The sequence below is a fragment of the Triticum aestivum genome, chromosome 7A (genome assembly GCF_018294505.1).
Source record: "Triticum aestivum cultivar Chinese Spring chromosome 7A, IWGSC CS RefSeq v2.1, whole genome shotgun sequence".
Classification (NCBI taxonomy): domain Eukaryota; kingdom Viridiplantae; phylum Streptophyta; class Magnoliopsida; order Poales; family Poaceae; genus Triticum; species Triticum aestivum.
The window spans coordinates 738471666-738543754 of record NC_057812.1 but is presented as its reverse complement, the minus strand read 5'-3'; the positions used below and the strand labels follow the sequence as shown (position 1 = coordinate 738543754).

The 72089-nt window shown below is 45.0% G+C and overlaps 1 protein-coding gene and 1 pseudogene across 1 annotated transcript; both read left to right on the top strand.

Moving 5' to 3' along the window:
• Positions 1-16603: 16603 nt before the first annotated feature.
• Positions 16604-49567, top strand: LOC123153957 (uncharacterized; annotated as a pseudogene).
• Positions 49568-54108: 4541 nt separating this feature from the next.
• On the top strand, positions 54109-54819 carry LOC123149989 (agamous-like MADS-box protein AGL80). Its single transcript, XM_044569785.1, has one exon. The coding sequence runs from the start codon at positions 54109-54111 to the stop codon at positions 54817-54819; it is 711 nt and encodes a 236-aa protein (XP_044425720.1).
• Positions 54820-72089: the final 17270 nt, after the last annotated feature.

The window sequence follows — 72089 nt, the reverse complement described above, 5'->3', positions numbered from 1 at the left end:
GTGATGAGGGGTGATTAGAGATTAGAGGTTAAAATAATTCAGAAATTTGAAAACTAAAAAAATTTCAAAAAAAATTTCAATTTTTTTATTTAAAAAAACAGAAAATTTACTTTAGTACCGGTTGGTGTTACCAACCGGGACTAAAGGTGGACCGGCCACGTGGAGGGCCTTTAGTCCCGGTTCTGGTTTGAACCGGGACTAAAGGGTCAGGGCATTAGTACCGACCCTTTAGTCCCGGTTCAAGAACCGGGACTAAAGGCCCTTACGAACCGGGACTAAAGGCCCTTTTTCTACTAGTGTGTGTGAAGTTTTGGGTAGTTTGCTATCTGGGGATTGTTTCGAGGAAGTGCAAATCAGACTAGTATGGCCTTGGCCACAATCTGTCAATGTTAGCCTTCTGTGATTATCTGAATCTTCTGATGCAGGTTAGTTGCTTAGTTATGGCCGTGGACATGATAGCTGTTCTGGTGTACTGGGATTTGTTTTGGGTTACACATACAGGATTGCAAACAATATCAGTAGCCGCTGGCAACAATGTGTCATTGTTAGTTGAGTTGAGGTTAGTTGAGTTGAGTTGTCATGCTGAAATGGTGCAATGTTGATACAAGAAAAATTCAGTTAACTTTTCAAAACAAGTTAACTGCATTCAGATCTCTTGATGCTCAAAACCTGTCAATTTCTATCAACTTTTGATCTATCAAGTTGATATTCAGTCAAGTTGATGTCAAACTTGACACATAAACATCAGCTTTAATAAACAGAGAGACAAGATGTAGGGTTTTTAGCTGCTGCCACAACACAAAGTCTATAGATGCTGAAGTTGTCAGTATTAATTATCAAATCATTCAGAGTAGATGATGCAAGCAATCAACATTCAATTTTGACCAAAACAGAGATGTAAAAGATGTTACTCCACACATTCAGTGTCATACAATTACAGAGTTGTTACTCCAACACACATAACACCACCACATTCAGTGTCATACAATTACAGAGATGTAGAGTTGTCAGTATTAAATCATTCAAAATTTTCCTATCAAAATTTTCAGTCAAGTACAACTGCTCTACTAGTGTAAGTCATCTTACAATAAGCAGTACACTTGCTCCGAGTTTAAGCATGTGTAGTGTAGTGTAGTGTAGTGATCTCTGAACCATGTTCAGTGTTGAGTACTTAAGTTTACTGAACCTATTCATTTTTGTGGACTTAGTGAACATGATAAGACAAGCCAGATGCTCTATTTTTAATTAACAGTAATCCATGATCAGCAACAGTTTCTTTCACTAATTTTCAGTTAACAACAATCCATGATTTTTTCAGCTAAAACTATTGATGATTTTTTGTTGGGTGACCTATTAGATCTGGAATGGAAGTTCACATAAGTTGAGCTGATTTTTGTCCATATGAAAGCAGAGGACCATATGGTCTGTGGCCTTTTCATCCATATGAAAGTAGAGACACATTGTGGTGCTAGTTTGCTGGGTTTTGTCTCCGACCATCGTGTCGTGATGATTTTGCAGGTACCTCGAGAGACCCTTGAGTTTGCCGGAATGTCGATTAACTTCCGTTCCGGCAAATTCGGGTACTCCATATGTCCTATTTTCAGCAAAGGTCATGCTGAAATTTTCCGTGAATTTTAGCATGACTTTGCTAAAAATCAGACATATGGGTACTTGCTACTAATGCATGGGCCGGGGTATCTTAGTACTTTATTAAGTAGGATCAACTGCCTCTTGTGTTATGCATGGGCATCAATGTCGACAAACCCTAAATGACAAAACCTTGGCTTTTAGGGTGCCTCGGTGTCGATAAGAACCTAAATGATGGAAGCTTATGCTTTTAGGGTGCCCTGGCATCGACAAACACTAAATGATAAAAGCTTAGCTTTTAGGATGCCTCGGTGTCGACAAACCCTAAATGATGAGATCATGATCTTGTTCCTTGACAATAACCAACTCTTTTACCAAACTTTTTTCCTATTTAGAGCGAAACATGGCCCACAACGATGAGGCCGGCGGTTCGGGCGGTAAGTAATTCTGGGAGCTGTCCCAGGAGATGGAGGAACAACCTCACCGCTATGAGGACACCGCGGAAGACACCGATCCTGACTACACAACCCCTTGTGGTGTCGGGAACGACACCACTGATGGTGCCGCCGAGGATGCCACCACTGATGGTGCCGCCGAGGATGCCACTGTTGGGGAACGTAGCAGAAATTCAAAATTTTCCTACGTGTCACCAAGATCTATCTATGGAGAGACCAGCAACGAGTAGAAAGGAGAGTGCATCTACATACCCTTGTAGATCGCTAAGCGGAAGCGTTCAAGTGAACGGGGTTGATGGAGTCGTACTCGTCGTGATTCAGATCACCGATGATCAAGTGCCGAACGGACGGCACCTCCGCGTTCAACACACGTACAGCCCGGTGACGTCTCCCACGCCTTGATCCAGCAAGGAGAGAGGGAGAGGTTGAGGAAGACTCCATCCAACAGCAGCACAACGGCGTGGTGGTGATGGAGGAGCGTGGAAATCCACCAGGGCTTCGCCAAGCACCATGGGAGAGGAGGAGGAGGGAGAGGGGCAGGGCTGCACCAACGAGAGATCAAATCGCGTGTTATGGGCAGCCCCTAGGCCTCATATATATAGGGGAAGGGGAGGGCTGCGCCCCCTTTAGGGTTTCCCACCCCAAGGGGCGGCGGCCAACCTCCAGATGGCATCTGGTGCGGCGGACAAGAGGGGGGGGGGGAGGAGTCCATCCTTCCCAAGGCACCTCGGAGGTGCCTTCCCCCTTGAGGACTCTTCCCTCTAGGGTTCCCTAGGCGCATGGGCCTCTTGGGGCTGGTGCCCTTGGCCCATGTAGGCCAAGGCGCACCCCCTACAGCCCATGTGGCCCCCCGGGGCAGGTGGCCCCACCCGGTGGGCCCCCGGGACCCTTCCGGTGGTCCCGGTACAATACCGATGACCCCGAAACTTGTCCCGATGGCCGAAACAGGACTTCCTATATATAAATCTTTACCTCCGGACCATTCCGGAACTCCTCGTGACGTCCGGGATCTCATCCGGGACTCCGAACAACATTCGGTAACCACATACAAGCTTCCTTTATAACCCTAGCGTCATCGAACCTTAAGTGTGTAGACCCTACGGGTTCGGGAGACATGCAGACATGACCGAGACGTTCTCCGGTCAATAACCAACAGCGGGATCTGGATACCCATGTTGGCTCCCACATGTTCCACGATGATCTCATCGGATGAACCACGATGTCAAGGACTTAATCAATCCCGTATACAATTCCCTTTGTCTAGCGGTATTTTACTTGCCCGAGATTCGATCGTCGGTATACCGATACCTTGTTCAATCTCGTTACCGGCAAGTCACTTTACTCGTTCCGTAACACATCATCCCGTGATCAACTCCTTGGTCACATTGCGCATATGATGATGTCCTACCGAGTGGGCCCAGAGATACCTCTCCGTTTACACGGAGTGACAAATCCCAGTCTCGATCCGCATAAAACAATAGATACTTTCGGAGATACCTGTAGTGCACCTTTATAGTCACCCAGTTACGTTGTGACGTTTGATACACCCAAAGCACTCCTACGGTATCCAGGAGTTACACGATCTCATGGTCAAAGGAAGAGATACTTGACATTGGCAAAGCTCTAGCAAATGAACTACACGATCTTTGTGCTATGCTTAGGATTGGGTCTTGTCCATCACATCATTCTCCTAATGATGTGATCCCGTTATCAACGACATCCAATGTCCATAGCCAGGAAACCATGACTATCTGTTGATCACAACGAGCTAGTCAACTAGAGGATCACTAGGGACATATTGTGGTCTATGTATTCACACGTGTATTACGATTTCCGGATAATACAGTTATAGCATGAATAAAAGACAATTATCATGAACAAGGAAATATAATAATAATACTTTTATTATTGCCTCTAGGGCATATTTCCAACAGTCTCCCACTTGCACTAGAGTCAATAATCTAGTTCACATCGCCATGTGATTAACACTCACATGTCACATCGCCATGTGACTAATACCCAAGAGTTTACTAGAGTCAGTAGTCTAGTTCACATCACTATGTGATTAACACTCAATGAGTTTTATGTTTGATCATGTTGCTTGTGAGAGAGGTTTTAGTCAACGGGTCTGAACCTTTCAGATCCGTGTGTGCTTTACAAATATCTATGTCATCTCCTAGATGCAGCTACCACGCTCTATTTGGAGCTATTCCAAACAACTGTTCTACTTGGAGCTATTCTAAATTATTGCTCCATTATATGTATCCGGTCTCTCTACTCAGAGCTATCCGGATAGGTGTCAAGCTTGCATCGTCGTAACCTTTACGACGAACTCTTTTACCACCTCCATAATCGAGAAAATTCCTTAGTCCACTAGTTACTAAGGATAACTTTGACCGCTGTCCTGTGAGCCATTCATGGATCACTCTTGTACCCCTTGACTGACTCATGGCAAGGCACACTTCAGGTGCGGTACACAGCATAGCATACTATAGAGCCTACGTCTAAAGCATAGGGGACGACCTTCGTCCTTTCTCTCTATTCTGCCGTGGTCGAGCTTTAAGTCTTAACTTCGTACCTTACAACTCAGGCAAGAACTCCTTCTTTGACTGGTCCATCTTGAACACCTTCAAGATCATGTCAAGGTATGTGCTCATTTGAAAGTATTATTAAGCATTTTGATCTATCCTTATAGATCTTGATGCTCAATGTTCAAGTAGCTTAATCCAGGCTTTCTATTGAAAAACACCTTTCAAATAACCCTATATGCTTTCTAGAAATTCTACATCATCTCTGATCATCAATATGTCAACAACATATACTCATCAGAAATTCTATAGTGCTCCCACTCACTTCTTTGGAAATACAAGTTTCTCATAAACTTTGTATAAATCCAAAATCTTTGATCATCTCATCAAAGCGTACATTCCAACTCCGAGATGCTTACTCCAGTTCTTAGAAGGATCGCTGGAGCTAGCATACCTTTTAGCATCCTTAGGATCGACAAAACTTTTCTGATTGTATTGCATACAACCTTTCCTTACGAAAACTAGTAAGGAAACTTGTCTTGACATCCATCTGCCAGATTTCATAAATGCAGCTAGTGCTAACATGATTCCGACGGACTTTAAGCATCGCTACGAGTGAGAAAATCTCATCGTAGTCAACTCCTTGAACTTGTCGGAAAACACTTCGCCACAAGTCGAGCTTCATAGATGGTGACATTACCATCCACGTCCGTCTTCTTCTTAAAAGATCCATTTATCTCAATGGATTGCCGATTATCGGGCAAGTCCATCAAAGTCCATGCTTTGTGCTGATATATGGATACTATCTCGGATTTCATGGCTTCTAACCATTTGTCGGAATTCGGGGCCACCATCGCTTCTCCATAGCTCGTAGGTTCATTGTTGTCTAGCAACATGACTTCCAAGACAGGATTACCGTACCACTCTGAAGTAGTACGTATCCTTGTCACCCTACGAGGTACGGCAGTGATTTGATCCGAAACTTCATGATCAATATCATAAGCTTCCACTTCAATTGGTGTAGGTGCCATGGGAACAACTTCCTGTGCCCTGCTACACACTGGTTGAAGTGATGGTTCAATAACCTCATCAAGTCTCCACCATCCTCCCACTCAACTCTTTCGAGAGAAACCTTTCCTCGAGAAAGGACCCGATTCTAGAAACAATTCATATTGCTTTCGGATCTGAATTAGGAGGTATACCCAACTGTTTTGGGTGTCCTATGAAGATGTATTTTATCCGCTTTGGGTTTGAGCTTAATCCTGAAACTTTTTCACATAAGCGTCGCAGCCCCAAACCTTTAAGAAACGACAACTTAGGTTTCTCTAAACCATAATTCATACGGTGTCATCTCATCGGAATTACGTGGTGCCCTATTTAAAGTGAATGTGGTTGTCTCTAATGCCTAACCCATGAACGATAGTGGTAATTCGATAAGAGACATCATGGTACGCACCATATCCAATAGGGTGCAACTATGATGTTCGGACACACCATCACATTATGGTGTTCCAGGCGGTATTAATTGTGAAACAATTTCCACAATGTCTTAATTGTGTGCCAAAACTCGTAACTCAGATATTCATCTCTATGATCATATCATAGACATTTTATCCTCTTGTCACAATGATCTGCTACTTCACTCTGAAATTACTTGAACCATTCAATAATTCAGACTTGTGTTTCATCAAGTAAATATACTCAACATTTACTCGAATCATCTGTGAAGTAAGAACATAATGATATTCACTGCATGCCTCAGCACTCATTCGACTGCACACATCAAAATGTGTTACTTCCAACAAGTTGCTATCTTGTTCCATCTTACTGAAAATGAGGCTTTTCAGTCATCTTGCCCATGTGGTATGATTTGCATATCTCAAGTGATTCAAAATCAAGTGAGTCCGAACGATCCATTTGCATGGAGTTTCTTCATGCATATACACCAATAGACATGGTTCGCATGTCTCAAACTTTTCAAAAACGAGTGAGTCCAAAGATCCATCAACATGGAGCTTCTTCATGCGTTTTATATCATTATGACTTTACATGGCAGTGCCACAAGTAAGTGGTACTATCATTACTATCTTATATCTTTTGGCATGAAAATGTGTATCCCTACGATCAAGATTCAATAAACCATTCCTTTAGGTGCAAGAGCACTTATTCAGGTTTAATACTAATCTTGATGGTAGAGGGAGCGTGCGATGTTAGATCACATCAAACTTGGAAACACTTCCAACACATATCGTCAGCTCACCTTTAGCCAGTCTCCGTTTTATTTCGTAGCTTTTATTTCGAGTTACTAACACTTAGCAACCGAACCGGTATCTAATACCCTGGTGCTACTAGGAGTACTAGTAAAGTACACATTAACATAATGTATATCCAATATACTTCTATCGACCTTGCCAGCCTTCTCATCTACCAAGTATCTAGGGTAATCCTGCTCCAGTGGTTGTTCCCCTTATTACAGGAGCACTTAGTCTCGGGTTTGGGTTCAACCTCGGGTTTCTTCATTGGTGAAGCAGCTAAATTGCCGTTTCATGAAGTATCCCTTTGTTCCCTTGCCCTTCTTGAAACTAGTGGTTTCACCAACCATCAACAATTGATGCTCCTTCTTGATTTCTACTTTCCCGGTGTCAAACATCGCGAATACCTCAAGGATCATCAAATCTATCCCTGATATGTTATAGTTCATCACGAAGCTCTAGCAGCTTGGTGGCAATGACTTTGGGGAAACATCACTATCTCATCTGGAAGATCAACTCCCACTCGATTCAAGTGATTGTTGCACTCAGACAATCTGAGCACAAGCTCAACGATTGAGCTTTTATCCCTTAGTTTGCAGGCTAAGAAAATCGTCGGAGGTCTCATACCTCTTGACGTGGGCACGAGCCTGAAATCCCAATTTCAGCCCTCGAAACATCTCATATGTTCCGTGACGTTTCGAAAACGTCTTTAGTGCCTCAACTCTAAACCATTTAACTGAACTATCACGTAGTTATCAAAACGTGTATGTCGGATGTTCGCAACATCCACAAACGACGTTTGGGGTTCAGCTCACTAAGCGGTGCATTAAGGACATAAGCTTTCTATTGTCCGCATAATTGCTACTGTCAACTTTCAACTATGTTTTTCTCTAGGATCATATCTAAACAGTAGAACTATAGCGCGAGCTACGACATAATTTGCAAAGGGTCTTTTGACTATGTTCAGGATAATTAAGTTCATCTTATGAACTCCCACTCAGATAGACATCCCTCTGGTCATCTAAGTGATCACATGATCCGAGTCAACTAGGCCGTGTCCGATCATCACGTGAGACGGACTAGTTATCATCGGTGAACATCTTAATGTTGATCGTATCTACTATACGACTCATGCTCGACCTTTCGGTCTCCGTGTTCCGAGGCCATGTCTGCACATGCTAGGCTCGTCAAGTTAACCCTAAGTGTTTTCGCTGTGTAAAACTGTCTTACACCCGTTGTATGTGAACGTAAGAATCCATCACACCCGATCATCACGTGGTGCTTAGAAGCGACGAACTGTAGCAACGGTGCACAGTTAGGGGAGAACACTTCTTGAAATTTTGTAAGGGATCATCTTATTTACTACCGTCGTCCTAAGTAAACAAGATGCATAAACATGATAAACATCACATGCAATCAAATAGAGTAGTGACATGATATGGCCAATATCATATAGCTCCTTTGATCTTCATCTTCGGGGCTCCATGATCATCTTGTCACCGGCATGACACCATGATCTCCATCATCATGATCTCCATCATCGTGTCTTCATGAAGTTGTCACGCCAACGACTACTTCTACTTCTATGACTAACGCGTTTAGCAATAAAGTAAAGTAGTTTACATGGCGTTCTTCAATGACACGCAGGTCATACAAAAAATAAAGACAACTCCTATGGCTCCTGCCGGTTGTCATACTCATCGACATGCAAGTCGTGAATCCTATTACAAGAACATGATCAATCTCATACATCACATATATCATTCATCACATCCTTTTGGCCATATCATATCACATAGCATACCCTGCAAAAACAAGTTAGACGTCCTCTAATTGTTGTTGCATGTTTTACGTGGCTGCTATGGGTTTCTAGCAAGAACGTTTCTTACCTACGCAATACCACAACGTGATATGCCAATTGCTATTTACCCTTCATAAGGACCCTTTTCATCGAATCCGTTCCGACTAAAGTGGGAGAGACTGGCACCCGCTAGCCACCTTATGCACCAAGTGCATGTCAATCGGTGGAACCTGTCTCACGTAAGAGTACGTGTAAGGTCGGTCCGGGCCGCTTCATCCCACAATACCATCGAAACAAGATTGGACTAGTAACGGTAAGCATATTGAACAACATCAACGCCCACAACTACTTTGTGTTCTACTCGTGCAAAGAATCTACGCAATAGACCTAGCTCATGATGCCACTGTTGGGGAACGTAGCAGAAATTCAAAATTTTCCTACGTGTCACCAAGATCTATCTATGGAGAGACCAGCAACGAGTAGAAAGGAGAGTGCATCTACATACCCTTGTAGATCGCTAAGCGGAAGCGTTCAAGTGAACGGGGTTGATGGAGTCGTACTCGTCGTGATTCAGATCACCGATGATCAAGTGCCGAACGGACGGCACCTCCGCATTCAACACACGTACAGCCCGGTGACGTCTCCCACGCCTTGATCCAGCAAGGAGAGAGGGAGAGGTTGAGGAAGACTCCATCCAACAGCAGCACAATGGCGTGGTGGTGATGGAGGAGCGTGGCAATCCAGCAGGGCTTCGCCAAGCACCATGGGAGAGGAGGAGGAGGGAGAGGGGCAGGGCTGCACCAACGAGAGATCAAATCGCGTGTTATGGGCAGCCCCTAGGCCTCATATATATAGGGGAAGGGGAGGGCTGCGCCCCCTTTAGGGTTTCCCACCCCAAGGGGCGGCAGCCAACCTCCAGATGGCATCTGGTGCGGCGGCCAAGAGGGGGGGAGGAGTCCATCCTTCCCAAGGCACCTCGGAGGTGCCTTCCCCCTTGAGGACTCTTCCCTCTAGGGTTCCCTAGGCGCATGGGCCTCTTGGGGCTGGTGCCCTTGGCCCATGTAGGCCAAGGCGCACCCCCTACAGCCCATGTGCCCCCCCGGGGCAGGTGGCCCCACCCGGTGGGCCCCCGGGACCCTTCCGGTGGTCCCGGTACAATACCGATGACCCCGAAACTTGTCCCGATGGCCGAAACAGGACTTCCTATGTATAAATCTTTACCTCCGGACCATTCCGGAACTCCTCGTGACGTCCGGGATCTCATCCGGGACTCCGAACAACATTCGGTAACCACATACAAGCTTCCTTTATAACCCTAGCGTCATCGAACCTTAAGTGTGTAGACCCTACGGGTTCGGGAGACATGCAGACATGACCGAGACGTTCTCCGGTCAATAACCAACAGAGGGATCTGGATACCCATGTTGGCTCCCACATGTTCCATGATGATCTCATCGGATGAACCACGATGTCAAGGACTTAATCAATCCCGTATACAATTCCCTTTGTCTAGCGGTATTTTACTTGCCCGAGATTCGATCGTCGGTATACCGATACCTTGTTCAATCTCGTTACCGGCAAGTCACTTTACTCGTTCCGTAACACATCATCCCGTGATCAACTCCTTGGTCACATTGCGCATATGATGATGTCCTACCGAGTGGGCCCAGAGATACCTCTCCGTTTACACGGAGTGACAAATCCCAGTCTCGATCCGCATAAAACAATAGATACTTTCGGAGATACCTGTAGTGCACCTTTATAGTCACCCAGTTACGTTGTGACGTTTGATACACCCAAAGCACTCCTACGGTATCCAGGAGTTACACGATCTCATGGTCAAAGGAAGAGATACTTGACATTGGCAAAGCTCTAGCAAATGAACTACACGATCTTTGTGCTATGCTTAGGATTGGGTCTTGTCCATCACATCATTCTCCTAATGATGTGATCCCGTTATCAACGACATCCAATGTCCATAGCCAGGAAACCATGACTATCTGTTGATCACAACGAGCTAGTCAACTAGAGGCTCACTAGGGACATATTGTGGTCTATGTATTCACACGTGTATTACGATTTCCGGATAATACAGTTATAGCATGAATAAAAGACAATTATCATGAACAAGGAAATATAATAATAATACTTTTATTATTGCCTCTAGGGCATATTTCCAACAGCCACCACTGATGATGCCAGTGCACGCACAGATAGCAGCCAACCGAAGAGGCAACATAAGGACCGGCACCCGAACGTGCTCCTCACCGTCAAGGAGGAATTTACTCAAGTGAACTCCGACGGGCATCCAATGGCGCCCAAAGAATTAGTCAAGGGGTACTCGCTTCAGCTCAGGTGCATTCTCCGGAGCACCGTCTCGATCAACACCGAGAACCTAAGGCATAAGGACCGAGGGAATTTGCGCAACCTCCTCTTCACAAAGCTGCACGAACGATACAAGTCCCCCGCTGAATTTGAAAACACACGCCTCTCAGGGAATAAAGTGAACAGTGCCGCCCTCACGACGATGAGCACGGCCCTGTCTACTTGGAGAAGCGCGGTGAAGAGAATGATTGACAAAGGTGATAGTTATGAGAATATCAAGGCGAAAAATCCTTCGATCAGCGAAGATGACTACAAGGAGTTCAAGATCAAGTGCGAGAGCAGCGCAACCTCCGAATCAAGTCAGTGGGGGATAGAAATGCGGGAGTTGAACTTAGGGGAACACAAACTCGGTCCCGTCGGTTACAGAGTGGCAGAGCCTATATGGGACAAGGAGGACGCGGAGCGTGCCGAGCAAGGCCTACCGCCCCGCTTCGAGAAATACCGTGACAAGCAGACCAGGAACTATGTTAGGGCCCGGTACAAGGAGGACCCGGTAACAAAGGAGCTTACCATGGATCCGAAGACTAGGGCGCTTGAGCTTGTTCTGGCGAAGGAGACTGAAAGCAGTAGCGCGGGGTCGTCTCAGAGCACCCCTTGGGACAACACTCTAAATAGGGCGTTGAACGTAATGAAAAACAAGGATAAGCTCAGTAAGCCGTCGTTAGCTGGTCGTGTGGCCGGCAAAGGCTTGTCCACAAAATGGTCATCATACTATAACGCTGGTGGGTGAAAGGAGAGAAAGACCAGCTCGGAAAGCCAGTCGCGCGAGGTTCAAGAACTCAAGGCACAAGTGGCGCGGATTCCAGAGATTGTCCAAGAGCAAGTGCAACAACAACAGGGATCGACGCTCACCGGCATTATTCCTACCTTGATTCATGGGCTGGCGACGTGGATTGCGGGCGGCCAACAGGGGCCGCCCCCGATTCCCGGCTTCACAGCCAGCAACTCGCACAACGCGCAGGTGGTGCCATTGGTGTCTCCGGCGGAGGCAGTATTGGTGTCCCCGATGCCGGCACGGGCATTCGAGCATAATGCACCCGGGTGTATGCCGGCCGGCACCTCGACAGCAAGCATCCCCTCTGTCAGTTGCACGCCCGCCGTTGGCGGTGCCTCAACATTAGCCGAGCTCGACGCCATCATCACGGTAACTAATTAAGCCTCTCGGTCGAGGACTTCATCTCCTTGCCTTTGACTGGGCATCCCTAACGCCCTACATGTTTTCGTAGGGCGCCGCCGACGTTCCGTGCACTCTCCTGCACTTCGTGAACGACGAGTTGGTCGATGTCGCCAAGGGCAAAATCATTCAACCGGGCAACCCCGTGTTCCACGGTAATACGATGCCACCCACCGTGTATAGGGTTCAACTGGTTCAGGTGCTGCTAGGCTGCGACGAGTTGTTACCTCCGATTCGACCCGCCGGGGCCGACGAAGATGATCTGATGACCCTCAGCGCCTGCCTAATATGGCCCATGTTTTGGCCGAAGAGCCAGATTCGTTTGGGGGCGGGGGACACCACCCCAAAGACAACACCGCCGCAACGCTACCGGACATGTCGGACATCCCTATGGCACATGATCCGAACATGCATATGGCACAGGATCCGGACGACGACGACAACGACGATGGTACATTTACCAACGTCGATAAGTACTTTGCCGAACATGGGTACGATGAGGAATTCTTGGGGCCTCCTTCTCAAGAACCCAACCCTACAAAAGACGATCATGATCTAGCTGGTATCGCGGAGAATCCCAATTGCAACAGGCGTCGTCTGGCGTTCAGTTCTCAGGAGACGCCTCCAGCTGCCGACTTCACTGAGCCTCAGATAGCCGATGTGCGAAATATTATCAGCCCCAACACACTCAAGAAGGCGGTCTGTGAGCAAAACTTGGTCCCATTACAGCAGAAGAAGGGACGGAAAAGAAAGAGTAACAAGGGTGCGAGCCAGCCGGCACCGAGTACGATCCGTGCTCAGGACGGGCCACCTTCACCTAAGGATATCTCGAGGAGGGTGCATGTGGCGGGTAGGCCGATGCTACCGACTAATATGCTCAATGCCACAACCGTTGCTATGCGGAGTCTGCATGACAGTGTTCTTTCTTTGGAGAAGCGGCGTCTCAGAGAGAATGGCGTGGCATACCCGGTTTTCGTGGCTAAGGTGCCAGAGGGCAAGGGCTTTGTGGATAACTCCATCGGGAGTACGATCGTCCTGCGGTTTGATGACATCTTCGCTATGTTTAACCTTCATCCGCTGCACTACACCTTCGTTCGGCTATTTTCGCTGAGTATGGAGATGCGGATCATTAGAGACAAGACCCCGGACATCGTGATAGTCGACCCCTTCTACATGTGTGCCAAGATCTTGGGCAGCGCTAGGGACCGGCAAGTCGCGAGTTCTTACCTCAAAGGCGTCATTCTGTCAAACCCAGATAAGGATAACTTCCTCGTGCCTTACTTTCCTGAGTAAGTCGTCCCCTCAACCGCCTCGTAACATATGATTTCTTAGATTTCGATCATTCTTTTTCTAACATTCCATGTTTTGTGCAGTCACACACATTGCACACTCATCCTCTTAAGCCATGGCCACGTATTTCGACTCGGACCGTCAGTCGAAGAAAGACTACACAAATATCAAGAAAGTTCTTGATGATGTTCTCCTTGGCTACGCCAAATCTGGAGGCACCTTCACCAGGCCAGTTCGTAAGTACGGAAAGCATGTGTTCGCCCACAATACGACGTTCTGCTGCGTCAAGCAGCCGCCTGGCGGTCAGAAGGATGCCTACTACGCCCTCCATCACATGCAGGCGATCGTATGGGACCATAATCACCTTCTGCTACCAAATAATCTCAAAGATTGGGCTGCGAGCTTGTCGGCAATCCAGGACGCGGACATTAGACAAGAATTCTTTCGCATCCAGTCAGAGTTTGCGGAAATCATCCATCAAGATGTCCTTCATACCTCAGGGCAGTTCAACCTCAGAAATCAACCGTCCAACAATGAGATAGACACAACACTACAAATGCAGGCTGACAACGCCCGCGATTTCATGACCATCACGAGAGACGGCGGCCTCATCCACGCTCCGGTCCCTTGAGTCGAGTCGAAAGTAGTGATGCTATGTGTAGTTCTGAAACATCGATTGGCTAATGTTGTAATTAAACTTTAATGAACTTGTATGTCTCTTTGGTTTGGACAGTCGTTCAACTTAGATGTAATCGATGCTATTAATGTGTTGCTTTTCTCTTCCGATCCTTTTGTTGCATACTTATATATTTCTTATGTATTGTCTGTGAATTGCTACTAACGTTTTGTTTGCCTAGTGCATAGAGATGCCGTCGTATGTCGTGTACAAGGGTAAGGTTCCTGGAGTCTAGGACGACTGGGAGGAGTGTCAAAGACAGGTTCACCGTTTCAGCGGTAACAGTTACAAAGGGTACACCACTAGGGTAGAGGCGGAAGTTAGATACGCGCGCTATCTAGCGGGAGAGAGGAGAGAGCGTTGGAGGAACCGAATGAAGACCAGTTTCATCACGATTATGCTCATCGTGATGACCGCACCTCTCTTCTAGTTGATGGTACTTTAGATGATCGATATCGACTTGTAATGTGAAGACAAACTCGCTACTCGCGGTTTCAAGACTTGTAATGTTCTAACTTTGTTCGGTATTTTAAATTTGGAGACTAATATGATGAATTGTATTCGGAGACATGTATTTGATGAATTGTATTCGGAGACTTGTAATGGCGCACCGTGGGCTATATTAATGGCGCACTGCATGGTGCGGATACTAATGGCGCACCACAGGTGCACCATTAGTAAAAATACTAATGGCGTGCTAGTAGTGGCGCACCTGTAGTGCGTCATTAGTAGGCAAAACAGGTGCGCCACTAGTAGGCCTTTTCCTAGTAGTGCATAAAAGACTCAAATTTCTTGTACCACTGCCGAGGAGCTTGCTTCAAACCATAGAATCTCTTCATCAATTTGCAAACTAATTGTTTCTTGCCTGCAATCATGAATCCCTCTGGCTGCTCCATGTATATATCCTCTAGATCACCATGCAAGAATGCAGTCTTCACATCGAGTTGTCCCATGTATAGGCAATATCATACCTAGTGCATATCACCTGCTCTTGGAGGCCTCCCATCTCGTGTCCCTTTGTATGGGCCAAGATAATACCATATGCAACCCACTCCGACATGCGCCGTGACGTCAATCCTCCTGCCAATGGCGGCGGCTCCTATTTGGCACGCAGGTTGTCGCAGATAGACCATGGGCGTACCCCGTCTCAGCGATGGTATTGGTAGGGGCCAACCCATTTTCCGAGTTTCATCACACCTGGTTTTGGGAAGGTTCTAGACCCTTCCTGGACCGATATTTTTTTCCTTTGGGTTTTTCTTTTTCTTTTCTTTTTTTCTTTAGCCTTCTTTTCTATTCTTTTTTCTTTCTTGTTTTGTTTTCATTTTTCTTTTAGAATTTGTGAACATTTTTTAAATAATGAATAGTTTGTGAAAACATTATGAAATCTGGGAACTTTTTAAAAATTGATCATTTTTTAATATTGTTAACATTTTCTACAAATCCACAAACAATTTTGAAACTTCGAACCTCTTTTCGAATTGGCAACATTTTACTAAAATTCGTGAATTTTTTTTATCATTTTTTAAAAATATTTTGAAAAAATTATGAACATTTCCTGAATTCGCGGACATTTTTTCAAACTGGCGAACATTTCTTGAATACGTGAACATTTTTGTCCTGAACATTTTTTATGAAATCGTGAACATTGTTTGAATATGCGGACATATTTTCTAATTCATGATGATTTTTAGGATTCGTGAACATTTTTTCTGAATCGTGAAAATATTTTTGAAGTTCTTGACCAATTTAGAAATATGTTAACTTTTTTTAATCCATTAACATTTTAGATTTCTTGAACATATTTTTTTGCAATTCATAATTTTTTGAAATTTTAGAACATTTTTTTAATACTGAATTATTTTAACAAAAAATAAAACAAAAATGGAAAATGAAAAAGGAGAAGTGAAAAATGAAAAAAGGGGCGTCGAGGCCCGCAAATGGGCCGGGCCAAATTGGCATGTTGGGGAAGGGAGGGTGCGCGTTCGCACGATCCCTGGCCCGAACCAGACCAAAAAGTGGGTCCCGTCATTGGCATCGGCCTCTCCTGACGCATCCCCCTCCCCAATCTCTAGGAAGGCTGGCCGCAGCGAGAGCTCCCATGCCCAAGAAAACAAGTGTTCGGCGACAAAGCTCTCGAGCACCTCCAAAGCCTTCTCAGCAGATCCCTGAGCATGACGGCACCAAATCTGCTTCTCCGTGTACCCGGATTGATTCCAAAAGGTAAAACATCCACATGTACATGATGGTGTGCATTAAGATTAACATATGAATTTACCCCCTTTTATCTATCCCACAGCTGAAATTTAACACACAGATTTATGGAGCTCAATTTTGATTTCCAAACATTTTTGAAGCTTAATTCCATGGAGCTAAATGGGTTCGTAGAGCTCACTAGTCGCTCCCTCACACTATCCCCAACCCTAACCCTCAATCCCCTTCCCCCAGCCCCGCCGCCATGGCCACGCCACCGCCGCAGCCGCCGACCATCCCCGACGAGCTCCTGGAGGAGGTCTTCATCCGCCTGCCCACCCCGGACGCGCTCGCCTGCGCCTGCACCTCCTTCCACCGCGCCATCAAAGGTCGTGCCTTCCGCCGCCGCTTCCGCATGCTGCATCGCCCTCCCTTCCTCGGCTTCATGGACGCTGGCGGCTTCCACGCCGCCCAGGCGCCGCACCCCTCCGACCCGCTCGCCGGTGCCCTCGCCTCCTGCGCCGCGGATTTCTCCTTCGTCCCGGATGTCGTCTCTTCTTCTTCCTACTTCATGCCGACGGGCGTCCAAGACGAACGGAAAGGCCCTCGTTGGCGCCCATGCGACGTCCGCGACGGTCGCGTCCTCCTTGATTGGAGATCCCTCTACCCCGTTTCGTCCAGATATGGACCTACCACGAAGACGGCTGCGAGGTGAGCATCCTCTTGGACTCCAGGGAGATCGGTGACAACGAACTCTGTGACCGCCTCACGTGGACCATGTTGGAAATATGAGCAATTTACCTAATGATTTTATTAACAGAAATATTAGATAAAGCATGACTAATATAACGGGGATAAAACTAGTCATGTGATCTGACAGAGATAAGGTAAGTAACATATGCATATATGAACTGCAACCAAGCTTATGTAGAGCAGACAGTAGGGCAAGTTTCATATATGAAGTAGAACCTAACATATCTAGGGCAAACACTAGAAGAAGGAACTGTGGCAAGACCTTGAACAGAAAGGAGAAGATCACATACGGGACAGCAGCAGCAGTATAACTGGACTTGGGGTCGGTGTCCTCGCCATCCATGTCGTCGAGGAGGTTGTGGACGTCGGGGAAGAAGTCATCGCCGGGGAAGTAGTTGTTGGAGTCTGGGGCGTCCGTGATGAAAAAGTCAGTAGTTGCGCGGAGCGCTCCCCAAAAACCTTATCACCCTTCTCCCGTACAGGACTCACAGAGGTGCGGTTTTGGAGGCCTACTGTCCCGACCTGCGGTGCACGCTGCAAGCCGGGATGGGGAAAATTGTAGCGGCAGCGCAGTGCTCAGGAACTTGGTGGCGAGAGGGAGATGATCTTCTGGTGTGTCACTCTGGAGAGGAGCGACCTCTCTTATATACACTACAAAAAAACACATCCGTGACATTTTGGGCCAAACGATTTTTTTCTGTCATACATATGACACTTCTATGACGATAATTGTGACAAAACCTGGTATCATCATAGATGTGGTGGGCTCCTACTTCTATGACAAAAAATCATGACAGCAAATGGGCTTTTCGTCCTGGGCGGGCCGGAGACGCAGCTGCATGACATTCTTTGGGCCGTCCATGACGGAAAAAACCGTGGTAGAAGCGAGGGGGAGGAAAATTTCAGGGAGTTCCCAGTTACGGTGGGAGGTCGGGGCCGAGCGATGCGCGTTTCTCTCGTACACGTACGCGCGTGTGTGCGAGGCATTGGCTCTAACTGAACCCGAGCGATTGCACTGCAGGCTATGCGTTACTGAACCCGAGTGATCGATCTATGGCTGTTAACTGAACCCGATCGAGCGATTCCTTCGCTACTACTGCTAACTGAAGCCGATCGATGGGATGAACAGTGAGCGTTGCGGGGGGGTTTGGATGAACAGTGAGCAGTGGCGTTGCCTCTGGATGAACAGGACCCCGCGGTGTGATGGAGGGCTAGATGAATAGTAGACGGTGGAGGGGTGCCCATGGAGGGGTGGATGAACAGCACCCCGTGGTGTGGAAGGCTGGATGAACAGTAGATGGTGGAGGGGTGGTTGAACAGGACCCTGTGGTTTGCAGGGCTGGATGAACAGTAGACGGTGGAGGGGTGCCCGTGGAGGGGTGGTTGAACAGGACCTCGTGGTGTGGAGGGCTGGATGAACAGTAGCCGGTGGAGGGGTGGTTGAACAGTAGCCGGTGGAGTAGCGTGCAGTGGAGGCAGGATGAATAGGAGCCCGTGTAGGCTGGATGAACAGGAGCCCGTGGAGGCTGGAGGAGGTCGACGGTGGAGATGAACAGTATCCCGTGGAGTCCCGTTTTGCGGTATGCCACACCCCTCCCGATGAACAGGACCCCGTTTCGACCGTAGCGCTCCAACACAAGTCCGTTTCCTCCGTTTTGCAGTACGCCACACCCCTCCCGATCAACAGGACCCCCGTTTCGACCGTAGGAGGTCCGTTTCCTCCGTTTTGCGGTACGCCACACCCCTCCCGATGAACAGGACCCCGGTTTCGATCGTAGGAGGTCTGTTTCCTCCGTTTTGCGGTACGCCACACCCCTCCCGATGAACAGGATCCCGTTTCGAACGTGGCCGGTCGAACACAAGGCCGTTTCCTCCGTTTTGCGGTACGCCAGGCCTCGTTTCCATCGCCTGTTCCGTCCAAGCCCTCTTGATGAACGCGACACATTCCGTTGTCTCCCCATGACACGACACATTCCGTTGCCTCCCCATGAACACGACGACGACGCTGTTGCTCCGTTCCGACCCAGCCATGTACACGAGCCCTGGCCGTACGTATGCGCGAGTAGGCGTTTGAGGCCCCACCCGTATGTACACATACGTGGCTGTAGTTTCTTTCTTGCACCCTGGCCGATGTACGTACGTGTACATGCTACGTGCGCGCCTCTACTACGACACGTGCGCGACTCTACATCGACCAATATATATGTACGTACATGTTCGCAACCAGAATGACAATGCTACGTACGCTTTGACCAGGTGGGTCCCGACTGTCAGGCACTTCCTTGCCTGCGAAGATGTAGCTGGTGGGTCCCAGCAGCCAGGGGGCGAATTGTTTTGGTTTTTTTGCCCGGACGCACTTCCTTGCGTGCGAAGGTGTAGCTGGTGGGTCCCAGCAATCGGGGGCCTGGTGGGTCCCAGCAGTCAGGGGGGCGAATCATTTTTTTCCGGACGCACTTTCTTGCGTGCGAAGATGTAGCTTGTGGGTCCCAGCAGTCAGGGGCGAATCATTTTTTTCACGAAATACGGTGGCCCGTCCGATTGGTCTCCGCTGTCAGGTGGAGTAATAATTATTTTGCGCGTAATAAGGATGCACTTCCTTGCGGCTGCCATGGACCCAGCTGTCAGCCTCTCCATGTAGAGTACTCTTCCGATGGAAGTCGGTCGTTGACCACGTTGACCACGCCGCGCCGAGATCACCAGGGCGATGGTCTGGACGACGGTGAGGCCTAGGAAGGGACGACGCAGAGCCAGGGAAGACGCAGCAGTGGAAGCCCACGCGGAGAGGAGTACGAGGGTTCACTGGTTCCGCTGCGGTGTGAGGCTGCCATCGCCGCAGAATAACAGGGGGTGTGGGTGAGTAGAGGGATGGCCTGTCCAGCGGTGGGAGTAGTACAGGGCGGTGAGGCCTCCGCGGCATCACCGCCGGCCACGGGAGGCAGGAGCACGCGACACGATCGACGCTGCTTTGGGCGGCTGGAGCAAGAAGACCAGAGGTTGAAGAAGCACTATGGTCGTTGGATGGACATCGTACGATCACTGCAGCTAGAATCGTTTATATTGACTAAGTTGACAAAGCCCTTGGTACGCGTCAACTTAGTAGGCCCACAGCTCGGATTTGGCAGAGAACATATAGCCCATTTGCGATTTGTAAGAATGTACAACCCATTTTTTTTTTAATTCTAATGGAATTTACTACAGCCCATTTACAGTTTGTTAAAATTACAGCCCAACTTCTAGCTAGGACAACGATTAATAATTTCAAACAACCGCTCAAAACAGAATTCAAAAAAAATTCTCACATTTTGATGTGATCCGAAATATTTTTATCCGAAATTTCTAGTCAGGTTAAATATAATTTCAAAATAAAGTTGTATTATGTTAAAATCCAACGAAATATTGCGCGCGCAACAAGTAATGAAATTAAAATTTTCAAATTCCAAAAATAATATATTTTTCAAACTAATTACGTGTTTGGTGCATAGTAACTGTCCAGTTATTATAGTTACATCCCATTTATTATTTATTAAATTCCATTTTCTTGTTAAACCTAATGCATACCTCCTAGGAAAGTTTGCAGCCCAGCGGGGCGGAGAATAACAAGTTGACCCGGATATTGTGTACAACTGTCGGCCCAGTTGCATTGCTGATTTTGAAAAAAGCTATTTTTTATACACACATTTAATTTTTTTTGTATAGATAAGGAACATTTTTATACACACATTTAACAATTTTTAAATACATGATTAACACTTTTTAAAACATATTTTTTTAGTCAACAATGGGCCCACAACGAGCGGAGGAGGTCACAATACACATATTTTTTAAATACATGATTAACACTTTTATAAAAACAATTAGCCCACAGCGAGCCAATTAGCTCCAGTCGGCCCACAGTGGGCCGACAGGGGCCAGTTGGCCAACTGTAGGCCGACTGGAATCCAATCGGCCTGCTGTGGGCCGACTAGGCCCAGTCGGCCTGCAGCGGGCAGACGGTGTATTATTTTTGAAAAAAAATACCCAGCGTAATATTTATGAAAATTAATAAAAAATGTATTATTTAAAAAAATAGCGAAAAAAGGTTGTGTAGTACAGTACAACCTAACATGGTTACTCAGTCCACATTCAACGACGCCGAAAAGACCCGAACAAGGCTTCTGTACAACTTTTTGAAGTCACTGAGCTCAATTAATAACTTAAGAAAAAAGTTAGATTACAGTAGAACCTAATTAAAAGTTGTCATGAGCAAATAAATAATTCAACGAGTCCCACTTGTGCGTGCACGTGCGCGCGCGCACGCGTGTGTGTGTGTGTGTGTGAGAGAGAGAGCCATCGGCCGATGCTCGTAAATACATCTTTCAGCCATATGCATTGTTGATGCTCAGTAAAAAATTATATAGTTTACATAATCATATAGAACATCATAGCACACTGAACTTGCATACAAAAATTTCACGCACGCGGCACAATCAGGATGGAAGTAGTGGATCGCTATGGGAAGGGCTATGTTGAAACCAACGAAGTCGTACATAACGGTTCATCGTCTTTATCAATGACGGAGAAATATCTTGAATGTTGTGCAAAGAAAATAGACAGACAACACAATAAGTTCTCTTAGCACATTAAGTTGACGTACAGCCCTTTTTCAAAAAAGTTCAGGTACAAAATTAGAACATGTCACAATCAAATGTACTGGCATATTAGTGCTTCACACCCATAGCTCGAATTTAACTAGTATCTGATAAGATTCAGTTGTTACCTCAAATTAGAGCACATCCAGGCAGCCAGCCCTGCCTCTTCTCCCAAAGAAGCAGTGGCCTCCGCCGCGCGATGGAGTAGGCCCTGTGCCATCCATCGTTCCGAGCAACACGGGGAAAGTCTGACGTTGACTCCTGTAATGGACATCGTTGACGGACCCTGGCACCAGCGGCGGTGACAGGACTTCGATTGATGGATTGACCACTTCTTCGAATGCACGAACACTCGATACAGGTACATCCCTAACGTGGTCCGTGGCGGCTTTGGTGGCGATGAATAGTACAACCCCAGTTCCTGCACCGGTATCTCAATACCAATCACCTTCGGTATGGTGGACGGCTTCTTCATCCATGCCATAACCGTCAGAGCGCAACTGTCTGGAGGAACAAACATACTTACGAGCTCACCTCCAAGGTCGTTGATAAGCTCGTTCATGGACTTGCTGTTCCAAGCACGTCGAGGCATGCCGTGGAAGGTAAGATTTGTTAAAAGCTCAAGCTCAGAGGGCACCGAGCCCCATCCTGGGTGCCACCGATCAAAGCTCACCAATGCACCATCGCAGAACAAACGCCGGGAAGATTCGAACATATGACTGCAATCGAAAGTTGTCCGGAACCTGACGAAGAAATCAGCCAGTGGCGGACAGACTTCGACGAGCAAGTCACTTATTTGGATGCCGTGCGCAATGCCAAGAGCTTTGACAAGGTCATCCGGCGAGACGGGAGGCCGGTCGCCGTTGATGGTTACCATCAGCACTTTGCCGGCAAACTGGTCGTCAAGCGCCGCCATGCCACTGTTGAGCGACAGCACGCAGCGACCGAAGGCAGGACAGACCTCAGGATCTCCGGCTCGGAGATCCGCGTTGACCGGCGACATGATAGTGTGCTTGAGTATAGGGAGTACAGGAGGGGGATTTGGGGGAACTGGAGTAGGAATCAAGATTCCAGAGGTGGGGGAGGGGCGGGAGACTGCGGATGAAAAGGTAGCATGAATTTCGATCACGCGCCAATATGCTCTCGGCGCGCAAGCGCACGAAAACACCGGTGGCGCCCACATGTAGGCCTAAGAGTCCTTATTCATTCTTTTTTGGAGAGCCCGGCCTTTTTTTAGGATCTTTTGAGAGCCCGGCCCGAGAGTCATAATTGACCTGTTTGGCATTGCGTTACTACTCGGCCCATATTCAACGACACCTCACTGGCCCAAACAAGTGTACATTATCGAAAAGACACTGAGCTCAAATTATATAACTTGAAAAAAAGGAGATATACTCTGAACACTGGAGAATGGTGATGCCCTCATTTATCCCACCAGTAGTTCGAGACAATAAACAGTTCGAAACAACGATATATACAACATTCAAACACTGACTTGTGACTACTACTAACATAAACAGCAAGACATGATAGTTCATAAGAAGTCTTGCTACACCACCGAAACACACCCATCTGCAGCGCTCAGACTCTCGTGATCCTGACGAGAATGACATTCTAAACAGAAGCAACTATTACATAGTAAGAGTGACATAGACGAGGATGACCAAATGACAAGGAATATGCATAACAAAAGAAAGAACTACCCATCCAGAACCAGCAGCAAAGACAACAAAGTCATTCGAAGAGATGATCCAACACCATTATAATTTGCAGCCCTGCTTCAGCGACCAGTGATCCGGAGACACTAGTACTCCGCCCTTTCGATGCAACAGCCCAATTACCTATCAACCTGAAGGCTCGAACCACATCACTGCCTGTCGTAATTGAGACATCCAAGGATCAAAGTTAATCCGGATGCCTTTGTCATTCTCACCTTATTTTGGCTGCAGGATGTATCATTGACAATCAGGGGAATTTGCTCCCGGACTCCTAGGGCTCATCGTGTAGACACAGTTTTCCATAGCAAACAGAGCCTCTCTGCCATCAAGGTCCTTGCCAACGGTGATCTCCTGGTTAATCGGATAATTGAGTCCGAGAAACAGAGAGTGTGAACCAAGGTTGTTTACCTGCCTCCAACTAAAAAATCCTAAAGCCCCCAACAAGATGGTATCCTGCTCATAGACGTAACAGCCACTGTCCGGATACTCACGTATTACACGGTGCTTCTATACAGTGGGGTTTTTGCAATATAACTTTTCCGGCTCATGTGTCCAAATGACCATCAATCTTTTGCCATCATCTGGTCGAGTGAGGAACCAGTTGTGCTTCCCTGTTTTTGGCAAAGGTGGTGTGATTACAAAGGGCAGTAACTGTAGGGACACTGCATCATATCAAAAAGGACAGACATTGTTAATGTAAGATCAGCATTGATCAGAGTATGAGTAGGATAATGCAAGAAACAACATTGATATGTCCCTGTTGGAACTGGGAGGAAAATACAGGGAAATGTATACTGGGTTCGAAAATATAAAAGTGCCATGCATGGTTATACTCATGTTATCTCACAATCGATTCTTCACAGGAAACTACCATGTCATGCATGTTATGTAATCATGTTCTGTCCTCACAAACAAATTCTTCAAGGTAACTAACAGATCATGCATTGTTATATACTCGTGTTCTGTGGGCAAATTTTTTGTGAGGATATTATTCTAGCCATTGATTGCTGAAGGGCGAATATAGGTATATACACATGGTAAGCATTGCAGGATTTCACTACTTCCAAATATAGAGTTCTCCATATGCACATTTACTCCCCTAATGTCTGGTTAGATGAAACCAACAGTGTGGTGCATGTTTCTACATCATGAAAATGAGGAAACTAACATGGCCATTGATACACACTCATATTTAGTAGTAGTATATAGATTACTGTAAAATAAGGATAATATCCATATATTCCTAACTGTTTGATTATTCAGGGTACAAATTGGTTGTAATGACATGGTCACAATCGCATGAATTAACTCATTCCAAATATAGCTGATTTACGGCATCTCTAATACATTGCCATAGTTCTACTCAAATTCTGCTCAAACAGAGATATGCCAATCATCACAAAAAGTTCAAACAGTGTCATGGCGTCATCATTAACATGAGAGGAAACAACTTACACGCGCCGTCCCAGCAATACGTGGTGCCATCTACTTTGTCGATCGCGTAGATGATGCCATTGTGTTCAATAGCATCACAGAAGTGTGTATCAGCTTTGACGATGATCCACTGCGAGCCGAGTTGTCTCCAGCTAAAGAAGGCACCGGCGTAAAGATAGGCGAGTCCACGGTCGAACAAGGCAATTAGCTTGAAGTCTGCGTAATTCGCATGTTGTGTGGGCACTTGGCACATTACAATCTTCTGCAAAACAAGGTCCGTCCAACTGACGTAGTAAATACAGATGACTTGGACCGCGATGGTAATACTCTATATAATCCAACGGAGGAAGGATAATCTCATGGGAGGTCTGGAAGTTCACGAGCACCAACTTTTTACCGTCTTCTCTGAAGGCAGCCATCCAGTGGGAGTTCATGCCGACCCAGTACATACCTGCCAAGAAGTTTCGGGCGATGGTGATCGGATCGATGTCAAGGGAAATGGTGTACGGCGACCCACTACATACCTGCAAATAAGTTTCGGCTAATGGAGATCGGATTGAAGTCGAGGGGCATCATGCACGCCTCCGTATCATGGTGAGCCAATCTCACAAGACCAGATAGCAGCAAGCAGGGTGTCTTGAAAAGCTTAGGCCTCGCTTCGATGATGGCCATGTGCATGTCCCTCGAGCATGCAGCCAGCCGCAGGGCGCTCAACATATCCATACACAAACAACAGAGGTCGAGGATGTCACTGGGGAGATTGCTCCAATCGTAGCTCATATGGATGCTGCGCGGTTCACGTTCGGCCATGGTGGAGTTTGGAAGGGGGCTTGATTTACGGGGGAGAAGGTTGTCGGTGCTGGAGCGGCTAGCGAGGGAATAGTGGTACTAGGGGAGGCGAGTGAGGCGACGGTACATGGGGGCACAGTGAGATGGAGATGGAGTGGTGCTAAGACGAGGCGAGGCGCCAATGTCTTGTACAACGGCGGTGACAGACTGCACTGTGCACAGGGTGAGGCTGACTTTGGTAACCTGAACACGCCGCCTGGACTAGTGTCAGGCGCAGGGTGTTGTCACTTCACTGTGAGGACCGGATGAATAGTATTTTGACCATCATGAGTACTCCAGTATTATATAGCGTAAATAGGTCTCCCGTGCTAGCATGCATGTTCACTTCATCATTCAGGTATGATACGTCTCCAACGTATCTATAATTTTTGATTGCTCCATGCTATATTATCTACTGCTTTGGCCTATATTGGGCTTTATTTTCCACTTATATATTATTTTTGGGACTAACCTATTAACCGGAGGCCCAACCCAGAATTGCTATTTTTTTTGCCTATTTCAGTGTTTCGGATAAACAGAATATCAAACGGAGTCCAAACGGAATAAAATCTTCGGAAACATGATTTTCTCACCGAACGTGATCCAGTAGACTTGGACCCTACTGCAAGGGATCAAAGAGGTGGTCACGAGGGTGGGGGCGCCCCCCCTAGGGTGCGCCCCCCTGCCTCGTGGGCCCCTCGGTGCTCCACCGACGTACTCCTTCCTCCTATATATACACACGTACCCCCAAACGATCAGAACAGGAGCCAAAACCCTAATTCCGCTGCCGCAACTTTCTGTATCCACGAGATCCCATCTTGGGGCCTGTTCCGGAGCTCCGCCGGAAGAGGGCCGTCATCATGGAGGGCTTCTACATCATCCTAGCCCCTCCCATGAAGTGTGAGTAGTTTACCTCAGACCTTCGGGTCCATAGTTAGTAGCTAGATGGCTTCTTCTCTCTCTTTGAATCTCAATACAAAGTCCCCCCCTCTCTTGTGGAGATCTATTCGATGCAATCTTCTTTTTGCGGTGTGTTTGTTGAGACCGATGAATTGTGGGTTTATGATCAAGTCTATATATGAATAATATTTGAATCTTCTCTGAATTCTTTTATGCATGATTGGTTATCTTTGCAAGTCTCTTCGAATTATCCGTTTGGTTTGGCCAACTAGATTGGTAGTTCTTGCCATGGGAGAAGTGTTTAGCTTTGGGTTCGATCTTGCGGTGTCCCTACCCAGTGATAGAAGGGGCAGCAAGGCACGTATTGTATCGTTGCCATCGAGGATAACAAGATGGGGTTTATTTCATATTGCATGAATTTATCTCTCTACATCATGTCATCTTGCTTAAGGCGTTACTCTGTTTTTAACTTAATACTCTAGATGCATGCTGGATAGCGGTCGATGAGTGGAGTAATAGTAGTAGATGCAGAATCGTTTTGATCTACTTGTCACGGACGTGATGCCTATATACATGATCATGCCTAGATATTCTCATAATTATGCACAATTCTATCAATTGCTCAACAGTAATTTGTTCACCCACCGTAGAATACTTAAGCCCTTGAGAGAAGCCACTAGTGAAACCTATGGCCCCGGGTCTATTCTCATCATATCAATCTCCATCACTTTTATATTGTTTTGCTATTTACTTTGCTTTTACTTTTTACTTTGCATCCTTATATCAAAAATACCAAAAATATTCTATCTATTAGATCTCACTCTCGTAAGTGACCGTGAAGGGCATGACAACCCCTAATCGCGTTGGTTGCGAGTAGCTATCGCTTTGTGCAGGTACGAGGGACTTGAGCGTGGGCTCCTACTGGATTGATACCTTGGTTCTCAAAACTGAGGGAAATACTTATGCTACTCTGCTGCATCATCCCTTCCTCTTCGGGGAAAACCAACGCAAGCTCATGACGTAGCAAGGTATCATCCATATTGCAAGCAAGCAGAACCAAATTCTCGTGCATGCCCAATCAACGCTCTGCCGCGATGCATGCAGTGGTCATTCTGGTGCATCAAGGACGGCATGCAGATCGTTCCACACTTGAGAAGAGGAAAAATGGAAAGGTAGAACGCGGCAGCAGAGGAAGAGAACGCTGGCTAACGAGGCTGGGAGGGGATCGAGCAGGAAGTTAATGCTCCACGCCTAAAGGTTTTGGGAAAACCTAATTTTCATAAGGTGACTTATACTCACCTAAATGGAGGGAGTATTCCTTAACCAGAGAATGTTGTGTCTCCCACTCACGTGCTCAAAAAAAACTATGACACACATATTTTTATCTGTTTGCATAGGTCCCACCTATCAGGAAGGATGGGCACGTACACAAACAGGTACGACTCATCAGTCTACCCCGCATAGCCTTTTCGTTTAGTCTACCTAGCCGTCTAATCAACTGCCTGCACGCCACTTCTCCCATTTACTTCTCCATCGGGAACCGATTCTCCTCGGCTTCTTCACCTCCCCTTCGTCTTCATTTGCATCCAAACCCCACTGCGTTCACATTGTTTTAACCACTTTAAATAATCATCTACTACTTCAGTTAGACTAGCCATCTAATCCTAATTCTCCAAACCACAGCCCTCCGTTCCAGCGGTTCCAAACGGCGATAGAGATCGAGATGCAGGTTTTTAGCGTCCAACATGTCCTCGTCGAAGGCTTGATGCGCATAGTTGCCACCGTCACCGTCCACCCAAGGGTTGTTCGACAGTGGATAAACAATGTATCCAACTCCCTCGAAAAGGTAGAGACGAGGGTCATTGGTCTCGACGCAGAGTACACGGAGCGTGCCCCTGGGAAGATCCAGCGCGCCGCCGTCCTTCAGCTGTGCCTCAAAGATGAAGTTTTGGTGTACCACATCATACACTCGCTCTCCATACCAGGTGAGCTTCACGATTTCTTGTCTCGGGAGGATGTATACTTCTGTGGGGCAGCCATCGAAGGGGACAAACAGAAGCTGGAGCCGTACAACCTTAATTGGAATAGCATCGCTGACCTACAAACCAGAATCAAAATTCCTATAGAAGTTTGTGATAAACAGACACCATCCCTATTCGACGTAGCAAATTTTGTGCTCGGTACAAATCTTCAGAAGGGTGACGAGACGGTGGCATTAAGGTCGTCTGGATGGGAGAATTATCCCTTGACATTACGAGCGGATAAAATATGCTGCCCTCGATGCCCGTGTGAGTTTCGAGATAGCTGCAAGGTCCAAAGAGCTTGTTGCGAAGCCATCTCCCACGGAGAATGAGAAGAAGAAGAAGAAGAAGAAGAAGAAGAAGAAGAAGAAGAAGAAGAAGAAGAAGAAGAAGAAGAAGAAGAAGAAGAAGAAGAAGAAGAAGAAGAAGAAGAAGAAGAAGAAAAGGCCGCTCCAGCAGGAGGGCATTATGGATGGATGAACTATTTCCTCTCTTGTAAAAAGATTATTCCCTCTCGGTGTATATTGATATAAATGGACTATTTCGATGGTGTGCATGTCTTTGGAACAGAGTAGTAGCATGGGTCCGCTTGACTATAAGGAACTACTAGCAAAAATGCCCATGCGTTGTAACGGGAGAAAAAAATGTCACGACCCTAACTCGATAAGTATTCCCTCTCATCCCACACGCGATCAAAAATCTATCCTCGACCAAAAATCTATCTTACTGGCCTGTTCATTTAATCAAATCAAGACTCATGCAAACTCGAGACTCTGAATATTCAGGATGCGGAATGGAGTGCAGAGTTGAAATCCTAGAATAGAAGTACAACTATACATGAGGAGGGACATGAACAACCTCGTTCGCAGAATGGCCTTCATGGCGAACTGACCCAAAGATGATGATGTAGATCTTGCGGATGGTCGTCCACCGTAGGTCCAGTACTTCATCATCCACAACCGCCGCAAGCACTGGCCACACGCCCTACCGTGAAACACTGTGCGCTATGCTAGCCCCGTCGCCTCTAGCCACCATTGTTGTCGCCACCATCCGGAAGCTTGATTTTGGCACTGCCCAGTTAATCATGCCCATACTGCAGCTCCCAGATCTTTGGGTCTGAATGTGATGGCGATATGCATCAAGGTGATCCCCTGCTTGTTGATTTAGTGAACTCAGTAGGCTTGGCATAGGGGATGCAATTTATTGTCCAACCACATCTCATACTGGAAACATGATGAGCCCCAAATTAATTCTATCTCGAAATAGATATATCGATGCTAAACAGAACTCTGTGCATGGTTAAAACTGACAGACGACATCCTGTTCTTGCTGTACTTTTAAAATTGAATTCAGATTGACCAAAATAGGTACCATTTGAAAGCTTATGACAAAAGACTTCTACCTTTATTTTCAAAATACTAACTGCATCTATTGTGTGCGGTTTCTTCTAATTTACACATCAAACTATCATCTTAGGTATTATATAGATGTTACATAAACTGGACTTGAACAAGTGAGATTTTTTTAAAAGTTTAAGACATACACATGATCCAAGTCAACCAGTCAAGCCATGGTAAAGTCTACAAAGATGATTCACTACCTTACTGTGTTATCAATTGATGAAAAATTGGCACAACTTCTAGGATAATCCTGCTAGTACAACTGTAACAGTTACAATAATATTCTTGGTTTTTTCATTTGAATAAAAGAATACAAACCATCATGAGGACCCTATGGAATCAGCACAACCATGATTCTGATCTCTTTTTTTTGCGTGGACCATGATTTTGATCTGGTTGGCTTGCTTCATCGTCGTTGCCGGCTACTACTTGTACATCTGGTCATCTTGCTTCTTCGTACTTCTACAATAGTACCTTGCTCTGAAGTGGATTTGAGTTTCATTCACTCCCTCCAGATCCTCCCGAGGAGAGGCGCTCCTCACGCGGGAGACCAGTGCCCTCGCACCGCTGCACCCTGCCGCACCCTTCCTTCTTCTCCTACCTCTCCTCCTCCCTGGATCCTCCTCTGTCTCTCTCTTTTCTACCAGAAAAATGAAAGCCCCGCCATGACCTTGGAGCTCTCCCTGCCAGCCATGGAGGCCCACCTCCAGCTGCAAGGACTTTGCCCGCGGCGCCGGATCCCTCATTCTCCCGCGCCCGCAGGATCCCGCCGCCGCCGTTCTGCACCGAGCAAATGCGTCGTCCCCGGCCTCTCGAGCAGCCGCGTTGACCTGATCCAGAAGCTGCGGTCGAGAGCACGGCAGGGGCGACGAGCGGGCAGAGATGCGGCTGTGGCGGCGGGCGGGTTTTGGTCGGCCGCGGCGGCCAGGGGATTTGGCTCGGCAAGGCCAGGGTCGTGGGGGAAGGCGGAAGCATATGGGTGTTTTTTCCAGTGAACCGTTTTTTCTTCGCAGATTAACGATAGATTGCGGGTTCAATGCACAAAATCACAGGGGCTTTTCTGCAAATAGTTCATGACGGTGAACCTGGAGACTCAATCCGTGTTTTATTTTTAGGGAGAGATTTATCCGCATATATAGCTTTCCCTGCTACTCCTTCCAGTGATCGTAGACATGACAAGTTGTCCATGGAAGTTCAACTACGGCGACCATCACTTTTCATCTCGCGATTCCCACGACGCCTCTCCAACCCACGGCACCACGCCCCCCGACGTGTGCCTCACCCCTCTCGGCCGCACCGCCCCTCTGCCTTTGTGTGCATGACATGTGGGCCACCTAAAATGTGGCGAGCATCAAGTTTCTACCACAGCCACCCGCGATTCCCACGACGCCACTCGAACCCATGAAACCACACGTCCCCCGACCTGCGGCTCACCCCTCTTGGCCCCTCTTGGCCCCACTGCCCCTCAGTCCCGACGGCCCTGAGAGGGAAATGTAACTCCTGTGCCAGGGCTTGTGGTGCCCCCGTAGCACGAACTCGTGCCAAACTCGAGATTTGTTTCTTTACTATACATGCACGCAACGATTTAATGGACATTGTAATCTCAACATGTGATGGGGAGCTCTAAATTTGAATTTGAAACTTATAAAATGAAAAGATTCAAAACCAATAAACTGGGAGAGAGGGAGTATATCGTAGGATGTGTCCCATACAAAATAAGTCCCCTGGTTTGTCACCGCGAAGATGCGGTTAGAAAGGAGCACAACGTCTTCCTACTCGTACGGCAACAAATCGGCCGCAGACAGCATGGTCCGCCTTTGACCGCCATGTGCAAGGTTCGTTCTATCTTATTCAATCTCACCGTGGTTCCATCGTACCAATTCATGTGGTGGCCCGTTGCATGGCTGATCCCAATGTTGGACAAAGGTTCTACGGGAACAGTTTCACCGTTGTAAATGTTGTGCAAATTGATGTTGATACCCTCCCGTACATATGCAAGCCAATCTCCACTCGCACCGAGCCTAACCCGTGAAACAGTGGGCAGGGGGAGAATTAGGAAATGGACACGGAAGTAGTCTTTAGAATGCATTTACTACGTGATCAAACTCATCTTACCTGCTCATCGGAGGAAATCCGAGTGCCCCTCAACGTCGGCATCTCAAGGGGCGTCAACTTGCAACTATGGTAATGCCGCGCTGGAGAGACCCCCAAGGAAACATCCTCGTGCGTTCCACGGAACATCAAGATGCATTTGTATGAGTAGTTTATCTTGTGAGAGAAAAGGATGAACGAGGGAAGGCCTCTAGAGATAGAGATGGACACTACTACTACCAATGTGATGGCCCGTGAGTTGCAATGGATCCAAAGTAGTAGAATAATACTTGTTCACGTGCTTGAAATATAAACACTCCAGTTTTGATATGCATGTGTCAGCAGACATGACAGCTTCTCCATGGAAGTTGAACCACGACGACCATCACGTTTCTTGTTTCTACCACTAAGCCACTGAAGTTCGGTCCCGTGGGCCCCGATAGGGAAATATAACTCCTGCGGCAGGCCTTGTGGTGCTCCCGCGATACGAGCTCGTGCCAAAACTGGAATTTGTTTCTTACTACTACCAACTAGTACTAGTAAGGTACACGTGCATTGCACGCATGAGATTCTGGTGGTTTGTGCATTATGCTTCTACATGTGGAGCTTTCTGGATTCTAACATGTGGCAAAATTTGGTGGAATGTAAGGTTATGAAAGTTTATTAACTTAGGCGAGTGTTTGATTCAAGCCACACCTTAGGCAAGCCACACTAAGGCCCCACATGACATACACACACAAAATGTGGCAAGATTCCCTTAGGCTTGCCAACTTGTTTCTATCGTTTTGAAGAACTAATAACTTTGCCTAAGCTTAGTTGTGGCAAAGTTAGGGTCTGTTTGATTCAAAGGATTTTCATAGGATCTTTGAAGGATTAGAATCCTTAGGAATTTTTCCTACGTTGGTCGTTTGATTCGTAGGATTGAATCATGTAGAATATTTTCCTAAGGATTCATTTGTACTACGTTTCACAGGAATTCTAACATGCACTCCAACCTCTTGAAAGAAATCCTTTGTTTTTCATGTGACACAATCAAACAAACTCGAATCCTATACGGATCCAATGAACATGCCATTCCAATCCTACTTTTTTCCTGTTCTTGTGTTTTTGCAATCCTATGAATCAAAGAGGCCCTTAGTCATGAATTAAGTTCAACCATGGAGTCTTCTAGATTATACATGTGTCAGAATCTGGTGGATGATATCCAACGGCCAGTAGTGCTCGGATTTGCCATCTTTGTACCGTCGGATTGGCTTCATCCAATGACCAACTTTCAAAGTTTTTCACACACTATATAGGGGATATAGATATAGATGTGCCGGTCCGTTGCAATGGATCCAAAGTATATATATCTATTTAGTGGAGTGCACTCTAAACACATTATCTATTTATTTTTCTCTAACCTCCCGTAGCCATGCAACCAAGACACATAAGCTTCATGGGTGCCCCCCACATCATATTATTCATACTACGTTGATTGAAAAAAAGATAAATCACCCAAAACAAGATCTTCCCATTTTTTGTTCCTACGATGTTGTGCCGTGCACGTACCTACTAGTTGTATAGTGGTAGTACTAGTAATATAGTATTAGGAGTACAAACTTGGTACTAGTAGGAGTAGTACTAGTACGGAATGCTCCTCCTCTATCAATGAGCCCCGTCTGACACCAAATTTCTTGGCTTCCGTGCTACAGCTAGATCTTCCCCTCGTTTCTGTTTTCCAACCCGGCGGCGGGTGGGGTCTCGGTTTGCTCAACGGCGGTCCCATATGAAAGTAAAAATGCTAGGCAATACGCCTTCCCTAAACTATGTGTCGTGCCGGACGGGCCGTGTTGTACTCCCGATTCCCGGGCATGTGGGGGTGCGACGCGAACGCGGCAGGCCTTTTCCTTTTACCAGCAATGTGCCCGTGCGTTGCGATGGATCCAAAGTAGTAGAGTAGTAGTATTTGTTCACAAACTTGAAAGAAATCACTATTGTTTTGATATACTCCTAATATATTACTCCCTCCGTACCTAAATATTTGTCTTTTTTGAGATTTTAAATGGACTATCACATACGGATTATATAGACATATTCTAGTGTTTCTAGCAAGATGCCCGCGTGTTGCACGAAGTTGATGGAAAAGGTAAGCACAACTTATAAATTTACGGATGGAGTACTAGTTACAGTGATGCATATAATTAAGCAAAGGGATCGCACATGTCGGTATTGACTGGAACGAGAATGCAACATCACAATGAGAATTAACGCCACGATGATGCAATCGCAGTGGTGGTTACAGAAGGCAAGAAGAAAGATGGATCCATGAACGTACGACCTCCTCCTCCTCAACTTAGTGCGCCGGGCCACCTACCGGCGGCTAAGGAGCGGCGGCTTTTGTGGCGAGGTCGAGGTGCTTCTCAGCAAAGGCATCCAAGGCTTCCAGCCGGTTGAGGAAGACCAATGTCGTAGCTCCTCACTGGCCTTGTAGATACCTATGTACATGATTTCCTCGTACATGTGGATGTGTAGGTCGACAAATTCTTGCAGGGCGAGGCGCCTCGCGGCGAGCGCGACCTCCAGGTGGGCATTCTTCGTGGCATCGGCGGGCAGTCGCAGGGCCACTAGTGCTTGAAAGAGGTTCCTCCATGGATGCCGATTAGGGTGGCAGGCAATGAGGAGCCCAGGCGCGCGCGGGCTGGAGGAGTACGGCGATGTCGTCTGCGAGCTTCTTGAGGACGGTGAACTTGTTGCTGGTGGCAACGATCATCTGGTCCAACTGAGAGTCGTAGTTAGCGTCGAAGGCGGCCATCCACCAGTCGGTCTCCAACACCGTCTGGAGACGATCCTCGGCGCCATGCCGCAGGCCGGCGTCATGGACCATCTGGTGCAGCCGCTGGCCGCTCATGAGCATCGCCGCCATGGGTCTGGAGTGAGCTCTTTTGCGCTTAGTGTAGGTGCTTAGGCAAATGCTTAGGTGCGTACGATGTGGTAGGTGCATTGAAATGGAGGGGCGCCTTTATATGAGGGCAATGAGGCAAACTGTGTTGCATTCACATCGTGCAGCCTCTTTTCCCGGACCTCCTCCCATTACTTCCCTCATGCATTAATTGAATGAGGATGCATTGGCCGTTCAACATATCGGGAACCGCTACTCCCTCCCTTGTCTGCATTAAAGCCATATCGGGAACTGCGCCGCCCGCTGTCAAATCGAATACTCCCTCCGTCTAGGTGAGTATTAAGTCATCCTACGAAAACCAAATAGTAAACACATAGGCGTGGTGCATTAACTCTCACGTTGTTTCTTATTTTTTGACATAAATAGAGGAATCAACCAAGAAGAGATGTGGGGCTTGTATGCTTTTAAAGACTTGAGACTATCAAACATGACATGCAGTGGTCAGTTTGTTGAACAAGAACAAATACAACCCACGTCAGCACACACACATCTTATATAGCATCACATCCAATGGCTATAAAAGATGAATGAGACCAAATTATATCTCATCCAGATGAGTTCTAGCAAAACTATATTAATAATACTTAGCACTCCTGCGCCATGTATCATATATTAGTATCATGTAGTACTTTATTTATTTATGAGGTATCCAGATGGCACTGCACTGCCAAGAAAAGAGGGTAACATCAAAATTATAGACTAACTTTTTGAGTATGTTGGTAAGGTCCGGTCATAGTCACTTGTTGAAATCTCTAAGAAGACAAATACTCCCTCCGTCCGGAAATACTTGTCATCAAAATGGATAAAAGGAAATGTATCTAGACGTATTTTAGTTTTAGATACATCTCTTTTTATCCATTTTGATGACAAGTATTTGCGGGCGGAGGGAGTAGAAAATAGAGTTGGTGATGATGGTGTGCGTGCCATCCTGCAATATAGGCCGTCGGATTTATATCTAACGGATAGGAAAGAAACTATGGCAATTTTGCAAAAAATTACCTACACGTCTCTCCATGTTCGCAAATAAGGCCTTCCCTCGTTCAACCTTTTCTCTCACAAGATAAACTACTCATACAAATGCATCTTGATGTTCCGTGCAACGCACGGGCAGCTAGCTTATTTCTTTTAAAATAGTTGCTGCGATAATTGGGTTGAAGTGACATATTTTATGTCTGCCCCGAATGATTTTAGATTCAGTAGTAGTAACAAAGAAAAATTTGCCTTGTTAATTAACAAAAAACAGGGTGAAAACTATCACATGAGGCCGGTAAAAACAAGGCACACTGGGTTCAACGTCATCGTCACTACAGCTGTGCGCACGTGAGAAGTCTACATATCGAGGGGGCTACCGAGCGAGGCACTGAGACACAATGTTTGAGAGAGAAATCAATTGACAGATTATGATCAGATGGAGTTGTCACCCTTCTGCTGTCATTGTTGGGGGGGGAGAGAAAGACGTATCGAGAGTGTGCGCGGTAGGCACAGAGGCACAACTAGCGAGTGTGTGTGTGTGTGTGTGTGTGTGTGTGTGTGTTTGAAAGAGGAGTAGATAGATTATTATCAAGATCGATGTGCCACCCTACTCCTTCGATGTCGGGTAGTGTGTGTGTGTGTATGTTCGAGAGAGAAGCTAGTCGATAGATTAGTATCAAGATCGAGGTGTCACCCTACTCCTTCGGTGTTGGGAAGTGTGGGTGTGTGTGTGGGGGGGGGGGCAGTGACACTCACATATCTCTACTCTTATAAAAAACAGAGTTGGTGATGATGGTGTTCCTGCCATCCTGCAATATAGGCCATCCAATTTATATCCGACGGACAGGAAGGAAACTATGGCAATTTTTCAAAAAGATACCCACACCCCTCTCCGCATTTGCAAATAAGGCATTCCCTCGTTCATCCTTTTCTCCCACAAGATAAACTTCTCATACAAATGCATCTTGATGTTCCGTGCAACGCATGGGCATCTTGCTAGTAGGGAGAAGGAGTTTGTGTGACACATATCTAGCTATATTAAGGGATAGGTAGATAGCATATGTGTGAGAGACATTAGTGGTTGTGGGTGGGCGGAATTAAAGGGGTGGGCGTGTTAGACATAGAGAGCGTGTGTGTTTCTGTGTGATAGACTTGTAGGACGGGGTAGAAAGACGAATTTAACCCTGACGGAGGGAGAGAAATACACAAAGTGCGCGTGTGTGATTCTGATGCCAACAGGGAAATGAGATATGTATGCGTGTGAGAGAGATTGCACAATTCATTCACGTATCACTATCAAGCGATCGTGGACGTGCATCGCTTGAACATAAGTCAATATCTACTTCGTATCGTGGCCAAAGGTACAATATCGATTCAACGCTATAAAGATTGGACACTCACATATCACATTTTTTTCTATTTAAATAAGCCTTTTTAGTTGTGCATGCCAAAGTTACAGTGATGTTTCTTCAAACAACCAATGTAGCTATCATGAACATGCACCATTGTTACTCTTGCATTCAAATTCATTAGTCTTGGATGATTTAAGTTTCTATTTTGAAGTAATATATGTAATATTCATATATGAATTCAACAGGTACGCAATTTATGAAATGGAGGCTATGTAATCATATGAGGTAACACTTTTAAGTAGCTGACTACAATATCCATTTCTTTTTGTGCGCCTCTACACTAACACGTCAATGCATTATGTTTAAAGTAAATAACCAATGGCACTAAATTTTCTATTTACACGAGAAGTACATAGGCTGAGCGTTTGATCCTTTTTTGTGAACGCGCCACTACACCCGTACGATTGGCCGCGCCCGTGTGAACGTCCAAGTTATCGGCGCATCATCCTGAGTTATTGTCTTTTTTCTGGGGTGGACTTCACACCAGTTATTAACTGCTGACGCGTGCCCCGTGTACACAGTCTAGCATGACCTTCCCGCTAGCACGGTCCAAAATTAGTTGAAACTGGATATGAATGATCCCATGGGCGGCAAAATCTCCCGCCTCCTTCTTAAATTTCCGCCACCTTAGTCTTTAGCATGTGAAATCCCCCTTTTGTCCTTGGTGCACGGAGACCAACAGTTACAATACCGCCCTCATCTACATGATAGGTCGGGGCTGCTTTGGTAACTTCCGGTTCCCCCACTACACGGCACCCCCATTTCCTCTCCCCCTCCCGCAAAACGACCAACTCCACAGCACCAGAGCATCTTACATCACGCCGTCCGTACTTCATCGCCCTTTCTCCCCTCCCCTCTCGAAACCCTAGACTGCTCATCCACCGGCGTACCATAGCCCATTCACTGCCAGCAGTGTCCACCTCGCCGGATCTGCTTCTGCGGCCGCATCTACCCCTCCCACCTCCCCTAGAAACAAGTATACTGCCCATCCACCATTATACCACAGCCCATTCAGTGCTGGCCTTGTCCACGGCGCCGGATCTACTTCGCCGATACTCTCATGAACCGCCGCGCATCTGCAACGGCTCATTCGTACTCCCCACCGGAGACTCTTCGTCCACACCCCCCGGAGCCGCCCCACCGACGCCCCCGTCGCCGACACCTTCCTCAACCCTACCGGAGTAGCTTTGCCTATACCATTCTCAACCCTACCGGGGCCGCTTTGCCAACTCACAAGTCCACGGCCTCAGATCTTCTTCCTCGCACCCTCATCCAACCTACCAGAGCAGCTTCTGACGCCCCATCCACGGCCGCAGATCCGCATCGTCGACACCACCCTTAACCCAACCACCGGAGCAGCTTCTGACGCCCCGTCCACGGTCGCAGATCCGCATCGTCGACACCATCCTTAACCCAACCACCGGAGCAGCTTCACCTACGCCCTCGTCCACGGCCATAGATCCGATTCGCCCACACCGTAGTCCACCCTACCGGAGCCGCTCCACAAACACCCTACTCGACGGTTCTAGATCTCCTTACCGGACCCCGACAGCCAGCGCAGCGTCATCATCCTCAATGTTTCTAACCTAATTCCCACAGTCTGGAGAGATGCCAAGCACCCGCCACGGCCTAGGTACTTGTCACCTTTAAACCCGTCCAGCATCACCTGCCCGATGTACTTCAAATATACTAACCGGTCGCTGTTATCTGTTATGCAGCTGGCAAAAACTACAAGGACGATATTTCTTCTAGATCTAACAGCTTGGCCAACCAAGATCCTGGACTGAGGCATTGCTATGATCTTGTAAGCGCATCTCTCTCTCTCTCTCTCTCTTGTATTGTTCTATGCCTGCCAGCGTGCTTTGCTAGGATTTTCGACCAGTAATCCCTTTGTGCAGACAATGATTTCTACTACTGGCTGCTAAATTAGATATGTAGATGTCATACATGATACTACCTTCTACCTCCGTTCCTAAATATAAGTCTTTCTAGAGATTCCACTATAGGCTACATACGGAGCAAAATGAGTGAATCTACACTCGAAAATGCATCTATATACATCTGTATGTGGTCCATACTGGAATCTCTACAAAGACATATATTTAGGAACAGGGGCAGTACATTACACAAAATCGTAGGTGGCATGTAGGAATTCCAGTGCACTACATTAGGCTCCCTTAGAGTGCCTGCTAGTCCAGCATACAGAGTGATGGCTAGTTTATGGTACGCACACAATCGTTAATTGGTGGTCTAAATATGCGCAAGGGGTATGCAATGTAGTATCATGTAGAGATGTCTGAAATTAGCCGTGTCAACTTGCAGATAGGGTTACACAATGAAAAAGTACAAGATGTAGTGCTCCAGTGGCGATGGCTCGCTGGAGGAACCCTAGTGCTGCAGGCAGGGGATCGAGGTAGAGGGAAAGGGGAGAGGAGATGCAAGCGGGCAAGGCAATGAATGCTTGTGTGTTTGTTTTTACTTGAGGGTCAGGTGTGACACGGGCGTCAGCAGTTGCATTTTGAGTGTAATATAGGAAGACAACAGAGTCATTTCACTATTCCCCTTCCCTTCAATTTTTAGTGAGGTTCTACCTGAAACACCCCCCTCCAAAGCGAAATTAGTTAAGCCCAAGCCCATAACTAAAAAATGACTTCTTTACATCTTTTATGGCTTATTTTGACAATATGCCCTGAAAAGGCGGAATTGAACTGGCCCTTAACCTGCAATTCAATTGTGCGTGCAATGATGAATCACTCCTACCTGCTATCTGCACATTTAGGCATCATCATACATGGCATAACCTAATACATGTGCATTCCATTGTAGAATCTGGAATATGCAATGTTTATGTTAGTTCATACGTTGCACATGATGTTTAAATGCCCCTTAAATCTAGTCAGTCAAGTGATGGTCTTTAAGCCTCCTTCTTTGCTTCTTTTCCTGATATGTAAGATTTGCTCACACATCTGTTCAATTGCTTGTTTGCATCAGCCAGCCATACTAGGACTGTTTGCTTTGATTACTTGTTGTTCTTGACCTAAAACTCTAACAGATCTTGTCAACGATTTAAACACTAAGGGCTGCTGTGGTGGGGCCTTGTCTAACTCATAGGTGACATAAAGGTTTGGTTGTACATTACAGTAGGCAAGTATGTTAGGAAAGTATGCATATTTATCTTCCAAGGAGACGAGTAACTAGTTGACATAATTAGGTGGTGTTTTTTTGTTATAATCTCATCCTTTTGTGTTCACAGACTAGAAAGTATGCATATTTATCTTCCAAGGAGACGAGTAACTAGTTTGTGTCACCTTGCAGAGGGGGTGCAATGAAGATAAGATTGAGGATTTCCAAGTATAAGATGTTAGGAAGGAGCCTTGCAAGAGAAGTAGGAGCTGCACTGAGCCTCTTCAACCTGCTAAGGTAAGTCACTGTATGCAACTCAACAGTTCAATTCCTTGTTTGTTTCAGGCATAGTTAATTTTCTCTTTTCAATTGCTTTATTTGTCCTCAGTTAATGAGATGCCCAAATAATCATGCGTGATGTTCGGTACTTGTATCACTATTAGTTGACATAATTAAAGGCCTTACCATTTAACTACTCTGCCGAAGTGTGCATGAAGCTTTGAAGTCTATTAACCAACTATTATTGCATGAGGCTCACAATCTAGTTTATACTACGCTAATGATTGCATAGTTTTGCCTGCTGTAGTATGTTTGTATGAAACCCTCTGCTTTTCATTATGCCCCCTAAGACTTTAATTAAGGCACAGAATGGTCAACTGCTTGCTTACTTATACGCAACGTGCTATCTAAATTTGTAACTTGTCTGTATTTTCGATTGGGCCCCAACATCATGCTCCTCTGGTGAGCTAAGAGGGATTTCTTATGCAGGCTGCACATACTATCTTTTTTATAATTTTTAAAATATCACCTGCTTATGCTCATGACGTGTAACATTTTTTTTGAAAGTGACGTGTAACATTATTGTTAGTCTTGTTTTGCCATGTAGTACAAAATAGTGTCTTGTTCGCTTCACTGTTGTAACTATATTTTTGCCCTAGTCATGTGTACTTACAGAAACATTTCAGGATGAAGTGACATCAACACAAAGATCTGCGAGCAGTGCGGCATGGCCGTTACCGAATGATTATGGATTGGAATTGGAATGTGATGATGTTCTCGAGCATCAACTAGAGGTGGCAAGACAATGTGTACATGATTGTCAACGTATAATCAACAAGTTGAGACTGGACATGCAGGTATTAGATGCAGGAGTCAAAAAAATGAAACAAGACACTGAGGTAACCATGAAGGAATTAGAGATTTTGCAAACTGAAATTTGTGCTATCTGAATCCGGCCAATCCTATTTTCTGAAGAGATTATAGTTCAAATGGAGTTAAGTTGATGCGCGTCCATGATGTATGAGCTGTATTTGCCCAGTGTATGTAATTTGCCGTTTGTGTATGCTTTATTATCACCTGTGCCGAACCATACTGCCCAGTGGGTATAATCGGCTGTAATTTCTTTATTGTATAGTGTAGGATTATTCTACCTTTCTATGCCTTGATCTCTTTGTTGTAATAGTGTAGGCTTTTTAGAGGTGATAGTATTGAGTAGGATAATTCTTTGAATATGCTATATCGTTCAAACGGGGGCCAATTCGCCCGACCATGGCCCTTCACAGGCCGTCGTATCCATGGGCCTTCTACGCCTCGTAGGATCTATGGGCCTTCTACGTCTCGTAGGATCCATGGGCCTTCTATGTCTCGTAGGATCCATGGGCCTTGTACGTCTCGTAGGATCCATGGGCCGCCGGCTCATTTATGGGTCTTGTACGGGCCTTTAATGGGCCGTAGACGGGCCTTTAATGGAAATTGTACGTTTTATGGGTTGACCATAACGGGCCGTTAATAGGCCGTATTTGGTGATGCTAAGAAAATGGCCCAACAGACTAACAGTCCACAAATGGGCCGACTGTAACGACGGGCTGAATTTGGCCCACAAACAGAAAATGACAGTAACGGGCCGTAAGTAACCGAATGCTGCAAATGAGCCCAAGAATAAATGGGCCCTCAGAAGGCCGAAAGTTAACTTGGGCTGGAAACGGCCCAACAGAATAATGGGTCGTTAATGGGTATAAAGTGATACACTGTTCATTACGGGCCAGTTTCACCACGGGCCATTAATAGGTGTAAAGTAATACACTGTTCATTACGGGCCACTTTCAGCACGGGCCGCTAATGGGCCAAGAGTTACAAAGGGCCTCATATGGGCCGAAAGACGTCATGGGCTATACATGGTCCAGAAGTGAAAATGGGCTGGAATCATATTGGACGGTCCAGATGACGCTACTGGGCCTAATTCAGATAGGGTGTAACGGGCCTTGGGTTAGCGGGCTGTAAATGGGCTATATGCGAACAGGCCGTTAACAGGCTTTCCATGGGCCGGCCCGCCAGCTTTTGACCAAGTCAAATGAGCCGGCCTTTTCACAGGAATGGGCCACTGTTGGGCCGTGTCACGTGTCGACGTATCATAGGCGCCTTCTGTCCAGTGAGTGGATGACATCTGTCCCAACGATGAGCCGACACGTGTTTCCTCTAGCCAATAATGATTTTACACGTGGAAAATCCCCATTGATCAGGGATGTTAACGGGTTATCGGATCCAAAACCCGACCCGATAGCTTAACAGCGTTCCGTTACGGTGGATGCCACGTGTCGGTCACCCTTGATGAAAGCACTATTGTGACGCGCGATTTATTTACACGGAAGTGGACACTTCTGTGCTGATAATTTTGGTAATGTCATGGAACACTTGTACGACATCACATGTATGACTATCTTGATTCTGTCATAAATTTGTCATGGATGTACATGCATGGCAAAAAAGTGACCTACTTTGACAAACACGTATCATCACGGAAGTGTATTTTTTTGTAGTGATAGGCACAGGAGAGAGAGGCGAAGATGATACGACGGGAGGTGAAGCAACAAAGGAAGACGAAGCGAACAAGCAGCAGGCGAAGAGGTGCTCCGTTCGTATTCAATCTCCACTACAGCAAAAATGTTTCAGCTCCTGTGTGACCGTTCGTATACCCATCGTGCGTGGCAAAAATTTACACATCGGCTCGGCTCATTCCCGCAACCCGCGGCGCGTTATGACGAGGCATGGCGGGCGGCGGAGGAGGAGCGCGCGTGGATGTCCCTCTTGTTCTCATGCTCATACATGTGGGGAAAGAACCTCCCTTATAAAGAGGTCCAACTCCCTCTAAACTAGGAATGTGAGACTAAACTTTAGTTCCAACTCTTGCCTTGCACGAATGGGCTGCATGGGCCTCTAGGATTTATTAGGAATTTCTGAAACTGCTATTGGGCTGGCCCAAAATAGACAAAATTCCAGCAATCCCCCACAATATCTAGAGGCACACAAAATTTGCCTTTGGTTCCAAAACACTGTTTTATATACCGGTACTACAGTGGAGACTGTTAAGTTGAACTTCCACCTAGAACTCTATGCTACACTAGTAAGCAACTTGAACAGTGGACCGGGCCTTGAACTGCAAGTTTTCCACGAATCTAGCTTCACACAAAGCCTTGAACGATACGTGGCTACCGTGGGTCTTCCCTGCGGGTGGAGCTTATGCATCATACTCCAAGACCTTTCATGAGTTTACTAGAGAGAACCGTACTCTCATAGATTGTGATGTTTAACAATCAGACTCATATAGGTGCGTTCTTCAAAAGATATTCGGCAGGACAACATCTCTGCTTCAATGAGCCACTTAGAACACATTAAGATATACATCAACTTGCCATGCAGATTTAGGAGAGTATTGCATCTTCATGGAGTGGTATTTTTAACAGTAAGGGTACTCTCCTCCCAATTGACCAACACTTTGTCTTCCACATCTAATTCACGGGATCTCCGATCACAAAGAATAGGTTACCACTGTGAACAACTCATATTGTGGGTCATACCCATCTCCGTCAATGCATTATCTATCACATTACGTGATAAACCCTTAGTAAAAGGATCTGCCAGATTTTTAGACATTTGGATATAATTCAATGCAATAACTCCAGAGTTTCTCATTTTTCTGACAGACTTTAACCTTCTCTGAACGTGTCTTGATGACTTCATGTTATCCTTTGAGCTGCTCACTTTCGTGATCACAGTTTGATTGTCGCAGTTCATAAGGATACCCGGTAAAGGTTTCTCAACAACCGGCAAGTCACTCAAGAGCCGACGAAGCCAATCTGCTTCGACCGTAGTTGTATCTAGTATTGTGAGTTCTGCTTCCATTGTTGACCTCGTTAATATGGTTTGCTTGCAAGACTTTCAAGAAACAGCGCCACCTTCATGAGTTAATACATATCCGCTCGTGACCTTTATCTCATCAGCATCTGAGATCTAGTTTGAGTCACTATACTCTTCAAGCACCTTTGGGTGCCCAGTGTAGTGAATTCCATAATTCGCAGTGCCTTTCAAATAACGCAAAACTCTCTCTAGAGCTTTCCAATGCACATCTCCTGGTTTTGAGACAAACCGGCTCAGTTTGCTAACAGCAAAAGAGATGTCAGGTCTTGTAGCAATGGTTAAATACATAAGCGAGCCAATAATCTGAGAATATTTCAATTGGTCTCTAGCAATTCTTTGATTCTTTCGAAGCAACACACTAGCATTATATGGTGTTGGAGAGGGCTTGCAGTCACTGTAGCCAAAGCGACTCAAGATCTTTTCCACATAGTGAGATTGAAGCAATGTAATCCCACCATCATCGTCTCTCAACAACTTGATGTTTAGAATGACACCAGCCACTCCTAAATCCTTCATCTCAAAACAACGAGATAGGAAATCCTTGACCTCCTTAATAACCTTCAGATTTGTTCCGAAAATCAGTATGTCATCAACATACAAGAAAAGGATAACTCCCTCGCCCCCACCATGGTGATAGTACACACATTTGTCAGCTTCGTTCACAACAAAGCCTGCAGCAGTTAAAGTTCTTTCAAACTTCTCATGCCACGGTCTAGGTGCTTGCTTGAATCCATACAAAGACTTCAGCAACTTGCACACTTTTCCTTCCTGACCATCTTGTACAAACCCATTAGGTTGTTCGATATAGATTTCCTCGTCCAACTCTCCATTTAGGAAAGCTGTCAGTTAAAGTTCTTTCAAACTTCTCATGCCACGGTCTAGGTGCTTGCTTCAATCCATACAAAGACTTCAACAACTTGCACACTTTTCCTTCCTGACCATCTTGTACAAACCCATTTGGTTGTTCCATATAGATTTCCTCGTCCAACTCTCCATTTAGGAAAGCTGTCTTAACATCCATTTGATGAACGAGAAGACCATGTGAGGCAGCTAGTGAAAGTAGAACTCGAATAGTGGTCAGTCGAGCCACAGGTGAGTAAGTATCGAAGAAGTCTTCACCTTCCTTTTGGGTATAACCATTAGCCACGAGCCGAGAATTGTACTTTTTAATAGTACCATCAGGCCTAAGCTTCTTCTTGAATACCCATTTGCATCCTATAGGTTTGCACCCATAAGGACGATCAGTTATCTCCCCAGTTTCATTCGCCAAGATGGAATCCATCTCGCTACGAACCGCTTCCTTCTAGTAGTCAGCATCTTCAGATGCATAGGCCTCTGAAATAGAACTGGGAGTGTCATCTATGAGATACACAAGAAAATCATCATCAAAGGACTTGGCAGTCCTCTGTTGCTCCTAGTAGGAACTTCATTGATCTCCTCCACATGATTTTCAAAGTGTTCCATCAAAATGGCAGGTTCAGTAATTGTAACTGGTTTCTGATTCAATGAACTAGGCATCTCCTAATTAGATGAGGTAGCCATATCCTTCATGGGAAAGATATCTTCAAAGAAAGTCGCATCATTCGACTCCATGATCGTACCGACATGCATGTCAAGTACGTCAGATTTTACAACCAAGAATATATAACCAATGCTATGAAAATCATATCCCAGGAAAACACAATCCACGATCTTTGGTCCAAGCTTGCGCTTCTTTGGAATCGGCACATTGACTTTCGCCAAACAACCCCAGGTTCATAGATAAGAGAGCTTTAATCTTTTCTTCTCCCATTCCTCGAATGGAATTAACTCTTTGTTCTTTGTGGGAACTCGGTTTAGGACATGACATGCAGTCAATATCGCCTCCCCCCACCATGCCTTGGAGAGACCCGATGTGTCTAACATGGCGTTAACCAAATCAATTAGAGTACGATTCTTTCTTTCGGCCACCCCATTTGACTGAGGTGAATAGGGAGGCATCCTCTCATGGATTATACCATGTTCCGCACAAAAAGCATCAAATTCATTGGAAAAATACTCTCCACCACGGTCGGACCTAAGCCTCTTGATTTTCCGATCAAGTTGGTTTTCCACTTCAGCTTTATAGATCTTGAAAAAGATCAAAGCCTCATCCTTAGATTTCATAAGATACACACGGCAGTATCTAGTGGAGTCGTCAATTAACGTCATGAAATATTTCTTTCCACCTTTTGTCAAAACACCATTCATTTCACATAGATCTGAATGTATGAGTTCTAGTCATTGTTGAGGAAATCGTTAACTGGTAGCTGCTCGGTTGGCTAGCAAGTAGGGGATTAATCGGCTAATCGGCAAGTTAATCGGCCATTTAATCAATTAATCAGACGATTTTTTGGTTTATCGACTACTCGGTGACCCTATGAGTAGAGATTAATCGGCAAGTTAACTCGTTAATCGGATGAATTCTTGAACAGGGGTTCTAGTGGTGCAAGATTTCTCGTTTCCGCAATCGTGTGAGACTTACGAGGTTGCTTAGCTTGCACACACACTTGACACTTAGATCCCTTGACAGTGGTGAAACTAGGGATTAAGTTCAACTTTGCTAATCGCGACATGCAACCAAAGTTAACATGAGAGAGACGTGAATGCCACACATTTGATTCACTATTATTGCGAACATAATTAACAACTTTATTGCAAACGTCTGATAAGGATAAACGAAACAGGCCTCCTGACTCATAGCCTTTACCAACAAAGGTTCCATACTTGGATATTACAAATTTATTCGACTCAAAGACAAGCTTGTAGCCATCTCTACATAGAAGAGATCTGCTAACAAGATTTTTATTGACGGAGGGGACATAATGCACGTTCTTCAGCCGCACGATCTTCCCTAAAGTAAACTTCAGATCGACCGTGCCAACACCACGAACAAAAGCACTTGAATCGTTGACCATCAGCATGGTGGAAGTGCCTGCGGTCTGATAAGACGGAAACATGGGAATATCACCGCATAAATGCACATTAGCACCCGTGTCAATTAACCAATCAGAAGAATGACACACTGAAAGAATAGTGGGAAATATACCATACCCAACATCCTTCATGTCAGTGTCTCCAATGACTACATTAGCGGTCTTGCTGCCTTTTCCAAGATGATGCTTGTCATAGCGATTAGGGCAACTAGTAGCCCAATGATCAGGATCTCCAAACACATGACAAACACCTTTCTTCTTGTCATTCTTCTTCTTGAAGTTCATGTGCTGCACAACCTTGTTCTTCCCATCAAACTTTGCTTTACCATCAAACTTGCCCTTGTTCTTGAACTTTGTGGGGCTGGAAGTTCTTCTTTTGTACCAGATTGGCACTAGATCCTCCCTCAATACCTCGAGCACGTATGTCCTTTGCTCTCGCCTTTTCTTCCACATCAAGAGTACCAATGAGATCCGGAACAGAAAACTCCTACCTCTTATGCTTCAGTAAGCTTGCTCAACCACGGAGCGCTCTTCAGTCATCTCGAGTGCGTCCCACATATCTTTTCCATTATCAATTGACGTATAAGCATCAACTATGTTCTCACCAAGAACACTCAAGAGAGCAGCCTGTTTCAATATTAGATAAAGCATGACTAATATAACGGGGATAAAACTAGTCATGCGATCTAACAGAGGTAAGGTAAGTAACGGCTCGGCTCAGCTGCGCAGCGGAGGAGGAGCGCGCGTGGATGTCCCTCTTGTTTTGGGGAAAGAACCTCCCTTATAAAGAGGTCCAACTCCCTCTAAACTAGCAATGTGGGACTAAACTTCAGTTCCACCTCTTGTCTTGCACAAATGGGCTACATGGGCCTTTAGGATTTATTAGGAATTTCTGAAACTGCTATTGAGCTGGCCCAAAATACACAAAATTCCAGCAGACCAAACGGGAGCGCCGCAATGCTGCCGACTTCCACCTCGCCGTCTGTGACCCCCTGTCCAGCAGATACGTCTTGCTTCCAACCATACCCGAGGACCTCGCCGCCCAGCCGCAGGAGTGCCTTTGGGATTTCCAGGCTGTGCTTGCTCCCAACACCACCGACGAAGGCGAGGAACAGCCCTTCAAGGTGATATGCATAGCAAGATACATGACGAAGCTTGTCCTCTTTGTGCTCCCGTCCACAACCATCCGATGGTCTATGGTCGAGCCTCCCACTTCACCTTCGTTGGAACGCATGTCCTATTTTGACTGCGTGCGCTGCTGCTTCTACTGGACACAGCCTTATGGCTGGAGTGACCATTTGATGGTGTTGGACACGCGCACTTTGAGGTTCTCAACTGTCGACCTTCTCACTGGCTACCATCTGGAGCTCAGCGATCTGCCTGACCAGAGCTTTGGTCATCGTCGCAAATGCCGTTGTGATGGGCCGAGAAGGAGCCCTTGAGATGTTTTCCCTTGTCGGTCAACATGGATCCTTTGCCCTCTACCATACCTCTCTGAAGAATAGTTCGCAGCAGTGGAAGCTAGAGAAGATCACACAGCTTCCTGGGCAGTATCATTCCATTTGCACAATGCGTGCAGCCGAGGGATTCTTGTTCTTCCGAGGCGCTCCAGAAGGTATTCATGTTGGGAATGTGGATTGCTACTCAATGGAGGTCAAGACTTATGATATTACCAAAGTCTGCACAAAGATGGAGAATACCTTCAATCCTAGACGTGCCCTCCCATACTTTAGCTTCCCACCGCTGTTATCGGAACCAACTATCTGATCAACCGGTAAGCCTAATTATTTCAGTTTATGTTGCCATTGGGTGCAGGCTATGCTTGCTCTATTCGCATGGTTATATAGAGAATTAATTATTGTTCTATTGGGCTTGACTACCACGTCAAACTAGCTAGGAGAGGTGGCCAATCGATGGTCTTATAAGCTTATATGAGTACTCTGTATTTTCAAGAGCATAGAGTTCACATGTTATGGTCTGCTATTTTTTATTTATCTTGCTTTACTGCAATAAGATGGCTATAGGATTCTTGGGAAGCACGAATAAGCTTTTGCACAGCAATATGTTCTTAAGCTATATTTTACTCTGTAATTTTGCAGATAGGAAAGATTCCCATTGCATCAACTGCAGTTGCTTCAAAATTCTACTCCCATGGTTATATAGAAAGTTAATTATTGTTCTATTGGGCTTGACTACCTTGTCAAACTAGCTAGGACAAGTAGTCAGTTCATGGTTTGATTCTGCATGCATGTTTTAGCTCTCATGTATGTGATTGAGAATGCTAACTGAAAAGAAAGATTACACACTAGTTTCGACAGCTAGTTTTTATTGCTCCATATCTTAGGAGAGGAAATGGCATTCACGCTTGCATCAGTTGAACGAAGATGTTCAAAACAAGAATGTTGCATAACCTGTAAGTTGATGTTTGAAGGCTCTGAATCTAATATTTGTGAGCACTCCTTATTTACCATGTTCTGTTTCCAAGAACAGATAGGATTCACCTGTTATGGTGTGCCAATTTTTGTGTATATTGCTTCCAAACTGCAAAATGAGCAGCTTGGGAGCCTTCTTCCTAAGTTATGGTGTACTCCGCAGTTTAGCACGTGCCTCCTTCCTAAGAAGTTTGGATAGGGAAATTTCCCATTGCATCAACTTAATTTTTCTGATTAAATACATGTCTGCAGATCTGAGCTTGCTTGCTACTCGTTTTGGTCTTGCTTGGGCGGATGTTCAAGATTGTGCTGATGTGGTTTGATATCTGTATTAGTATGAATGTACTCCCTCCGGTCCTTTTTACTCTGCATATTAGGTTTGTCCAAAGTCAATCTCATCCAACTTTGACCAAGTTTATATAAAAAATTGTAGACATTCACATAACAACACCAATATCATTAGATTCATCTTGGAATATATTTTCATATTATATTTATTAGATATTATAGATGCTAATAATTTTTAATATAAATTTGGTCAAACTTAGTAAAGTTTGACTTTCGACAAATCCAATGTGCAGAGTAAAAAGGACCGGAGGGAGTAAGCAGGATATGATGTCAGCAAGTTGAGTTTGACCAACACTGAGGTCTAAGACTCCGGTTTATATTATGTACTGATGTTTGTGCTGGAAGACTTCGGTTTATGTCCCCCCTTTTATTCCATGTCCTTAGTCTAGATGAACACTGAATGTAAGCAGGATATGCTGTCAGCAAGTTGATGCTTTTATCTGCATGAGTGAATGAATTTGTTATTTCTCTGATTAGGATGCTTCTGATGAGTTCATATGTAACCCCTTGCAGTTTCTGGATGTTTTGTGCAAATGATGGCTAGCAGACAATTTTCAGAGCTTGAGGTTCCTCATAGCAGAGTAATTTTGTGCAAATGATGGCTGGTTGTTGTCAAATTGAGTTGAGAGCATCAGGTCCTCTATCAATATTCTTGGATATTCCAGAAACCTTCCTTTCCATGTTCAAAAGGCTGAAAACAGGAGCCATAAAAAGGCGGTTGATACCAGCTATTCTACTCCTTTCAAGGTTCACAAATCTGCCAGCTGTTCTAAACTTTCCAGGCTTTTCTAGCAACTTTTACAAACTTCTCTATTAGCACTTGGAGCATGTTCTCAGGCTGCTGCCGCCCTCTCCAGCGCCTTGAGCCGGTTAGCCTCCATGCGTGCATTCTGCTCCTCTGTTAGCTTGACTTTGCTTTGCTTGCTGCCACCATCATCACCTCCATCTTGATAATCCTTCGTCCCTCTTGGAGGCACGGGTTCCGCAGCGGATGTGGTTCCAAGTTCCCGTTGTGTGCCATCAATGATAACACCTCATCAGAGGTCCGCAAAAATATTCATACTGACCCACAAAGTCCAGTCTAATGTGCACAGAGTGTACGTAGAGGCGCGTCTTAAATAGATTATAGAGCATTTGCAGCTTCTGTGTTCAATAGATGAATCACATGAAACTCAACTAATCCATGAGATTTAAATGATCATTTTATTGCATGTCGCTTCAATTGTTTCTGGATGAACTCTTTAAGGACAATATCACTCAAGGGCATTGTCCTTGTCTAGCAGTCATGCGCATAAGTTGGTATTCTTACGTAGATAGACGTAGTATAAGTTGGAAACTTATGAATAGTACATGAAAATTTCCGAAGGTATTGTTGTGAGCACATATGAATGCCATGTATTTGCTAGTTCGGTGTAATTTTTTGCTTATCTACTCCTAATCTGGTACCGAAGCAACTAACTTTTCCCAAGTGTAGTTTCTGAATCTAAACTGTCCTATAATCCATTCCTTCCTGTATCAATTGTTTTTCATCAAAATACTGACTAATTATGTTTGTGGCATTGGTGATGGGCATTCCAGAAGGTACCTCTATAATAAGCTTATTTAATGGGGGCCTTTTTCCTCTGTCCATCTTGCTCTGCTTGTATCGATCTATTGTAAGTCTGTCAATGACATATTCATGGCATGGGTATTGCTGTGAAGTGGACAAGCATGATATTTTGTGGATTACCAAAACGAGTTAGTGCTGTCCATTTTATCTATTCCGAATTCTTGTACCAAAGTGATAACTTTTTCCAAGTCGATAAACAACTACGCACCTGTTGCGGCTCATCTAAACTGTCGTACTATTGTAATCCCTTCCTTTTTTGTGTCAGTCGCTTTTCCAAGTTATATATGTTTGTGCCTAGGCAACGGCATTAGTGAAGGTGAAGCATTTGAATGATATATAAGGTGTTTTTTTTTCTAATGGGGTATACATCGCTGGTTGCTATGCCATGGTGACTGAAAAGACCAGTGGGCCTGAAGTTTTTTTATGCTCTTCGTGGGTATTTATCTGAGCTGGTTTACTCTTTCAGACTGTGGTTTTGCTTGATGATTTCTTCTTCTTCTCATGGAATGGAATCATTAACTAGCCCTTAGTGTGATTCATAAGGCGTTCGCCCTATTTTTCCAGGTTCCTTGATATGCTTCTGCACTAGACATTAATAATATTGTTGGTCATTCTGCGTTGCTGGAAGTATTAATTACTGCCACATGATCGAGCCCCGATGATGCTTATGAAGATCGTGTGGTCGTTTATTTATTTATTTATTTATCAGACAGATGTTTAACTCTACTGGAAGTCAAGGTGTGACTTGATGAGACGTTGATGAACTATTTACAATTGAGGGGGGAAAAGGCCCTTGAAAAAGGGAATTTTTTGTTGGAGCTAGCTGTCTTGACAGACCGCAGCCATGCCGCCCGCCTTGGTTCATCGGAGATCGCAGTGGGTAAACTAAGCTCCAAGGAAGAAGATGATTCCGGCATTGGACTATATCTCTGAATGCAACGCTACTTCACACAGATTGATTTCATGTCATCTATAATTCGCCGGCTAGCTACATGAAAGAAATTCCGCTATATGTGTAAAAATGGGAAAAAATTAAAGGGAAAAAAAAGAGGGGCATTGAGAGAATTGAAATCAGGACCTCTCGCACCGTAAGCGAGAATCATACCACTAGACCAAATGCCCTTTGAGTCAGATTTTGTCTTTGGGAGATAATATCACAGGTGGGTCATTTTTGTATTTGTTTTCTACTCCCTCTGTACCGAAATTTTGTAGTTGGGGGAACTTGTACTAGTTTTCACCAACTACAAGTATTTCGGTACGGAGGGAGTATGTTCTTTTGTGGCGCACAAAGCATGGCAATGTATCTTGTTTTGTCTATATCTCATCTTAGTCAACCACAACTAATCAAACATAGCAACCTTTTGATAGATGAATGGATTCTTTCTTTTTCATGTATTTTCTGGCCTCGTTTGTTGGTTAGCCGGTTGGTGGAATACTTTGAAAATCTTAGTAGTATGATAGTTAGTGCAATAGGATTCTAGCATGTTTCATTTTTTATTTTCCCTCCGAGCTTTCTTTGTTCCTTCAGCGATGTGGTTTTTGTGTGACTATTTTTACTTGTTTCCTACAAAATTAGTGTCTTTATGGGCCTGACCGATAGGAGCAAGGCTTGTGTTCGTTCCATTCATTTGCACGGCTTGATGGGCTTAGAAAGTTGTCATTGTGTCGTGCATGAAGCGTACCAGCGTGGCGGACACATTGCAGGGAAACCATTAGCGCGGGTATGATATGTCTCGCTCCCGTCATATGGGGGAACGGTAACGTGCTATCTTGTCCAAGTAAGTAGGTTTAAATTGATGACAAATTTACAGATGGGCACAATTAAGGTCGTGTCAAAGGTCTGCTAGATATTCGATCGCGTTCACAAGTACTAAATACGGCAATCTTCTTTGTACCTGTCACAATAAACTCTTACCAAATCACGGTGATCCCTCCACTATAAATCCACCCCTCCTCCCTCGCCGAAACCAGCAACTTTCTTTTCCTTCACTGGTTTTATCCTCTTGCCAGCAATGGCTCGCAACATGACCCTCCAATACATCCCCCATGACTCGACCCGGCACCATAGATTCAAGAAGCGCCTCAAGGGCCTGATGAAGAAGGCGGACGAACTAGCCATCTTGTGCGATGCTAAGACCTGCGTACTGGTGTACAACGAGGGCAAGGTGGCGCCCAAGGTGTTCCCTTCCCAGGCCGAGGCGGTGGGTATCCTGAAACAATTCAAAAGCATGCCGGAGTTGGGGCAGTGCAAGGAGGTGATGAACCAGCAGGGCTTCATCACCAAGCGCATTAACAAGGTCCGGGACCAGGTCGACAAGACCCGCCGCGAGTGCGAGGACGGCGAGATCAGGTACCTCCTTCACAAAACCATGGATGGGGATCACTCAGGCCTCGTTGGCCACACCATCGAGGAGCTCACCAGAGTTGGCTACAAGGTGGACATGCTTCTCAATAGCATCAGTGAACGCATGGCAAAAATCCATTCACAGGCACCGCCACGAGCTCTATGTGTCACCACTGACATCATTGACATGGGGTCTCCCTTGTTGTATCCGGCACCACCTCAGCAGCAGGAGGGCCTGCCTGACATGGTGAGCTCCGGAGGGGACCTCGACACCCTGGTCTACAGTGGCTATGCCGACGCCAAATTCTCTAGCTGCGATATGATGCAGATGCAGTCCTTTGATATGGGGTTCGGTTCTAGTCCTTTCCCTCCCATGTAAGCCAGGAAGCCAACTACATGGGCCGATCTCATCTCATTTTTATTTAGTTTTGGTGGTTAGGAAGAGACATTCAGTTAATTTCTTGAAATTCTTATATTCGTCTATGAGCTTCATTGTATTCATTGTGTTCTTTGAGCCAAATCAATCATATTTAATTCCAATGTAATCATTGAAATTGTTATTCAGTTGATATCTCTATTGTTTAGTTGGTCGTAAATCTTGAGTTGCACCTTTTTTTGTGTTTGGTGCCTTTTTTTTGGAAAAACTTCCAATCTATTCATCATCAATCATGATTCTACAACAAATACCAGAAATAAAAAGATCACATCCAGATTCGTAAACCACCTAGTGACGACTACAAACACTGAAGCGAGCTGAAGGAACGTTGCTATCATCGTCCCTCCCTCACTGGAGCCGGGCAAAACTTATTGTAGTATAGTAGACAGTCGGGAAATCGTCGGTCAGCACCTTGTTTTCTCAGGCATAGTTGCACCACCTACGTGCTAGACAATTGCTTTTTAATTTCATGCTATTTTTAGTGTATGCTTTTTTGGGAATGAAACAAGTTGAAGATTTGTTCTCCTAGAGCCAGCTAAATGTGATGGATGATTAATATTTGCCTGGATAAATTTTTGTGAATTAGTTACGTTTTGTGACTTAATTACATGGTGACAGCTTGCTACACGCAAACATCAGAAATAGCCATGCTCTATACTGTCCTCTCCTTAGTTGTACGCATGTTCTCTGTGCTTCAGACCATCCTCCGTTGTGCTCTCCTTAGTCAAAGTCATGTTCTCTGTTTTTCAGACCGTCCTTTGTTCTTTAGACCCACAAGAGGACATTTGCTCATCATGACGACATCGTTGTCGATCCAAGGTGACAAGGAGACATGGTGACCTCGCTCGCCTTCATGTTGGTGGTAGCTGAAATCTTGACTCGTTCTCGGTGCGATCCTATGGCTTCCCTGAGGCTCCCAGAGCGCCTATGTCCAGGAGTTTCTACGCATCTCTCCTTTCCATCAGTCCTCATCGTCCTCCTTCAGCATATAAGTTTGAGATTATGAGCTATTTCCATGATGTATTGCGGTGTGAACAAGGTCAATTTTCTCTCTCAAGATTTTCGTAACAGACCTTTTATCGGATTTTCACTGCTTTTTTTTTACAAAAAAGACCAAGGTTACACCAGCACAAGCTAAACAGAATGTAGCAACAAGCCACAGCCGGCAACAAGGCATGCAGGCGCAAAGCTAACTAAGGAGGGAGCACTCGGAAGAAGAAGAAACATAATGACAACCATGGTAAGCACCAAGTACTGTGGAGGAACCTGGGACCCAGCCAGAAGATTAGCAGCCGAGGCATGAATGCGAGAAATGAGGAGCTCCACAACCGCCATGTCGCCATCTTTAATTAGAGATTTCCACTGCTGCAAAAAGATAGAAAAATTGAAGATGCAGTCAACAACTCTGTTAGGGAACACCTGTTCGGTGGTAAATTTATTCTGGATAGTCCATTGGGTTCAACACATGGCAGAGAAACCGAACTAGAACAACCTCTTGGATTGCCCGAAAAGAGACTACGCCTGGGCCTACAGCTTGCCAAAGCTATTTGGGGCCCAGGAGGCGCCCATCCATTCACCACAACAACTCTAGAAAAGCCTGGCCAGAGGACAGCGGAAGAGGATATGGTTAGTGTTTTCCAAACATCCGCAAAGGGAGCAAAATTTTGAGCCAGGCTCATTCCTTTTTTTATCTGACTAGTAAGTGTGCACGTGCAACGCACGTCTATTTGAACTAATAAATGTGTACGTGCAATACACGTCTATTTGGATTAACACACTATACTAAACTTAATACATGATAATTTATTCATAAATTTGCATTTTCCCTATAAAATACACAATCTCTTATTCCCTACTCGTACAAACAATTTGAAATATAGTTTCTCCTTAATCAACATGTCTCCTGTATTAAAAGACCACCCAGTGTTCCCAATGTATAAAACTCAAAATTATTTAGAAGATCTATCATAATTCTCCATATGCACACATTTATGCAAGTATACACATGAAAATGTCACTTAGGACAAGCTAAGGAACCGTTTCAGTGCCAACAAACTCCATTCAAGAATTATTATTATAAGACAAAAGCATTAATACGACAACTTGGAACAGTTACTTGAGTACTACACATTTCTTTAAGGGCTCAACATTCTAAAATTTTGACAATATAAAAAATATCCTCTCAGTTTGTAGTAATAATGATACGAAGATAAATAATTTGGAAATGGTCTTCAACATGCGTAGGCTACCACTTGTAAGAATAACAGTGACAAAAAAAGGCCAACAAATGCCGGTTTAGAAAGAAAAAAATTGCAGACATGCTTCCAATTTTAGCAACTCTAGTGGATAAAACATATCTTACCTCTCAAGTCAGGAAATAGTCAAATGAAAAAATATACTTCTTATAAGTAGTAGAGATGAAGTCATAAGGATCATGATTCAAGATATTCGGAGAAACATGGTTGGTCTCTCTGTATGATGCGAACTCGTCACCTCTACCAAAGTGATCGTGCGTAGTATGTAATGTAGAGTGCAATAATGAAATAAAATACATTCGTCATCATCATAATCAACATGCATTTTTTGCTTCTCATGTATGTGGTCCAAGAGTTATATCAGGAAAACATATTAACTCAACTGTAGATAAGGACGGTATGAAAATGCTCATGTAAAATTACAATTGCCATGTATCTGCTGGACAAATAAATACACTTATGCAAACTTCATGTTTTTTAGTAAAACTTATGCGAATTTTATTTTTTTCACTAAAACTTATGCAAACTTCTGGGTTTTTTCACTTAATTTCATGACTGCAATTAAGGTCTTGGTTCAGCGAATTTGTCTGTGAGTTCACTATGTAGTCGTGAGTTGGCCATGTAATAACCGATAGTAAGTACTTAAAAAAACAGGGATGTCTGTTGCAGGTACGCGAAAATCAGTGAAAAAATAAAGAAAGAAAGAAGGCATTGGTTGCCTGAAACCCAACTGTGTGTGCTCCAGCGCGCCTCTGTTTCTCATTGTCTCATCTCTAGTTCGTGTACTTCTAGATGTGTCACCACCGGTGAGGTAGCGATGACAGTAAATGATGTGAACTGGGACCTGATCTTTCGATGAGAGAGGATAACTACGATTTTGGGTGGGACTTGACCCTCACGATCCGGCTACCAACCGTACAGGAAGAACCGTACACGACTGATATCCACGGCAATCGCTGAACCAACTCCACGGCGTTATCGACCGAGCCAACAGCGCGATCGACCTATCCACGAAGGATTTTTCCTGTAAGCAAATCGAAGAAAATGCAAGAAAATAATAGCCAAGCAATCTCAAAATTGCGAATATGCTAGATGGGATTAATCTCACAAGATGGGGTTCCGATAGGATGTCTTGACGGTCGCACTAGCCGCTACGAGCGAAGACAAATAAAAGTAGCAATAGCTAAACTTCTCTAAACAAAACCCCAGCCTAAACCCTAACCCAGACTAGCTATTTATTAAAGAGCGGCGGCTGCCTTGTGTGTTGGTGCGCGGACGTAGGGCTCGTACAGAGGCCGGATACGATTGCTCGGAAAGACCTGACGTCTGATTTGGTTGACAAGACGTGGCCCAACTTGATGTACAGGCCCACTAATTGATCCTTGTATCACTGGCTCCTTTGCACCGGCTTGTGTACACACATGTGTGTGATTGACGCAAACAAAGCTGCCTCCTCCTTCCTGATGCATGCACGGAGGACTTTGGTTGACTGTGCACTTGTATGCATCATGTAATCTCCAACACAATCTCTCATCTTCATATTTATTTCGCAAATGCCTTCAATAATTCTACAAAAGAAATAAAAACGTGTAGTATTTTTGCCTCTGATAATATAATATAATATTATAGAATTAACAACCAAAATTACCTGAAAAATGTCTCGTGTAATATTTGTAGAAGTATCTATGGTGTCTATGCCCACATCATCCTCCCTTTCTTGAAAACAAAGCCGTCCTCGGCTTTCATTTACCTGAAACACATCATAGAGCAAAGCGAAAATAGATGCAACATATATAGGCCATTTCAAAGGCGTTAGCTCATGAGGGTGAAATAAATTTGTAACATCCTGAGCATGCGGTATGTCTAGTTCAAAAGTTGAGACACTGAACGGAGTTTTTTTAGAATTGATCGCAAGCATACTATGCATAGCATGATCCGTTGATTTAGCTTTTCCATCATTTATTATTTCATGGGGGTCATTGGAAGCAAGTTAATGGTTTTCCTTCAAACACGAGAGTATATGAATTTGTTCTACCATGATGGATAACACTATTATCATATTGCCAAGGTCGACCTAACAATAAAGAACATGCTTGCATAGATACAACATCGCAGTCAACATAATCATGATATGAACCAAGTGTAAAATGAACCCTCACACGACGTGTTACCTTCAACTTACCACAGTCGTTGAACCATTGGATGTAATATGGATGGGGGTGTCTTGTAGTGGTGAGGCAAAGCTTCTCTACCATTTCAATACTCGCCAAATTATTGCAGCTTCCACCATCAATGATCACACGAACAAAATGCCCTTTGACAACAAACTTAGTTTGAAAAAGATTATGGCGTTGAGGCATCTCATCATGCCCCACCTGGGCTCTAAGTACTCGCATGGTTACCAGGCTTGGGTACTGATCTGCCATCTCAGCATTAATATGTATCTCATGCGTGTCATGCTCCTTAGAGTCACCTGCATTATTAGTGGCTAGCATAGCACGTGTATCTTCATCCAAATCACTAGCAGAAGAGTACTCACCATCTCCCCGCACAATGAATGTTCGTTTATTTGGACAGTCCTTCATCAAGTGCCCGCCACCTTTGCATATATGACACTTCATGTCCCTTGTGCGTCCAGACGAAGTGGTGGGTGCTACAGAAATTGCTTTCGAACCCTCGGATGATTGTGGAGCTGATTTTGAACTTGATGAGTGTGCACCATTGTGCAAGATAGGTGGTGTTGACTCAGTAGTGGACGGAACAGTAGGAGAGGGTGTCCATGATGAGCGGCGACCTGCAGAAAAGTTACCTCGTCCCTTGTTGTGTCGTCCTTGTACTTCCCTTTCAGCTTTACAAGCAAAATGAAACAAACGAGTAATAGAATTGTACTCCTTATAGTCCAATATATCCTGAAATATCACGATTCAAACCACCTAAAAATCGAGCCATCATAGCATCTTCGGTTTCAACTAATCCACATCGCACTAAGCCAGTTTGCAATTCTTGATAATAATCCTCTACAGAACTACTACCTTGTTTTAAACGTTGCAATTCATTTAGTTTATCACGAGCATAATATGAAGGAACATAACGTTGTCGCATAACTCGTTTTAAAGCATCCCAAGTAGTAGGTATATTATTTGCATTAATACGACAATATTCACTCCACCACATGGAAGCAAAGTTTGTAAATTCACTAGTGGCTGCCCTAACTCGTTGGTTTTCAGGAATATCATGACATGCAAATGTTTTGTTCAACAGAAAGTTCTCAATCAAGATAGACATCTGGATTATATTTACCATTGAAAGCAGACATAGTAAATTTAATTTTAGCACTAGAGTGGTCATAATCTCGAACATCATACCTGTGTGGACCTCGTGCCATACCTTGACGGTTGAAACGTAGTTGTCGATGAGCACGATCATTATGGTGGTTGACCATTTGGTCGTCTTCTGTGTCACCAGAATAATCCTCATAGTTGTCCCCATGTTGCTCGACGCGGGGAGGAATTTGTTGGTGTTAGTTTATGGTGGCGGCATCAGTGGCAGTAGCTGGGTGTTGTGGATGCCCCATGGGCACACGCCGAGCTCGCGAAGTAGCGGCGCCACCCGTGGAGTTGCGAGGATCCGCGTTGTTGTTGATAGGGGCTGCAGTCCGCAACTCGTCAAGACGTGATAAGATGTCCTTTAGTTGTGTGTTTGCAACACCCTGTGCATCCTCTATGGCCTTGAGCCTCTCTTCGGCCGCAATCTGAGCACCCTCAAGTTGGGCGAGACGCTCGCTGGTGACTTTCACATCCGCGGTGAGGCCCTCAAGTGTTGGTTGATCCTGTGCCATTGTTAGCGAAGGAGGAAAAAACACAATGTATAATCCCTATCAACTAACAGGATGTGGTGGACAAAATTCGCTCACACGCAAACTTAGTATCAAATTCTTAGTTGTTCTTACCAATGCAACAGGTGGTGATCGGCGCGTTGATGTTGGCTTCAAACTACCGATGAAGATTGGATGGAGCGATAACTAGGAATCAGTAGAGCCGGAACCTGTACTTATTGGTAGAAAAAGTGTAGCTTGGCAAAGGTTTCTCAACTCACAATATTAGTGGCACAATTTAGCAAAAAGCAATGCAAGTTGAATAATTGCTCAAACTTCTAACTAGTGTTGGCAGTCGACTAGTAAGAGATAAAATAATCTAATCCCAGATACTAAATCAAATGAGTGGAAGCCGGTGAAAATATGACAGCTCTAAATAGCTAGATATAAGTGAGGTATAAATGGCAGTGTATGAAAACCTAGAGCAGAAAAATGTCCAGCAGATATCACGTATATGAACAAAGTAAAGTTTCTGGACAATAAAAGTTATACCAAAAGATGCTAACCGGCCTGAACTTTTTTGTCTTACTTTTTCTTCTCTGTTTTTTTTCCAAATTTTTTCTTTTTTTTTCTTGCTCTTTCCTTCTTTATTTTTTGCTCTTTCTTCTCTTTTTTTCCTTTGATCAGGCCGGTTACCAACAAGTATACACACGTAACAAGAGGATAACAGGATTAAACCAGAGTGTGCTACTAGAAGCAACCTGATTGTACTACTGGAGATATAGGAGATTAATGAAGTGTCAGATGATGCATAGGTAGGCAACTCCAAACGTTTAACAGTAGTACTGGCTAGCGATGCACAAAGCAGACAGCAGTTAAGCGGCGCCAAGGAGCATAGAGAGCAGCTGCGCACAGGTGGGCGTGTGGGGTCGGCGTAATTTGCTGAGGCGTACACACGATGGCAGATGGATAGACTAATGTGTGATGAAAAACGAGTTGTTGGCAGAAGGCTAGGGTGATGCGCAGGCAGAAAAGATATGAACAGGAAAACTTCTCGGGATGTTCCCTGGCTAGTGGCTGGAGTCTGGGACGTGCGCGCGGCAGCAGCGGAGCAATTTTTAAGGCGGATGGGACATGGTGTACAGGTGCAGTTGGCGCGTGTGCGACAAACACGTAAACTTAGCAGATCAGGTAGACGGTGCGCGGCCGATGGATTGGTGTGGCAGAAAATATGGTGGACAAAAACAAATTCGATTTAGTAGATAATTTGCTCTCGGACTAATCTAGACCAGCACTAGTATTAGATGAATGCAACCAAAAATTCAACTACACAAATACTAGATGCAAAAATTGCTAGAGGCTAAAAAGGTAGGTGCAGCGGATGAATTAATCTAATTTTTTTGGCTTTTTGTGGGTTGTAGGACTAAAATCAATCTAATCTAAGAAAACTGTAAATCTCTCACCGATGAACCTGAAAACTGATACCACTTGATGTGAACTGGGACCTGATCTTTCGATGAGAGAGGATAACTACAATTTTGGGTGGGACTTGATCCTCACGATCCGGCTACCAACCGTTTAGGAAGAACCGTACACGACTGATATCCACGGCAATCGCTGAACCAACTCCACGGTGTTATCGACCGAGCCAACGACGCGATCGACCTATCCACGAAGGATTTTTCCTGCAAGCAAATCGAAGAAAATGCAAGAAAATAATAGCCAAGCAATCTCAAAATTGCGAATATGCTAGATGGGATTAATCTCACAAGATGGGGTTCCGATAGGATGTCTTGACGGTCGCACTAGCCGCTACGAGCGAAGACAAATAAAAGTAGCAATAGCTAAACTTCTCTAAACAAAACCCGAGCCTAAACCCTAACCCAGACTAGCTATTTATTAAAGAGCGGCGGCTGCCTTGTGTGTTGGTGCGCGGACGTAGGGCTCGTACAGAGGCCGGATACGATTGCTCGGAAAGACCTGACGTCTGATTTGGTTGACAAGACGTGGCCCAACTTGATGTACAGGCCCACTAATTGATCCTTGTATCGCTGGCTCCTTTGCACCGGCTCGTGTACACACATGTGTGATTGACGCAAACAAAGCTGCCTCCTCCTTCCTGATGCATGCACGTAGGACTTTGGTTGACTGTGCACTTGTATGCATCATGTAATCTCCAACACAATCTCTCATCTTCATATTTATTTCGCAAATGCCTTCAATAATTCTACAAAAGAAATAAAAACGTGTAGTATTTTTGCCTCTGATAATATAATATAATATTATAGAATTAACAACCGAAATTACCTGAAAAATGTCTCGTGTAATATTTGTAGAAGTATCTATGGTGTCTATGCCCACATCAGTAAAAAACAACACTCGGTGCTTATTTGATTAGTGCGTGCGTGCGGCGCGTTCGCGTGAAGGCGAGCATCTCCGTCGTTCAGGCCTGCGAGCGTCCGTGGCGACCGTGTCCTTTGACCAGCTGGACGGCGTTGTCGACGCAGGTGAATCAGTCGTCCAGCTTTGAGGCGACGCCCTCTATGCACCGGGGCGTCCCCCACTCGATTTTCTTGGCCCGCTTATACTGGTCCAGGATACTCAGGGTTGCCCCCACTTGAAGGGCGTCGGCGGTGGGTGGTTGTCAGCGTGGGTATTGCGGACAGAGCTGAATCGACGCGAGTGCCGATGGATCCCGGAGAACATGCCAGGACGTTAAAGAAGTCGTTGCAGTCAGTAGAAAAGTGACCTGGCCTCTAGGCAGAAGACGAAAGCAGCGACGACACGTGTTCGGAGGAAGCTGCAGCTCCTCCTCGCGTGTCTCCCACTGTAGCTCACATGGGTGGTGGGCTGGTGACGGCAGGCGACTCGCGATCGTGATTCCCGAGGCGATAGGATGCGCTCGCAATTAGTTTCCTAATAATTAGATGCGTTCATGATTAGTTATCTAATACGATGTGTCCGTGATTAGTTTCCTAATAATTAGATGCGTCCATGATTAATTTCCTAATATGATGCGTGCGTGATTATTTTCCTAATAATAAGATGCGTCCATGATTAGTTTCCTAATAATAAGATGCTTTGTGATTAGTTTTCTAATAATTAGATGTGCCCGTGATTAGTTTCTTAATAGGAGTGTCTGTGATTATAATTTTCTAATTGACCGGACGTGGACTTTTATATTTTCTTCCGTGGTGGAGTACGGTCAGCCAATGTAAATTGCTAAGTGCACACAAAAAATAAATTAGGATAAGGCTAGCCGTTAGATTGAGTTTAGTGAGACTAATCATGCGGTGGTAATGTATTCGTGTACGTTTTATGAGGTGCATTTAAAAAAGATAATGTTTGCTTTTTTATAAGAAGTATAGATATAGATATAGATATAGATTAGCCGCAGGCAACCGGCCACGCATAGCCTGCCACATGAAAAACCTTGATTTTAGGCGGCACCCTCGTGCGCCAAATAGGCTTAAACCTAGAGACAGGAGACCCAACAGACAGAATACAATAACAAGATTTAATCCAAAACCGGCCAGAGGCTGAATGTGGCCAAGAAACCACATCCAGCGACTCCGAGAGCATAGGGAGGGAGGCAGCGAGGCGCTGCCATTCCTCTCGCTCTGCCGGAGACAGGGCCCGGCGAAAACCGAAGTCCCAGTGACTGGCCGTAAGCTCCGCGATGTAGGCCGAAAGAGACGAAACAAAAAAAAAATAGGGAAGGCCACCGCCAGGGGCCCCTCCCCTGTCCACCAAATAGTCCAAAATCTAACCGAGGAGCCATCACCAACCAAAAATTTAAACAGAGAACTAAAATCATCACGCACATTCAGCAACTCGCGCCAAAACTGAGAAGCAGAGGAGCCAGTCAAGGCCGACACGGACAAAGGGCACGAAACAAGAAAGTATCTCCACTGCTTACCGAGACAAGGAGTTACCGTTCTAATTTTCCTGAATTTGAAAAGCAAAAAGGGTCAAATAGCATCCATATGTTACTTCTAACTTGTAGCATCCCGTGGTGTGGTGTTATTGATCCTTCGTGTGCGTGTCATGGTCCCGTTATCAAATCCCGTCCATATCGTGTTTTCTACTCTCTCTCTCTCTCTCTCTCTCTCTCTCACACACACACACACACACACACATGATACCTTCGTGGTTTAAAAAAAAAGGGAAAAGCTAGGTACATAATAGAATTAGAACCAATGACCTATGTGAAGAGACGAGCTACACTGACAGCATGGCCCTTCTAGTTCCTACAGACAGAAAAGAAGGGTATCAAAAATATTTGGGTGGTACATCGCAGTTGCATATTAACGTGCAAAGCCAAGCTTGAACCAACTTATTATTTTATAAATGATGGATTTTATTAGCTCAAAATGACATCAAAATGATACAATCACAATGAGCACACACCTAGTCTCTGCATGTAGCTAAGATGTGCTGGAATTTGTTAGTAGGCTTTTGGCCCAAAGCTCAACTACAATTTGAAATTCTCATGGCCCATCCATGCATGGCTAAGTGTGGTGTGAGTGAGACTAATGTTTAGTCCCACATTGCTAGTTGAGTGGGAGTTGTACCACCTTATAAGAGATGAGCTCTTCTAGCACTTGTATGAGCATGAGAAGAGGAAACCTATACGTGCACTCCTACTCCTCACCGGGCCGGGCCAGGTAGTCGAGGACAAAGCTATGCATGTTGTCTATATTTTTGCTGCTCGAGGGAAATTAATGAGTCATTAATAATTAACGTACGCATTAATTACTCAGACATTTTTGGTTCTTTTGGATTGTGGGGTTGTTACTGACTTGGATGAGGGTTTACTCTCACGACCTACCCGACCGCATTATATAAACAGGCAGACGTCTACCCTAGCCGCGACCACATCATATGGTTGGGTACCATTCCAGAACATTGCGCCGCCACGCAAGTCTTCTCCACCATTCCTTTCGGCGTGCACCACAAGAAGGGACATCAGTATATTTTCCTTTGGAGGAGTACCTATTTTCTGTCTGAAGATGAGTTTTTTTTAAAAAAAATGACTAATATTATTTCTTGGTAACACATGGTTGGAATTGCTCTTTTGGGATGGCATGCGGGATTGGTGGATTGGTTGAGGCTGGAAGAGTTGTGGAAAATAATGGTTTTGCAATATATTTCATCCCTATTTGTGAGCAATTAATATGGGGAAGGGAAGCAATATTCTGTAAACAATATAATCATATAATCCAATCGAGTTTCCTATAGTATAATGTCCCAAAGTTTGGCTGATTGTCTACTTTTGTTTCGGTAAACATACTTTATGTGATGTTTTTTTCCCTCAAGGAAATTGCAAGCTTAAGATATGAAGCATTTTTTCAATGAATTACATTGATTGCATGTAGAACCATTTTTACAACAATAATGAGAAATACGGCGCGGCAAGGCGTGCATTTCCTTCTAGTACTAAGTAAAGAAAGGAAAATTTCACTTGCACACAATTTCAGAGAAGTATTGTGCGTCGCTACTATCAGCAAGAAAGTTTGTGTTACCAGTACCTTGCATGGTTTCGTTGTGGTTTAACTCATTTCTAGGACAGCAATACTAAAGTCTAAACCGAGCTCTCTCAGCGATTTACGTTTTTGGCGGTCCGTTTTCACGATCTGGGCATTTCTGGCCGTCGGATCTCGTATGTACGTCAATCTGTACCACAATGTGTCAAATCTGATAAACTGGGCCGCTTAAAACAGCCCATTTATCTAACAAGCACGGTCCAAGTCGCTGCATTTTCTCGCATGAGTTTAGAACCTCAAATGTTGAGGCCCACAAGCAGGGGTGGATCTGGAGCTAATCTTACCCTGAAGCACCACTTAACTATGGCATAAATTTTTCAAGCGAGGATGCAATGAATAAAGAAATGTTTCAGATCTTGTAACACGAATTACAGAACATAATATAAGTCGGTTTATAAAAAACAAAATGTAAGAGGTAATCGGCTTAATAAAACAGTAAAACAAATGGCAATTTACTTCAAAAGGATGTCTTGCATTCTCAGATTCCAAAACACCTCATCACACACCAAGACTCAATAACCTACAGTATAAAAACTAGTATTGAATTTTCAAGTAGAAGTGTGGAACATAATAAAATGCACAAATGAAAGTACGTTAATTTGCTTTTTTATGAATTACCTTCAGTAAACTCTTTTCCTTCTAGCCATGAAATACTCAACCACTTGATCATTGGTGACCTTTTTCATCTCTTCTTTCTCCACAGAACAAATAACATCATCAGTCAAGCTGTCATCATTGAGGCGACTGCGCAAGTCAGTTTTGACCAATTTCATTGCTGAAAAGCACCTCTCAACTGTAGCAGTAGCAATAGGCAACACAATTACTAGTTTCAACAACCGATAAAACAAAGGATACATAATATGTCTCCTTGTTTGCACCTTTTTTTTGAAAGCTCGGTGATTGTTGCTATGCTGGAAAAGCTATCATTTGTGCGCAGATCAGCAATATAGAGACGTAGATCCTTATCAAGATCCCTCAAATCCCCGGAATCAAAATCCTGAGGGTATAGTTTAGCCAAACTCATGAGATTATCCAAATTGAAATCACCAAATGAGTCTCTTGGGCTCAAAGCGGCTGACAAAACAAGCAAATTAGAGGATGCCTCACTGAACCTGCAGTCAAGCTCTTGAACTAGCCAATCAAAAACATCATTGAAGCAATCAACCTGATAGTGATGTTTGTCGGTAATTCCAGTTACCTGCCTTCTCTTTTTTGGATTAACATATGCTTCTTCCATGTCCAACTCTACAATATCATGTTTCTCACAAAACACATGAACATCACCTAGCATAGATTCCCATCCATCTTCTCTAAGTTCATTCAAAACTGTTCTAGTTGACTTGACACATTTCATGGCATTTACTATGTCTTGATCTTTCCGCTGCAATGCTAATGACAATGTGTTGGTAGTACTGAGGATTGTCAACATGAGATGAAAGTAGAAGACAAAGTCAAAAGATTGAAAGTACACTAGAAGACCGATTGCTTGGTCTCTATTTGTTCCACACCCTAAAGCCTTGCTCACTTCTTCAAGATTTATATCTCTAATCATGTCTCTTCTCTTGGAAGAACCACCCACAACATTTAACAAGGTAGAAATCATACCGAAGAAATTACTAATTCCTTTATGCTTTCTTACAACAGCCACAACAACTAACTGGAGTTGGTGAGCAAAGCAATGAACATAATAAGTTGCGCTACTTTCTCTCATGATTAATGATTTGAGACCATTAAACTCACCTCGCATGTTGCTGGCACCATCGTACCCTTGTCCTCTAACTTGATTGTAAGAAGTTGTTTCTTTCACATGAACAAGACCAACAAAGCTTTCTTTAGAATCTCCGGAACTATCAACATACCGCAAGGCCACAACCATTTGTTCTTTGCAAGAGGCATCTCTAGACTCATCAACAAGCAAGCAAAACACATTATTCTGAACTTCTTTGATAATAGATTGGACTATCACATGGGCAAAACCTTCAGCAATATCTTCTGGACTTGAGGAGCAGCCATAACAGCATTCTTTGCAACATCTTTTCCCATAGCCTTGCCAACAACTGGATCATGCTCAGCTAAGAAATCACGAACTTCCAAGAAATTACCTTTATTATGCGAGTTCTTTGACTCATCATGGCCCCAGAAAGGCAACCTGTAACGCCCTCGATGCGGCTATATCTCCTACGTGTTGAAGCACGACTTAGAGGCATAACCGCATTGAAAGCAATGTCGCAAGTGAGGTAATCTTCGCAAACAACCCATGTAATACAGTAAGGGAACAGATACATAGTTGGCTTACAATCGCCACTTCACACAATACATGAATAAAGCATTACATCATCCAAATACAATCAAGGTCCGACTACGGAACCAAAATAAAAGAAGAACCCCAAATGCGACAAGGTCCCCGATCGACCCCAACTGGGCTCCTCTACTGATCAACTAAAACGAAACAACACAAAGGACAAGATCTTCATCAAGCTCCTCCTTGAGCTTAGTTGCGTCAACTGCACGGACTCATCGGCACCTGCAAACTGGTTTTGGAAGTATCTGTGAGTCACGGGGACTCAGCAATCTCGCACCCTCGCGATCAAGACTATTTAAGCTTATGGGTAAGATAAAAGTATGAGGTGGAGTTGCAGCAAGCGACTAGCATATATGGTGGCTAACTTATTCGCAAAAAAAGAGCGATAAGAGAAGGCAAAGCACAGTCGATAAAAGTATGATCAAGAAGTGATCCTAGAACAACCTACGTCAAGCATAACTCCAACACCGTGTTCACTTCCCGGACTCCACCGGAAAGAGACCATCACGGTTACGCACGCGGTTGATGTATTTTAATTAAGATCAACTTCAGGTTTTCTACAACCGGACGTTAACAAATTTCCATCTGCCCATAACCGCGGGCACGGCTTTCGAAAGTTCAAATCACTGCAGGGGTGTCCCAACTTAGCCCATCACAAGCTCTTACGGTCAACGAAGGATATTCCTTCTAGCGGGAAGACCCGATCAGACTCGGAATCGCGGTTACAAGACATTTCGACAGGGTAAAACAAGTCCAGCCACACCGCCCGAATGTGCCGACAAATCCCGATAGGAGCTGCACATATCTCTTTCTCAGGGCACACTCAGATTGTCTTAGGTACAGGTAGGCCAGCCCAGAGTTGCCCCTGGTGGCCACCGGCAGCTGACAGGTTGGACCAACACTCAGAGGAGCACTGGTCCGGGGGGGTTAAAATAAAGATGACCCTCAGGAGCGCGACTCCCAAGGGAAAAGAAAAGGCTAGGTGGCAAATGGTAAAACCAATGTTGGGCATTGCTGGAGGAGTTTTACTCAAGGCGAACTGTCAAGGGGTTCCCATAATAGCCCAACCGCGTAAGGAACGCAAAATCCGGGAACATAACACCGATATGACGGAAACTAGGGCGGCAAGAGTGGAACAAAACACCAGGCATAAGGCCGAGCCTTCCACCCTTTACCAAGTATATAGATGCATTAATTAAATAAAAGATATTATGATATCCCAACAAGTAAACATGTTCCAACAAGGAACAACATCTCCATGTTCCAACAAGGAACAAGCTTCAATCTTCACCTGCAACTAACAACGCTATAAGAAGGGCTGAGCAAAGCGGTAACATAGCCAAACAATGGTTTGCTAGGACAAGGTGGGTTAGAGGCTTGGTTCAACAATACGGGAGGCATGATAAGCAAGTGGTAGGTATCGCAGCATAGGCATAGCAAAAGAGCGAGCATCTAGCAAGCAAAGATAGAAGTGATTTCGAGGGTATGATCATCTTGCCTAAAATCCCGCAAGGAAGAAGAACGAGTCCATGAAGAAGAATAAACAGACGCAGACGAACGGGTCCTCACAAACGTGACGTTACCGGAACCAACCTGAAGAAGCAAACACCGGAAAGAAGCACACAACATAGTAAACAACCAACACAAGAACATGGTATGATATGTGGAATGCGGTATGCGATGCATATGCATGATTAAACAAGGAATGATTGAACCTCGCCTCATCTTGGAAATCCAAGTGTGCCACTGAAAAGATGAGATGATATCGCTTGAAAACGATATAAAGATCACCGTGTAATCAGAGTTATGGTTTGGAAATGGCAAGCAATTCAAATATGGTCCCGGTCTGCGATATACAGCAAGTAGCCATCTAAATGCAACAAGATAAACATGCTACAGCACTCAAACATGGCAACAAAATACATGGCAGGGGTCCACTCATGATGCTTAACAAAAGAGGAACAATGAGCTACGGCCAATTCATCCATTAACAGGTTCAAAGAAGCATGGCAAAAATGCATTTGGTAAACAAATTTCAGACTTAGTGAAATTAACACTTGCCTGAAATTTCAGATCAGATAGCACTCTTTGGAGCACGAAAACTATATGCTACAGGACCTGAACATGTCAAAGTAAAGCATGGCATGGAGCTACTCAAAGAGCTTAACAAAAGTCCCTTAGTGACCTTGAGCCAAAAGAGATCAGAAAATACAATTGCAAGCATGTGAACATGACAAAAACATAATCGGACTCTCAGACTTAGTGAAAAACTGGAACATGCAAATCAGATATCAAGTAGGCATGTTTACGAGTTCGATGCACTCACTACAGAGCAAGGCATGACAATCTAAGCATACACCCATCAAAAATGCACAATATACAAGCTATACATGGCAAGAATAATAACATAGCATGCACGGATCAACTACAACATCCTCGGCAAAATCACTAACAAGTAGATAATCTGCCCAGATTCACGAAATAGCAAAAGTAGAGCTCGATTGACTCAAGCTAGGTTGCTCCATAATTGCAAACAAAGACATGGATGGATAGAGAACTACAAGATTAACAAAACATCCTTACTGATCATCCTCAAAAGAGGAACGGATCACTAGGAAACAACATGAACATATGGCATATTGAGATAAACAGATCAAGGACTTAGTGGAAATGCTAAGTCCCTGAAATCAGCATTAACGAATGCACCACTTTGCAAGCTTGTGCTAGTTACCACACACATCACAAAAATACATGGGTTGCACCTCTGGATAGATGGCAAAACATATAACAAAACACATGTAGAGCTCAGGGGCATATCATGCACACAATAATCATGGCAAAAATGACAAATAGCTATTTGGTGCAACAGATCTGACAATTATCTCAAATAGCATTCTTCCAACAGCATTTCGGGCATCAAGATGAACTCAAATGAAAATGATGCAATGGGATGAAATGATGTACTCTCTGAGGCGAACATTTTGATATGCTATATGCCCAAAACGGAGCTACGGATGCAAAGTTACGACACTTAGAACAAGGGCATTTGAATCTGGAAATCGAGGACTTGGTGGAATTTATACCTCCGCGAAAAGTCAACGCGGGACGGAGAGAAGCAGGACGGCACGGATCCGGATCTAGACGGGGCGTGTTTGGTTCGGGCACCCGGTGGATCTGATCCACCCGGGCCGGATCTAGCCGGTGGGCACGCCGGCGACGCGGGCGGTGAACTCCGGCGATGGCCGGCGACGAGGACACGGTGGCGCGGAGCTCCAGCGGATGGAGAACGCCGGAGA

Coding starts and splice junctions, on each gene's coding strand:
- LOC123149989 (XM_044569785.1), top strand. CDS start 54,109: ATGGCTCGCAACATGACCCTCCAATACATCCCCCATGACTCGACCCGG.